The sequence below is a fragment of the Adiantum capillus-veneris genome, chromosome 10 (genome assembly GCF_014529385.1).
Source record: "Adiantum capillus-veneris isolate H3 chromosome 10, ASM1452938v2, whole genome shotgun sequence".
NCBI lineage: Eukaryota > Viridiplantae > Streptophyta > Polypodiopsida > Polypodiales > Pteridaceae > Adiantum > Adiantum capillus-veneris.
Genome location: NC_140940.1, coordinates 53,964,097 through 54,036,185, shown reverse-complemented (window position 1 = coordinate 54,036,185; position 72,089 = coordinate 53,964,097).

Below are 72,089 nucleotides of genomic sequence, written 5' to 3'. Positions count from 1 at the left end.
GGAATCCTAAACTGGTAGGTGTGGACTAAGCAGCTAAAACAGCTAGCTGGGATAGGTAGATCATAGGAGATCAGCATCTATCTCGTTGGCGGACCTCATCAATCTCCTCCATGGTCAGTAGTCTGATCGGGCGTTGTGCATGTCGAGCCAAAGTGACCTGGATCGTCTGATGCAGCGTATGACTTCATTTGACTAGCTGAAAATACATTCAAAGCTCAACTCTCACCTTTACACATGAAAGTCCTCTAGGGAGCAACAACCGTGCCGTCGTTGCTCTTAGAGACAAGCTTCCTCCTCAAAAAAGGTTGGGCGGGGGCATATAACAAGCCGTAGGTCAAATAGATAGAAAAAACGTCCAAAATACAAGCCGTTTTTGAAGTCCGGTTGGGTTTTTCTACGAAAAAATGCAAACGGACTTCATAAACAGCTTCTACGTCGTAAGTCAAATCCGGTTGCGTTTTTCTATGGAAAAACACAAACGGACTACGGAAATGGCTTCTATACATACCGAAACCATCCGTAGTCCATTAGGTAGTCTTAAGGCAATGTCAAGAGCATGTATGGCAAGCCGTAGGTCAAATGGACAGAAGAAACATCAAATACACAAGCCGTAGGTGAAATCCGGTTGCGTTTTTCTACGGAAAAACGCAGACGGTCTTCGAAAACTGATTCTATGCCTACCAAAACCATCCGTAGTCCATTAGGTAGTCTTTAGGCAATGTCAAGAGTGCGTATGGCAAGCCATAGGTCAAACGGATAGAAGAAACACCAAATACACAAGCCGTAGGTCAAATCAAATTGCGTTTTTCTACGGAAAAATGCAGAAGGACTTCGAAAATTGATTCTATGCCTACTGAAACCATCCGTAGTCTTAAGGCAATGTCAAGACCGTGTATGGCAAGCCGTAGGTTAAACGGACAGAAGAAACGTCAAATACACAAGCCGTAGGTCAAATACGGTTGCGTTTTTTCTACGAAAAAACGCAAACGACTTCAGAAATGGCTTCTATGCCTACTGAAACCATTCGTAGACAATTAGGTAGTCTTTAGGCAATGTCAAGAGCGCGTATGGCAAGCCGTAGGTCAAACGGATAGAAGAAACGCCAAATACACAAGCCGTAGGTCAAATCCGGTTGCGTTTTTCTACGGAAAAACGCAAACCGACTTCGGAAATGGCTTCTATGCCTACCGAAACGATCCATAGTTCATTAAGTAGTCTTAAAGCAATGTCAAGAGCGTGTATGGCAAGCCGTAGGTCAATGGGTTTGAATTAACGCCAAATACACAAGCCGTAGGTCAAATCCGGTTGCGTTTTTCTACGGAAAAACGCAAACCGACTTCGGAAATGGCTTCTATGCCTACCGAAACGATCCATAGTTCATTAAGTAGTCTTAAAGCAATGTCAAGAGCGTGTATGGCAAGCCGTAGGTCAATGGGTTTGAATTAACGCCAAATACACAAGCCGTAGGTCAAATCCGGTTGTGTTTTTCTAGGGAAAAACGCAAACGGATTTCGAAAATGACTTCTATGCCTACTGAAACCATCCGTAGTCCATTAGGTAGTCTTAAAGCAATGTCAAGAGCGCGTATGGCAAGCCGTAGGTCAAACGGATAGAAGAAACACCAAATACACAAGCCGTAGGTCAAATAGAGAAATAGAAAGAGATAGAGATAGAGAAGTGGAGAGCGAGATGGAGAGAGAGATAGGGAAATAGGAAAATAGAGAGAGAAAGAGAGATAGTGAGAGCGAGATCGAGAGAGAGAGAAAGGGAGATAGCCATTGGATGTTGAAGAAACTATGGAACTAAAAGAGGCAAAGGGGTTTTGCCCGCTACATGCATTGCCATGTACACTTGGGAGTGCACGTATGTGTCTAGATCTCCGTACACCTCTGGACCGAGGTGTACATCATGTTTCGTTGTGGTTCCATTGCAAAGTTGATGCTGTGGCATTCTACGAATAGATCCACTGACGCAACATTTAGGGTGCCTGCTGATTCAAAGGCCTGGAGGCACATTGAAGATACCTGGCCATATTTTAAGAGTGAACCACGCAATTTGAGTTTGGGCATGGCAATGGATAGATTCAATCCATTTGGCTTGAGAAGCTCGTCATGGAGCACTTGGCCTGTGTGCCTTATCAATTACAACCTCTCGCCGTGGCTTGCCATCAAGAAGGGTCATTTGATATTAAGCTTGATTGTACCTGGTAAGTTCAAGGCAAAAAACATGGATGTTTATCTAGCTCCACTAGTTGACGAGCTCCAGGAGTTATGGCATGGGATCGACATAGCAGATGCGGTTGAACCAATAGGACAACAACATGCAAGGATCCATGGACTTCTTATGTGGACTATGCATGATTGGCCAGGATACGGAGAAGCTTCTGGTAATGGTTCTTGATTTACAAAATTCTCACTATTCGCAAGCACTTTGCCTTGGCCTGATTCATGCTTTAATATATGCAAGGCTAACAACTTCGGGATACAATGCATATCCAATTTGCGAGCAGTCTTTGGATGTGTGCTATTCTGTCTCTCTTCGAAAGACAATTTATCAAGGCCACCACCGTTATCTTCCAGATGGCCATCACTTGCGCGAAGGTCAACTTGGTCGCATCGAATGTCGTCCTATGCATGTACAAGAGTGGCGTCGTTGATGGGAGCAACATGAGGGGCAACCTCTTCCAAGAATGAAACGTTTGTCCATTCTCCATACGTTGTCGTACTGGGGTGATCTACTAATTAACCATTTGCTGGAACCAATGCATATATTCAAGAATGTGGGAGAGCTCCTCTAGAAGACAATCATGGGAATGAAAGACAATCGAGCTTCACGAGATGATTTGCAGTCAATTGGAAAGATGCCAGAGCTGTGGCCTTTCACCAATGCAGCTGGCCAAACAAAACTTCCAAGAGCGCCATGGGTATTGCTAAAAAACGAAGAGCGACAAGTTAAAAGGGTGATTTCAGAGTTCAGGACGCCAACAGGATATATGCGATGTCTCAAGACAGCATTCACCCGCGACGATCAAATGTCAGGACTAAAATCGCACGACTGGCATAAGTTCTTGCAATTCATTCTTCCAATTGCGATCAAGGGGTGTTTAACGGGAGGAAGTGCGGACCTGCATATACAAGATTTCAGAGCTAGTGCGGTGGATCTCTTCCAAGGAGATACAAGAGGAATCTATTGCAGTCACAAGGGCTAACTCCATTGAGGCAGTTTGTATGATTGAGAAGTATCTACCCATGAGCTGCCTAACTATCCAAATGCACTTGCTTGTCCATGTAGTAGATGAGGTTGCAGTGGCAGGTACAGTCCACAGCCATTGGATGTTCTTTCTAGAGCGGTTCATGAAAACACTTAAGGGTTTTGTTCGCCAAAAAGCGCGTCCAGAGGGGAGCATGGCAGAAGGATGGCTGGTGCAAGAGTCTCTTGTATTGACGATCTAATTTCTATCCGTTTCTGACCCAGAAATGCCTCGACTGTGGAGTGATGAGGAGGATGCAAGACTGGTGGGAGAGGAGCCGCAAGGGCAAGGGTTGCCGAAGAAAATGAACGACGCCATGCGAGAAAAGATCATGAAGTTCTGTATACTAAATTCAGCGTCGATGCAAAAATGGCTTGAAAGGTACGAAGAAGAGAAAGAGAGACGCAATAGGGAGCGACAGGATTTCAGGCGAAGCCGAACGACTAGAGGTTTACCCTTGCCAAACTATCTCGCTCCTCTACTTGAATTCCCTACAATGGCATGGTTGGACAAGACAGTGAGAGCAACTCGACAGATTGGAGAACCCATATCTCTAGAAGAGGAAGAGCTGGCTATTGGATGTGAATGGAAGTATCATACATACATCGCACTGTGGTCGCATGGAAAGCATTTCAGAACACAACAAGTTGACTGTGCGCTCCTTGCTGCATTGTCGACGCAAGGGACTTGCCGATACACCGTGTACGAGCCGCAGACGGCTCCAAGCACACAACTAGTTTAACTAGTAAGCTCAAAGAGGGCAATGGTGTGTCACTCACCGCCTTATGCTCCTGCCGTAGAGGATTCCTCGCCGCGAAGAAGAGGGAGACGCCGCTACGCCGCGCTCAACCGCCTCGCCGCCGTCGTGCCGCCGTAACGCTCGATCGCACACACACTCTCACGCACACTCTCTCTCTCTCTCTCTCACGCACACACACAAGGAGATGGTGAAGGAGAAGGTGGAGATGGAGCAAGAGCAGCTTCTATTGCACAATGAGAGAATGACTCAATTTTAGGTTTAATTGGCTTTTATGTGAGCTCACCCCATTCACACTTGGGCGCCCATGCTTAGCCAACTAACCCTAGCATGTTCGTGTTAGAGTGCGTCTCTCATCGGCGATCACTCTACCTTTCCCTATTGGACTGACAAGCCCGGTGCCTGACTCTACTTAAATAAATAATACGGTTACAATGTCTGTCGTAGGCGATAGGGTGTCCGTGAGCCACGAGGGTTAACATTGCCCCCCTTCCTGATGTAGATTCCGCCTCGGAAGCTATTGAGTTGAAGCTTGGTATGTCCATGTTGTAGAGCATCTAGATTTGAATCTACAAGGCAAAGTCACTGTTTTAGCAAGCGGAATTATATTGCCATAAATCATGAGGGGAATGTAAAGTACATGTGGAAATGAGTAAATGCAAGATTTATGAAATGTTAGACTGCCATTAAGGACAAATAAATTGCACTTTGAGTAAATTAATTAATCAAGAGTTTTGAGCTTATGGGTGAGTCTATCAATTAGTTAGCTACGACTAAGGTTAAAACAACTACTCTAGTACTAGCTAAGCTAAGAAGATTATCTAAATGCAAGATTTCCTAATTATGCTTTTCAGCTTTGATTAGCCAACTCGCTCTCACAACTGCAAACAAAAGCTTGAAATGTTAACTGTAAGCTCAATGGAAGTCTTTTAATTTTTTTTATTTTTTTTTAATACTTTTTTACTTTGGGTCACAATCATGTGACGTGTGTGCTTATTTTGTATGTCCGGGGTTTTTTGCTTCTCAAGGAAAAGCGCCGACACTGGGAACCTCTAGGGCTCTAGTACCATAGACAATACATGTGAGTGAAGTACCAATTTAAGCCAGGATTTCTCTTCCAGCGTAAGATTTTTCATTTGTGGCACTTATGTTTTTTTTTTGCTTCCATTTCCTTGGTATTCGCACTAGTGTTTTTTGTTGTTTGAGTGAGCAAGCCTTTCTCTGCCTAAAACATTCCTAAGGTCTCAAATACTCGGATAATTTTATTAGCTAGGCCTAGTGGTCAAGTAAATGAGTTAACCTAAAGTCACGGTCTCCTAATCTCCAGGCTCATCCATAAGATTAAACTGGAGTTCAATCAACTTAAGCAAAGACAAATTTATACATCTATAATGGCAGATAACAATCATAACTATTGCACTCAAACAAAGAATGAAAAATCATTATTAGCAATTACACATATCCACCAACATGAATCATGGAAAGTAGTACACCTGGAGGTATGGAGTGGCTCATTTCGTTGAAGCAGATGTCCTCAGCCATGTGGATGGAGATCCATATAAGTCCTACCTAACACATCCAAAAACAGGCACTATACCTCTAGGAGGCATGTCAGTGTGAAAAATTAAAACTCCTAAAAAAAAAACTCAAAACACAATCTAGACCCCTAACCTACCTATCTGTCACCCCTTTTAGAATCAAGGAAAGAGGATATTATATAAACCGGGTGGCCACCCTAAGGCTAGGCCTCTATCCTCATCATCTAGATAAATAAAATCGTTGTCCGTGAGGCCATAGTCTTCCTCGGTCTCTATTAGTTCCTCTTCATCATCCTCTTGTGAAAGCATGCTAATCAAGAACCTCGCGATGCGTGGATACTCATCTTGTGCAAAAGAATAAGCATGTGCCATTGGAGACACATTCGCTACTGGGTAGGGATCACTAGTTAGCCATAGACGTATCAGCCATTCTAACTCCTCAAAATTTCTCTCACATGCAAGGCTCTCTATCAAATCCCATTTGCAAGAAAGTATAGGGTAGCATACGTAGAACACTTGAGGAAAAGACAAAGGGTACCTTTCATCAAAAATAGAAGTGCATGCCTCTGGTGAAGTAGCCATTTCTAACAAGACAGATAGATTTGGTTAGGCCTTTAAAACATAAGAGTTGTTTTTGTGTGTTGCTTGAATTGACACGGTGAATTTGGACTTATATGTAAGATCTGATAGGGTGCTCTCTCGTTGCTAGTCGCTCTTGCTCTTTACTATTTTTATTTTTTGTGAGTATAAGGCTATATATATACATTCCCTAAGATTGGAATTGAGAGGTCAGGGAGGAAGGTTGAGAGGGGAGTGAGTGAATGATTGATGTTAGCAAACACTCCCCCCTTCCTTGGGTAGATCATACCTTTTGGAATGAGGTCGTCACCTTTTGAAACCAATTGTTCCAAGTTGTTATGGGTGAAGGTTTTAACCAATAGTTTTCGACCGCCCTATGCGTTTTATCTAGTTGCAAGGGTGGTAAGGTACTCTCCCATGATTTTATTTGCAACGTTGTTGTAGGTGGTGAACTTACCCCGGGAGGTGCAAACTCTTTCGTGCTTGTATGGATATGTACAGTGGTAGGTGGAGGTTGTGTCGAAGCTTCTATTTGCGTATAGGAACTACATGAAGAGCAAGAAGCTTCATTTGATTTCCCTGTTCCTGAGCTAGGTGGAACAAATCGTTCTTTCTTTGGTACCCAAACTAGCTCTAGATCGGGTGTGTAACATTCCATGATTTTTTCCTTTCCGCGATTTTCAATTTGTTTTGGAGCCACAGGATTGGGTTTACATGGGCCAGGTGACAGGTAAGAGTACACTTTACGTTTGGGCACCCAGATTTGATCATTTCCTTCATAGTATCCTTGGGCTTTCAATAGTCGTTTAGGAATCCAACGCAACGTTTCTTTACATTTCTTGGAGTGAGTGGGACGGTTCTTACTAGGTTTCCGTTTTTTTGCATCAACCATGCTCACTACAGAAGCTTTAGGGACCCACTTGTGTGTTTTCTCTGTTATATTAGGATGGTTCTTGTGTGTCTCAAGCTTTCTTTCAACTACATCAGTTGAAGCTCTAGAGAGTTGGGCTATGGGGACGTATGGTTCAACCTCCTAGACATGCAATGTCTTGGGTTTTATTTCCTTAGGCAATATCTCAGGGACTATGGCTTGAGTGGTAGGGCTAAGAGTTGGTTTTTGCGTTGTAACACCCCCAGTCCCCCAATCAATAGTGCATTTGGTAGCTATCATCCACGTGCGTCCTAGGTTTATATTACCCTCCATAGTTCCAGTAGGCATGACCAAAAAGTCTTGAGCTACAATTCCATTGTCATAACTGACAGAAGTGTGCCAGATTCCAAAAACCGTAGTTTTTTTCTTGTTGACACCCTTGACTTGGATAATACTCTCAGATAGAGGTGGCTTCCCTAACTGACACCACACCCCATAGGATAGCAAATTATATTTAGCACCCGTGTCCAATAAGGCGTTATATAGCACTTTTCTATAGGCACTATTTAACTCAATAGGGTATCGTAGAGGTGTGTCAGAGTCCAACCCATCCTCTTCGATTTCCACGTGGAATGCATTTGTGACTCCAAGGTTAGCCTCTCGTTTTTGTCTTATACGTTGTTGTCGCTCCTTAGCCTCAGCTTGAGCTTGTATCTTGTTTAACTCGGTTTGTGCTTTGGCGGCCTTCTTTTGATGAATGGCCCGTAGTTCTTCTTGGCTTAAAGGATCATAATATCTTTTGAATTTACTCCCATTGAGGAATCCAATGGTTTCAACTCCATCAAGAGTTTCCACACGAAGGGTACCTTGTGGGGTAATTTCACATACTCTATATGGTCCTTTACCAGCATATTTCAACTTTTTCTTCTCTTTACGTACTCCATACATAAGGACTTTATCACCAACTTTGATGTCCTTGTCCTTCACATGGCGATCAAACCACTTCTTTCTCCTATCCTTTTCCACAAGAGCATTTTGCACAGCCAACTGTCTCTCTTCGTCTAGTTTTTCTAACATATACAAACGCTCAGTTAAGGGGTTACCATTCCATCCTTCTTGCGAAGCTAACCTAAGACTAGGAATGAAAAACTCCCAAGGCATAACCGCTTCTTGGCCGTATACCATTTTGAATGGCGTACAATTAATAGACACTTTATAAGCAGTACGATAAGCCCATAGAGCAGATGTCAACTTCAAATCCCAATTAGTGCGATGAGCTTCTACTGTCTTGGTTAAAATAGAGATTAGAGTCTTGTTGGTGCTCTCGGCTTGTCCATTAGCTTGTGGGTAATAAGGTGTACACTTATGGTGGGATATCATAAAGGTCGTGGTAAGCTCTCTTATTACCTCATTTATAAAATGGGTACCATTATCACTAACAATTTCAAAAGGGCAACCAAATCTTGTGATAATGTTCTCAAAAAGAAACTTAGCTGTTGTCCTCACGTCAGCTTTTTGTGAAGCCTTAGCTTCAGCCCACTTTGTTACATAGTCCGTAGCAACTAGAATATATCGAGATTAAGTATTGCGAGCTGCGGGACTAATTGGACCTACAAAGTCTAAGCCCCACTTTTCAAATGGTTGGGTTACTTTAATAGGATGTAAGGGCATTCTGTCTTTGCGCTGTGTGGTCTTGTAACGTTGGCACTCATCACACCCTTTTGTAAAAAGTGATGAATCCTTAAATAAAGTTGGCCACCAATAGCCTGATTGCAGCACCTTTCTAGCAGTCAGGTCTCCTGAAAAATGTCCTCCTGCTATGCCCATATGTGCTTCTTGCAAGATATACAAATATTCATCCTCGCGCGCACAACGCCTAAGAATATCATCCTTGCCTAATCTATACAGAGTTCCGGCAATCAAACAATAGGGTTCACATTCTTTTACTAGCCTTCGAGCGATATCCTTACGAAGTTCCTTGGGTGGAAAACCATTAACTAAAAAGTTAACAATGTTCTCACTCCATTCAGGCATAGTCTCAACTATGAATAGGGAAGTATCGGGTAATTCATCATCAACTCCTGTAGGGGCTTCACCATTGGGTATGTGAGACAAATGATCAGTCATGACGTGCCTTTTACCGGGTCTCACTACAATCGTGAAATCAAACTCCAGAAGAATTAACAACCATCGTGTGATTCTTCCTGTGGAGCATGGCTTGTTTACCAGATACAGCAACGCTTGATGGTCCACATAAAATACAAACTTGTTTTCCAGAAGGTAGTAGCGAAATTTCTTTACTGCATAAACCATTGCCAAACCTTCTCGCTCTGTAGTGGTATAGTTCCTTTCAGCATCGTTCAATTGACGGCTTGCAAAGCTAATGGGATAGTCCAATTTATGTTCTCCTGGTTGAGTGAGAACACACCCAATAGCAAAGTTTGATGCATCAATATGCACATGGAAAATGACATCCCAGTTAGGTGTCCTTAAAATCGGAGCACTTGCTAGTGTTTTCTTCAATTGTTCATAGGCCTGGTCACACTCTTCAGTCCATTTAAATTCAATGAGAAGCTTGTACAAAGGACGTGCTATCTCAGCGAAAAATAAAATAAACCGTCGATAATAACCCACGTGTCCCATAAACCTTTGAACTCCCTTGTAATTGGTTGGTGGTGGTAACTCTAGAATCACTTTAATTTTGCTCTCATCGGTTGAGATACCATTCTTGGATACTATATGCCCTAAAATAACTCCATGCTTGACCCAAAATTGGCATTTGAACGGGTTCAATGAGATACGATATAACCTACACTTTTCAAACACCTTCCGCAAACATGATAGATGTTCTTTCCAAGAAGAGTAAACACAAAGGTCATCTAAGAAAGCTTCACAAAACTCTCTCAAATATTCTTTAAAAGCAGTGTTTATTAATCGTTGGAATGTAGCAGGGGCATTTGTTAAGCCAAAAGCCATCACACGAAATGCAAACACGCCAAATTCTGTGATGAAGGCAGTTTTAGCTTGGTCCTCTAGCGCTATCGTGATTTGGTTGTAGCCTGAGTACCCATCTAGAAAGCTATAAGCTTCCTTGCCTGCAACTCTTTCGAGTACATGTTCGGAATATGGTAGGGGGTAATGGTCTCTTCTAGTAGCTGCATTAACTTTTTTGAGGTCCACGCACACCCTGAGTTTCCCATTCTTTTTTGGCACGATAACTATTGGAGACACCCATTCAGAGTGTTCAATAGGATATATGAACCCACATTTGATAAGCTTTTCTAGTTCTTCTTGAATGATCTTTGCGTACTTAGGATTCATCGGGTAGGGTCTTTGTTGTACGGGCTTCGCAGTGCTAATCATAGGGATTGTATGTTGGACCACAGAAGGTGGAACACCTTTCATATCATGGTATGTCCAAGCGAATACGTCCTTGAATTCCTTGAGAAGCTCTTTGAGGACCGCCTCTTCAACTTCTGTGAGGTCTTGGGCAATAAAAACAGGTTTTGATTCTTCACCGGGGTCAGCTAATTCTATTTCTTTAACTATTGCCGGACCATCATAGATTCCATTATTCCCATCGATAGGTATTCTTTGGGCTTTTGTGTACACAAACTTTGCTTCCCTTGTGGTGCAAGATTTGAAATGTTGTGGTGCAGGATGCAAGTCTGTGGATTCTGGTTGTGCTTTGGTCTGTGCTTCTATTTCTGCTTTCTTGTGTTGTCGAGCTAACTCTTGGTTTTGACGCCTCCTTGCAGTGCGGCTCAACTTTGGCTTGTCTATGATCTCTAATTGGGCTATGTCATGGGGTCGTGGTCTACACCACATAACATTTTGGAGATATTCACCCCAATTGTCTACCAATTTTCGATGAGCATCACATGCTCCTATATAACTGAGCCATTCTGCTGAGGATCTCTTCTTTTTTATCCTAGCACGTACATTGGCTCGATATCGACGCCTCTTAAGGTTTTTCTTTTTCTTATTTGAGACCTGCTTTTGATTTGCATTTAGATCTGGCTCACTAAAGGAGTCCTTGTTGGTGTCCTCTTCACTCTCGGGGGAGCTATCATCGGTTGATGTGCTCGGTCCTTCCGAATGTTTTGACTCTGAACTTGCTCCACTCTCTAATTCATGAGATTCAGAATCCGTTTCACTCTGGGAGTCAGTGTCCAAGTCGTGTTGGTCAAAGTCTTCTATTGAGTTATCGGTGTCACTGTCAGATTGGTCCACAATTGCCTTGCCCTTAGATGATGCATGTATGGCACTTATCATGTTCAGAGGTGCAATTTGTGGTACCTCTTCCCCCTTTGGTGTGACCCAAGTGGTTCCTCTATTTCCCCAGGTATCTATGGTTGCAGCTAGGTGTACCCAGTCTACGTTGTCTGATTCCGTCATACCCGGTAACACATCCATGTAAGGAGAATCTTGGCCAATGTCTGTATCCTTCTTACAAGTGTAACAATATTGTGGTGGGGCCGAGTGAACTGTGGTGTCAAAGCGATGATCAATAATGGTTTTACTCCCTAAGGGGTGTACCTTACCAGTCACCAAATCCACTCTAAGGACAGAGTCTTGGAATTGCAAATAGACATGATTTTTAGACCAATCATGAATCATTTGTGCTTCCCTCATGAATGGTCGTCCTAAAATCATTTCATATGACATAAGGTGTTTAGAGAAATCCATTACAATGAACGTCTGTCGTACCTTGTGTCCTAGAACTTTGATCTTAAGATCCTTGAGCATCCCCATAGGTTTGGCTATGGTACCATTTGCCATCTTTACCACAATGTTAGTAACACTGAGGCGGGGTTTTGGCAACATTCATTGGCATTTTGCAGGGTGTAGGTCCTTGACTAGGAACTGGTGAGGATGGAATCTCATATTCCTCAATGGGATCAGGTATTCCTTCGTTAAACATCCTTTCCAACAAGAAAGGTGTATGCTCACTTTCTGATGTCCCGTCCTCACTCCCTTCTTGGATGATACTAGATATGGTTAACGGTCTATGGTTCATGTGGGGTGGATGAACTTGCGTGGGAAACACTGTGTCATGAATTTTGACATGCATGGGTTCTGGTTCTAGTTTCCTTTGAGTCTCCTCCACTAAACCTCTTAGATGTTTCACCTGCTCAATCTCGTCTACTGGGTTTGGGTACGTCCCAATCTTCTTTTTATGATTCTTCCCTTTTTGCCCCTGCGGTTTATCTTGGGGGTCTTGGATTGGATTTGGAAACACTTGTGGTGTTTTCAGAGGCTCTTTATGGTTTTCTCTTATTCGGTTTTCATTTGGTTCCACGTTACGGTTTTCTTTGTCGGTCTTTCCCTTTGTGGTATTGGTTCTAGTCTCCATTGTCTCGATTGAATCTGAATCATCCTCGAGGTCATTCATATACACGGGGTCATCTCCTGTTCCTATGTTTGTTTTGGAACTTGGCTTTGAATTTCCCGTATTCTGCGACCTCTTCCTTCGTCTCTTCTTTTTCTTTGCTTGGATAACTGACGCGGTATCTCTCTCTTCGAGGATATGGCCTGGCCCTTGAAGCATGGACCGTGTAATCGCATAAGCGGGTGCGACGGGTGGTATTGACGATGTCACACTAGCAATTTCGACCAAATTTAGGGGTGTGATTTTAGGCGCATTTGGGTTATAGGGGCATTGGGCAATCAAGTGATCTATGCCACAACGATTACATGTGAGTATTGGCATTGCAGACGTGCTCCCTTGATTCATTTGCATCTATGCAGCATTCTTTTGCAGCCTACTAGGGCACTCCGCTGCCCAATGTGGTCCACCACACTCGTAGCATTGAAGAGGTGGCCTCCTAGCCTGGGTGTTGATATTTTGACCTCTGGATGCGAGAGCAGCAGCTTGATAAACCGGCTTGACTTGCCCCCAACAATCTTCCATGTAGTATATAGGACACTCTTCCAATGTATCAAGTCCGTAGGCAATACTAGTGTCTATTTCCTCCTCACAGCCATCTGCATAAGCATTTGATGGCTCGCAACCCACTTGGTTCATAGGGGCGACTCTTGGATGCGGGGGCTGCGGTCCTAGCACAGGAGGTGGTAGCGGTGTAGCTTGTACAACATTTTGAGATCTAGGGACCATGTGTTGCGGTAGTTGCTCAACAGGTGGAGCAGGCATCAATACAGGAGCTCGAGGGGCATCCGTCCAGGCTACAGGTGGTCTATTTGCCATCATACGTTTGATCATTAAACAATCCTTAGCTTGGTGACCATACCTACCACATGTGTTGCAAGTTCCATTAAATTTTACTCTAAACGTAGGGCACTCACTAGTGCTATGTGGACCTAAGCAAATGGAACACCATTGTTGCTCCCTTCTTGGATACATGTGACTATTTTGAGGGGGTCGATTATCCTTAAGATACTCTTGGATTGCCTTGGTGAGGTTTGTCAAGAATGTCTCAAATACCTTTGGCTCATTGGCAATGGGCTTTGCAGTCATGGGTTCATACTCAATGGCTTGTGAGCTAGTGGATCTCGTGTCAGTAGACACCCTCATGCCTGCTATCATCAAGTTGTCCTCTAATTGGATTGCATTGGCAGTGACATCTTCCCAGGTTGTGATACCTCTAATCACTAGTCCATTATAGATTCCTTCATTCCTCAACCCTCGAATGAATCGATCAAGCAGTTGGTTATTGTTGAAGCGCTCATTTACAGGGCAGCGAGAGTTTAAGTGCTTTAGACGACTAATGAAGTCCCTTACTGACTCTCCTTCCTTACGTTCGGCCTTCTGTAGCTGAGATGCTACACCCCAAAGCACACCTTCTCGTATGTACTCCTTTAGAAACAACCTTCGAAGGGTAGGGTAGATTGTTTTCTCGTCCACCCTTAGGGTTCTATACCAATCTCCAGCCTTCCCACTTAATGTCAAGCTTAAGGCATTTCACTTATGTAGTTCGTTGCGTTCCCCTAAGGAATCACATACTTGTTCAAACACTTCAATGTGTTTTCTAGCATCTTCGTCCCCATTGAATTTTTGCGTGAGTTTGGCAATTTGTACTGCCTTACTTCTAGGCTCTCTATCAGATGCATGGCGTATATTTTCCGCGATAGATCGACCTATGGTTTGAGCAAACGCTGCCAAGTCACCTATGTGAGGAGGCAGGGCCGGTGGAGGTACTCTTGGAATCATATGTGGGAGAGGGACGGGTACCGGTCTTGGCATATGTGTGGATGATGCAGGATATGGAACATAACTGGGCATAGGTCCACTCGGATAAGGGCTAGGGAGCGGCACTCGAGGAGCATAAACAAGTGGTACAAATGGAGGTGTGGGGGCCATGTGTGCATAAGGGGCTAGAGGCACATACGGTCGAGGCCCCATATTAGGTACTACGACACTAGGTAGTGGCACTGCGCTAACCGTAGATGTCATCGGTACATTCTCTATCATGCTTATCCCTGGAGTGTGCACTGTGTTTTCCTTAATAGAGGGTTGAGCCAAGTTAGGGAAGCTAAAGTTGTCGCTCGGAGGCTCAGATTGCATAGAGACCCCACGTGAAATGACGTAAGATGGGTCCATGGGGCTCATTAGAGGAGTCTCCATTTGTGATAGAGTAGGCTGTTGAGCCTTGCTCGTATCCAGAAATCTCATGGGGCCAGTTGAGAGTATATTTACCCCTCGGTTTTGCCTTTCTGATTGAATAATGCCATGGATAACATTACAGATCATTTTCTGTTGATCTTCGATGCTCGTGGCACTAGAGGTGGATTGTACAATCTCTATCCATCCTACATGGTAGGCGTGGCCAGAGTGTAGATCCGTCAACACCTCAGTGTGGAGGTTGTATGTCCAATGATCATTAATGAACAATCCTTCTAGGGTCGACGTGTTAACGGTTTCTTGTGAGGTAGAAGCAATGTTGCTCCCCGTGGTTTTACTTGTCACCAACGGTACTCTAGAGGGAACTTCTGAAGGAGGCAGCTCAACAGGGCCTTCTTGGTAAGAAGTTGGCAGGATATCCACAAGGACACTCTTTGGGGGTGTGGGGTCCACGTGCGATGTGAAAGGAGAGTCCACTTCCCCACCCCCTTCGTGTGCTTCATTTGCATCAGGTTTCGAGCGAGTAGCTCTACCTAATGTTTCCATGAAACGGCTAAACATATTAGTACTAGGCTGTGGAGCTTCGGGAGGTGCATGGCCTTCTCTCTCAGTGTTTTGGGTAGGGTATGCTTCCATGATTTCTGAGTCGGAGGAGGAATCACTAGCGGCTATTTTAGGGTCTTGGGTGGTGCTACCTTGTGTCCCCGCTGAGGGTCTAGAGCCTATCGTGGATGGGTAATGGGTGTCCGTATTAACAGAGGCACCCTCAATATGCTCATGTTCTAGCACCCGCCCAGAGCGTAAGTGCATGTGCTTTTGATACCCTAAGGTGTCAAAAAGCTGCTCTAGGAGGCCTTGTGACTAGTTTTTAGCGTGTTTTTTGTTTGTTTTTTTGCTAGATTTTTTAGAGCGTGTCATGGAATGGGCCGTGTGATAGCTCAAAACGAGCGTATCGCTAGGAGGGACGCGCTGTGCTTTACAGCCCACCGTTTGGTTATATTTTGCTCCAGAAAAGCCCGAAACAGTCTTTTCCTAGCTGGGAAACTAGGCTCCAAATAGCAAGTCTAAAGGTGCAAGTGGGAAGAGAAGGGAGGAGAGTGGAGGACTTGTCCCACATGCTCTCATTCCCTCTTGAGGAGGTAGGGTATATATATAAGAGTGAGTCTAGTATATATCATAAGATTGAGGACTGAGGCCTGGGCTTGGGCTTGGGCTTGGTGGGCTTGGGCTTGGGCTTGGGGAAACGATCCCGATCTAACTTTTATACAAACCAACCCGTCCATTTTTATAACTCACGTTTTTTATTTTCGAAAATCTAACCTCCCCCTCGCTCACGTTTTTATTTTTCGATTTTTTTTTTGAAAACAAATTTATTAATTTTTTTTTCAATTTTTTTTGAGATATTATTTGGTACGCGTTTTGGTGCGCGTTGACCTCACCTAACTGTTTACTGCCCCACCTACCTACTGACCTGCTAATCAGTGGTTCACTTAATTACTAACCTACTTAATTAACTAACTGTGCGCCTAACTGTGCACAAACCAGAAAACACAGAAAATGCAGAAATTGAAACTTGACAGAACTGTGCAGTGAAAACACAAAAAATTCAAAAAAACGCAAGAAATGCTAACTGTGTGACTAATGCTAACTGTGTGCAAACAGAAAAATAGAATTTTGCTAACTGTCTAACTAATACTAAATGTACGCAGCAGAAAAACAGAAAATGCAAACTGTGCGCAACAGAAAAACAGAATTAACAACTTGCAGAAAAAATACGCCTTCCTCTCCCTCTTCTTTCTCACTGCAAACCACTCATACAAGAAGCACAAAGTGCCTCTTGGGCTTAGTGCAGGGCTATTCCCCGGCAGCGGCGCCAAAAATGTGCGCTCCTTGTCGCACTGTCAAAGCAAGGGACTTGCCGATACACCGTGTACGAGCCGCAGACGGCTCCAAGCACACAACTAGTTTAACTAGTAAGCTCAAAGAGGGCAATGGTGTGTCACTCACCGCCTTATGCTCCTGCCGTAGAGGATTCCTTGCCGCGAAGAAGAGGGAGACGCCGCTACGCCACGCTCAACCGCCTCGCCGCCGTTGTGCCGCCGCAACGCTCGATCGCACACACACTCTCACACACTCTCTCTCTCTCTCTCTCTCTCTCTCTCTCTCTCTCTCTCACACACACACACACACACACGCACACACACAAGGAGATGGTGAAGGAGAAGGTGGAGATGGAGCAAGAGCAGCTTCTATTGCACAATGAGAGAATGACTCAATTTTAGGTTTAATTGGCTTTTATGTGAGCTCACCCCATTCACGCTTGGGCGCCCATGCTTAGCCAACAAACCCTAGCATGTTCGTGTTAGAGTGCGCCTCTCATCGGCGATCACTCTACCTTTCCCTATTGGACCGACAAGCCCGGTGCCTGACTCTACTTAAATAAATAATACAGTTATAGTGTCCGTCGTAGGCGATAGGGTGTCCGTGAGCCACGAGGGTTAACATTGACAGCAGAAGAAACATGTTTGACAGTGGGAGAATGGTTAGTTTCATGCAAAAGAGCAGGACTACTGTGGTCTGGTGTCAGATATCCTGAAAGTAAGCTTCAGGCGGTTTGAGATGTTTTTGTTGGATGTGAAGTGGTTCAAGGTGATTACTTCTGGTCGCAATGCAACAGTACGCAGAGATGGAAACAAACTTGTGCAAATAGATTCTACAAAGGTTTGGACAAATCCGAGTGACACATTTGCTCTCCCCGGACATTGCGAGCAAGTGGTCTTTGTACCGGACCCTCGAGAGCGACAATGGTGGTTTGTGGTTCAGGTTGCTCCAAGAAATAACCAAGTATTTGAAGGGCAAGATCTCCTGGAGGAAAGTCAGTCAGACGACATCCATACTACTGTGACATTAGATGAGATGGACGAAGGTATGGCAGAGGAAGCTGACAGATATACGAGGGATGACGCAGACGAGCTAGAATTGACACTTGTAGATGAAGATGCAATGGATGAAGACAATCTCCCAGAACGAGTTGGGACAGAGTTATGTTTGCAATTAGATATAGACGATGAAACGGTGCAAGATCTTATCGATGATGTCTCACTTGTCGAGGCCTAGGCCTGTAAGTGTTTGTGTGAAGACGTTGATTTAAAATTTAGCTTAAAGTTAATTTAAACAACTGTGTTCTAACGCTTTATTTTACTTTCTTTGTGCAGGACTTTAGTATGACAGACCAGTTTCTAGATCCCGCTTCTATGAGTGCAGATGCATTCATGGGCTTCGTTACACAGATGACGCCTGCTCAGATGGCAGAGGCTTCTCAGTACTGGGTAGCCAGAGCCACGGGTACTACGCCTCTGGGCTTCACACCCGAGGGTCCGACGCCTAGGGGGGGGACACCTATGGGAAGGGGACGCCTATGGGTACGACGCCTGCTTCTCCCATCACGGCCGCTTCGACACCTAAGGGTGGGGTAGAGGCGGGTACGTCCTCATCTCCGTAGCACAGGTGCACTCGCCGATCTCGGCGATCGTCAGGTGGAGGTGGTGGTTGCTGTGGAGGAGGTTCCACAGATCCTTCGACCCCTCCTCGCTCACGACCCCCATCCTACCCAGGCACACCTCTCGACACACCTCTTGGCACACCTCGGACACCTTGGGGGGCACACGATCCTAGTGCCTCCAAGCTCTATATTGTACGGGCAGATAGTTCTGTTGACATGGATAGAGTCGGGACTGAGATGAGACAGCGGATTCGCCAGCTCGCAGAGCTACAGTTTTCGACTAGCATTCTGACGTCTTGGGATCAGCAGGAAAAGGACAAAGTCACTTACATAGTGGAGACCATCCTGGGAGAGTACCAGCCTGCTCCGGGTTCTGATGTTGTTCTGAGGAGGTGGATCAAGGGTGTTGCACGGGACACCGTAAAACATCGACGAGATGCAGCTTGGAAGGCTTTCAGGACCGGCTCGCCGAAGCCTTCAGGCATACCACACGAGACGTGGCTGCAGATCAGGGAGGATGAGCGGATAGCGGCCACGCGGTTTAGACAGCAGCGTGAGGCTGCGCAGATACGACAAATGACCAGGGGGACATCTCATCTTGGCGGCGGAGGCTTCGACACCTTTCGCTATGAGTTTGTGAGTTTCTAATCCAATCTTAACTATGGCGTTTTTTAAAACGCGATGAATCATGTATTCTTATTACTTTGATTTTTGTATAAACGCAGAATCTTGTGATGCATCGAGCCCCGACACGTCAGGAGGAGTCAGATGGATATCACAGAGGTATCTATGAAGTATTGAATGATCTTGATGCTTCAGGAGAGCCTGTAGACTGGGCGGCCTTACAGTCTCGCTGATCGCTTGAGGTGAGATGTTGATATGTGTGAGTTGATTTAATTAAGTAAGTATATGTGAAGTAATATCAATAATTTTGTGAGTTGTCCTATGTGCAGGTTGTGAAGCCTAATCATCAGTGGACCGGATTTCATATATATGCTTTGTGAGACACAGACACGCTTCTGTGTCTCCTTTTGTATAGACATATATATATATATGGTTATGATTATTGTTCAGACAGTTATTGTTTTCCTTATGGTTATGGTTATTGTCATTGTCATTGTATAGACATGGTTATTTCTCCTATTCTTGTATAGACATAGTTATGGTTCAGGTTTTGTTTATTGTTATGTTTAACTTTCTGGTTATGCTTATGGTTGTTTCTGGTTATGATAAAAGTGGTTATATTGGTCGGTTATGGTTTTAAGTTATAGTTATGCTTTTAAGTTATGGTTATGGTTCGTTATGGTCATTGGTCTTAAATCTCATGTGAGATCCTACATGGATAGCATGTAGGAGGCGTATACATGATTTTTTTTTTTGAAAAGTTTATGTAAAAACGAAGAAAACTCTGCCGAAATTTCTACGGGAGCACGGTTGATTTTGGTGATGCTCGCTTTCTTGGGCAGAGAGCAGGAAGTCTTGCTGTGGTGGCTGTATCCATCTTTTCACTGGGCACAGGCCAGGCTACTTGCCCTCTGCCCAAGAATTTTTTTTCTGTTATGGCCATCGATATCCACGTCGATATCGGCGTCCATATAAGCGTCTATATACGCGTCGCTATCTGCGTCGCCAATAAACCCTTTCCACGCGTATATCGACGCTCTTTGCGACAGTTTCACAAGGATGCATATAGCGACGTTAAGCGTCGCTATATACGTCGATAACACCTTTTTTTGTTGTAGTGTTTAAATGTAACCTAATCCTGAATCTTAATATAACATTTCATTAATTCATATTTCTCTATTTTTTAATCTATCTCACCCTCTCTCTCTCTCTCTCTCTCTCTCTCTCTCTTTGTTTTCTCCCCTTACCTCTCTCTTTCCGTCTTCTCCCCCTCTCTCTCTCTCTCTTTGTTTTTTTTCTCTCTATCTCTCTCTCTCTCCCTCTTTCTCATTCTCTTTGTTTTCTCCTCTTATCTCTCTCTCTCTCTCTCTCTCTCTCTCTCTCTCTCTCTCTTCTCTCAATGTGTGTGTGTGTGTATGAATTCTTTGTTTATGCATGTGTGTGTTATTTTTTGTACATTCAATGTGTGTGTATGTGTTTTGTTTATGCATGTGTGTACACTCTCTCTCTCTCTCTCTCTCTCTCTCTCTCTCTCTCTCTCTCTCTCTCTCAAAGAAACAGTGTGTGTGTGTGTGTGTGTGTGTGTGTGTGTGTGTGAGAGAGAGAGAGAGAGAGAGAGAGAGAGAGAGAGAGAGAGATTGAGAGGGAGAGAGAGAAAGAGGGGAAGGCAACATGAGAGGGAGGAGAAGGAAGGAACATATTTGGCTCTCCTTCTTCTCCTCGTGTGTGTGTGTGTGTGTGTGTGTGTGTGTGTTGGTGGGGAGGAGGGGGACGAGAGAAGAGAGAGAGAGAGAGAGCGAGGGAGAGGCGCGGGTTTACGTCTTTCGCAAGAGCGTCGAAACTCAGATCTGAAATCTGTTTTTTTGGCGCTCTGGGTTTATTTTTTACCACTGTGGACGTCGCTACGTAACAAAGAAAATAGCAACACTCATAGCGACACCGTCAATTTTAAGTTTTGAGTGTCGCACTGTTAGCATCACTAATATGAAGAACCTCTTGTAGTATAAACCAAAAAATTTACAAAACACACATTAGAATATATATTTTTATTTTAGAAAAGGACCCAAAGTTTGGGGAGAGAGTGTTTTTCTTCTTCTTCTTTCCGCGAACGAGAGAGAAGAGCTTATGGAGATGGTGGTGAAGAGCTTGCACCACTGCGTATAATAGGTATGTATTGTCGTGCGGTAGTAGAGGCAACTAACAACACTGAAAATTGAGCACTCCCTGCCAATTTACAGGTGCTGAGCCAAGTCGGAGTGTGCCCCAAGCCAGGAACCAGCGCTACCTTTTTTGCTAATCTTAGTTGCAAGCTTTTAGGAGCTTTGCTAGAAACATGGCTTAGCTTTTGACAGACAACTCTCCCAATGTTCCTTCAATTTTCACAGTAAAACTGACTAATTGGACAGTATCCGGATAACGGTTTCTTGACTAGACTATGCTGCATCATGATGCCCAATATAATTATGACTTTTTTGTACTGCCTGGATATATTTACTGTATTGCTTTTTGTAAAAATAATTCTCGTAAAAATTTTGTTTAATCTTGTTTTATCTTTGGGTGGTCGTTTGTAATTCGACAGAGGCCAAAAATAATATTTTTATGTTTAGGTTATCTTAAAAAGCATGTTGCTTTTTAAAACGTCGAAAAACACAAAAAGCTAAAAAAAAACGGATTTTTTCAAAACTGAACCAAACGTCCGCCTGATTTACTGAAACATGGAAACGATCTTGATGTTCACTTTATCACCTTAGAACATTGTCAAATAAGCATTCTCAACCAAAACATGTATTAGAATGTATTTTTCTTATTTTTAAAATAGACCCAAAATTTGGGGATCTTACATATGGGAGAATGGAAGATTCTCAAATTTTGGATCTCTTTTAAAAATAGAAAAAATATATTCTAATACGTGTTTCGTAAAAGTTTTGATTTAGAATGCTTATTTGATAGTGTTTTAAGGTTCTAAAGTGAAAAGCAAGGTCGTTTCTGTTACCATATACATGTGGTAGTGATGTGTGTGAACACACTAGGACCGCCGGGGCATTTTTTCCCTCTTTAGGAGGTTTTTTTCCCCCGTGCATTGTATATACGCCCATCACTCTAGGGCTATCTATCTTTCCATTGCACACTAAGTAACACACTCTCTATTGTGTGCCTTGAGCTTCCTTCGTCTTCTCCAAGCTGTGTGTGTTTCTCTGCAACCCTAATTCCAACAATTGGTATCAGAGCAGGTCACGTCCTCCCGGCCTTAGTCGCCAGCTGCTCCAGCACACGCCTGCTCACTTTCTCCGATTTCAGTGAGCTTTGGCAAGCGTTCGCAGGTCGACAAATATTTTGGGAGACCTCGAAGAGCTCGGTCTGCTCAGAATTTTGATTTGGGCTCATTTCGGCCTCCGTTTCCACTACAGGCAGTACTGCACAGGCTATTTTGTCATTTTGTGCAGATTTTCTGTCAGTGCCGTTTTCTGCATAATAGGTGCCTTATAGTCTTCTACGGTTTGTGCTATATAGCACAAGTTGTTCCCGCTCCATTTCTCCTATTTTCGGGCAGTTTTCACATCAGGTGCAGCATTTACCGTGGCTGACAACAACAACACAGATGTGTTCAAGATGTTTGCTGCTGAGGACAGGTTGGATGGGGACAACTACCCTATGTGGGCTTATATGATGCAACATGTTCTTGTGTCAAAAGGTGTCTGGAACATTGTGCAGGGCATTGATGTACGTCCTGGTTCTGAAGATGTAGGCGATGTTGAGGATGTTGCAAGTCTTGCTGCAAGGATTGCAGCTGTTAGAGTTGTTTTGCCTACGGCAGAACAAGCTCGTTGGGATGTTAAGGATGCGCAGGCTCATGCATTGATTGCGTTGTCTGTGAAGCGCACCATTATTCCTCACATCCGTTCAGCAAAATCTGCAAAACAGGCTTGGGATATTCTAGCAGGTCTTTATGCAAGCCGCAATGAGGCTAAAATTGCTTTGCTGCGTAAAGAGCTAGAGTCGAAGATTATGCATGAGGAAGATGATATGGACACTTTCCTTGCTAGTGTCAAGGATATCAATGAGCAACTCATTTCTGCAGGCGAAGTCATTTCGGACAGTTCCCTTGTGCAGACTGTTCTTGATGCCTTACCAGATTCTTACCAGACTTTTGCTAGTACTTGGAGACTCATGAACCAAGGAAATCCTGAAGTTGTCAAGTTTGATGCATTATGCACATTGCTGTTGCAAGAGTCACTTTCTAGAAAAAATAGGACTAGGCAGCGTGCAGTTGAATAGGCTTTTATTGCTTCTCAAAGAAAGGGTGGTAACAGTAATGCAGCCACTTCTTATGGTTCTGCTGCGAGTGGCAAAAATTCTGTTCCTAATGCTTCTGGTGGCAGCACTTCGTCTGGCAATTCTGGTGATAAGGGCAAAAAGAAGATGCGTTGCCATTATTGTAAAGCCAATGATCACTTGATCAAGTCGTGTCCTAAGTTGAAGGCCAAAGAGGCAAAGAAAAGAAAGAGGGTGGTTCCACTGCAAATGCTTGTTCCACTACAAATGCAGCCATTGTTGAGTCTTCTGTGAAAGGAGATTGTGATGCTGATATTGATGCAGAATGGGCTTTTAGCGCAGAGTGCACTTACAATCTTGCTGTCCATGATGCATGCTTGTCAGTTGCTGCAGATTCACATGTGTGGTATTTCGACAGTGGTGCTACAAAGCACATTACCTCACATCGTGAATTGTTTACCTCTCTCGAGTCTGTCCCTCATGGGAATTCAGTCACTTGTGCCAACAACGCCTCTTATCCAGTTCAGGGAGTTGGAAAGATTATGCTCACTACTGCTAATGGCAGTTCCTTCACACTTGTTGATGCACTTTATGTACCTCGGATCAAGAAGAATCTCTTGTCTGTATCCGCACTTGCTAGACTTGGACTTGTAGTCAAATTTGTGGATGACAGATGTACAGTTCATGATCTCAGTTTTGGTGATGAAATTGTTGCATCTGGGCTTTTGTGCCGTGGATTGTATAAGCTCACTTTGTATGACAAGTGTGGACAAAATTTTGCAAATGCTGTTGCAGATTCAAGGGCTATTTCAGATGCAAAACATTGGCATGCACGTTTTGGTCATCTGAATTTTGCCAGTTTGCTGCGTTTGCAGAAATCTGATATGGTTGCTTCTTTGCCGCCTCTTGAAGCACCTGTCAAACATGTTTGTGAAGGCTGTACTCTGGGTAAAATGCAGCGTTCTAAGTTTCCAAAGGATGGTTCAGTTCGGGAGGATGATGTATTTCTCATTGTGGTTCTTTATGTTGATGATTTGCTGATCACTGGACCAAATGAGAGACATATTGCTGAATTTAAGGCTGATTTGAATGCTACTTTCAAGATGAAAGATTTGGGGTTGTTGTATCATTACTTGGGTATACAGTTTAAGCAGTGTGATGGTGGTATTGCCTTGTGTCAGAAAAGTTACATAGAGACATTGCTATGTAAGTTTGGACTTGAGGATTGCAAACCTATTGCCACTCCCATGGAAACAGGTTTGAAGTTGAGTCTACATGATGCTGGCGATCCTGCTGATGTCACTCTTTACCAAACTGCTGTTGGCTGCCTCATTTATGTATGCAACACGAGGCCAGATATTCAGTTTGCAGTCTCGCAGGTCAGCAGATTTATGCATAGCCCAGGGTCTAAGCATTGGCAGGCTGTTAAGAGGATTTTCCGCTACCTTAGTGGCACTTTACATCTTGGCTTGTTTTATCCCAAGGGGTGATCATTGCCGCCAGACTTACATGCTTTTTCGGACTCAGATTGGGCTGGTTGTTTTGACACGCGAGTGTCCACAAGTGGTTTTTTTTTCATGCTTGGCAGTTCATGTATATCATGGTTGAGCAAGAAGCAACCTACTATGGCCACTTCGAGTTGTGAGGCTGAGTACAGGGCAGTCTTCACAGCTACGGTTGAGTGTGTATGGCTCAGACGCCTTATGGCTGACTTGGGTGTTGGACAGGACACTGCCAACACTATCTACACTGACAGTCAGAGCGCATTGTCAGTTGCGAGGAACCCAGTTTTTCATGCTCGCACAAAGCACATTGAGGTGCATTACCACTATGTCAGGGAGAGGCTCTCAACAGGAAAGATCAGCTTGGCTTATGTGCCAACACAGGACAACCTTGCAGATCTTTTCACAAAGGCATTGTCTCGTGTGAAGCTTGAAGCTTTCCGCAAAGCTTTGGGCTTACTCCCCTTTGTGGACTGATCCTGTCCTCAGGGCATGGCACTTCCCTTTACTCATGTGTCAGCTCTCGTTCACCGCATCACTCCAGGGGGGATTTGTTACCATATACATGTGGTAGTGATGTGTGTGAACACACTAGGACCGCCGGGGCATTTTTTCCCTCTTTAGGAGGTTTTTTTCCCCCGTGCATTGTATATACGCCCATCACTCTAGGGCTATCTATCTTTCCATTGCACACTAAGTAACACACTCTCTATTGTGTGCCTTGAGCTTCCTTCGTCTTCTCCAAGCTGTGTGTGTTTCTCTACAACCCTAATTCCAACAGTTTCCATATTCCAGTAGGTCAGACGGACGTTTGGTTCAGTTTTAAAACAATCCGCTTTCTTTTAGCTTTTTCATGCTTTTTATGTGTTCGGTGCTTTTTTTTACCAAAAGCAGGGCTGGACCCTTATTCTGCGAGTCCCAGGGAAGCTATGGTTCAATTTTATAGAAATCTGCTTTTCGAGGGCTTTTCACGCTATTTTTAGCTTTTCATGATTCTTAGTGTTTTAAAGCGAATCCGCTTTCTTATTCCAGTGGACAAGGGCAACCCGTGGTTCAATTTTAGAATTTTTTTTTTAAACGCTATTTTTAGCTTTTTGTGTTTTTTGGCGTTTTTGAAAAGCAACGTGCTTTTTAAGATGACCTAAAATATTATTTTTACTTTGTCGAATTTAAAAACAACCACCTAGAGAAAAAACAAGATTAAACAGAATTTTTATGGGAATTATTTTTATAAAAGCGGTACTGTAAATACGATGTGGCAGTACGAGAAAGTCATAATTATGTCGCGGCATCACAGTGTGACATAGTCTAGTCACAATTTCATTAGTTGTCTCGATACTATCCAAGGAAAATTGGGAGAGTTGAGTATTAAAAGCTAAGCCATGATTTTAGCAAAGCTCTTAAAAGCTTGCAGCTAAGCTTAGCAGAAGAGGTAGCGCTAGTTCTTGGCTTGGGGAACACTCCGGCTTGGCTCAGCACCTATAAATTGACAGAGTGCTCAATTTTCAGTGTCATTAGTTGCGTCTACTACTGCACGGCAATACGTACCTATTATATGGAGTGGTGCAAGCTCTTCATCACTGTCTCCACAAACTCTTCTCTTTTATTTGCAAGAAGAAGAAGAAGAACACTCTCTCTCTCTCTCTCTCTCTCTCTCTCTCTCTCTCTCTCTCTCTCTCTCTCTCTCTCTACTTGCTTATTATCTCCTCTCTCTTTTCACGGTGTACGCGCTCTCCGACGGCTTTCATGGTGAAAATCTCCACATAGCTCTCATCACCGCTCTCTTGCGGCAAATCAAGAAGCCTTTGGATAGCCCCAAATCAATCCTAAAGCACGATGAGAAGCTCTAAACTCCATAGCCATAATCTCTCTCTTTCTCTCTCATAGTACAAACCAAGTCCGAATAGCAAGCACTCACCATATAGTGTGTAATGTTTGTTTCACCCCATGCAGTGACGACCACCTTTGTGAACTCCACCACCAAATTTTGGAATTCTTGTCGTTGCTTATTGGTTGTGCTTGCAAGCTGTAGTAACTTCATCATCTTGTCGAATACCACCCAAACATGTTGTCGGCTAACCACAACACTTGCATTGCTATCATTGTCCATTGTATACTTGCAAAGATCCTTCCACAACTCCCATCCACCCTTCAAATGTTGATGTTTCAACAGCAACACTACTTTCCTTGGACCGAACCCTCGTCAAAAAGTGCCTTGCCTTTAGTCCACTCATGGACACTGGTTGGGCCACTTCCTGAGCACTTGCATTGTTCTTATGCGCAACAATGGGGTGTTGGTCCCATGACAACCTATTGAATTTAAGAGCCCTTTCACTTTTGAGATAGCGTCAAGCGACCTCTCTGCAGGCTTCATTGTAAAGGCATGATCAATATGAAGCGTTAATAAACGATCCAAGATGTGCATAAAAGCATGAAGTGTGAAAGAAAGCACATATTTGAGTGGGAATTTAATTATAGGGTTCCATTCACTGTCTTTTGTGGCACGATTGGGCTCCTCCAGCGTAGGACATCGTAGCACCGAATGCTCCCATTAACGTGTAATTTGTAAATTGTCATCTTCCTTTGTTTCGTCGACTATTGCGATTTTGCGTGCATTCCCCTTATAGCCCTTAATGCAGAATGGACAAGGATACAGAGCTCCAATCCCTTGTTTGCACCCTAGAATGCACTTGATTCTTTTCAAATCGCCACCTAAGTGCGAGTCAACTTCAAACTCCCCTATGCTATCTACTTGGAGTTTTTCCCCAGCTAGTTACGCCTTAATGACATCTGTTATCCACGGAATGCGTTCAAAAATCCAAGCAAGCACTCCATGGGTCTCCTTGGGAACCTCAATAGCACCAAGCCACCAAATATCTTTCTTTGACTGCACACTAAAAGGTGGTGCACAATCCTCGTTCACAGTTGTACGTTTTGCATGAAATTATGCCTTCTTAATGAGAGTAGTACTCATCCTTTCTAGTCTTCGTTTCTTCACAATCTGACACTCGTCTAGCTTGAGCACAAACACCAACTTTGAACCTAGCACTACAAAATGTCCAAAATAACATATGGAAAACCATAATGTGAAAAAAAAAGACTATGCATATTGTAACCTCACCATTGGGTGGTACACCATAACAATGTATTGCCATTTGAAGCCTTCTCAAATCAACAAAAATATTATTTGACATTGATTAAGAAAATCCCTTGTCCGCTCTGTCTACACCTATGCTTGCATGGTATGTTTCCTTACTCCTTTTGACCACTTGGTAAAGATCGATGAAGGCATTATCTCCTCTATGTGCAAATAGCCTCCTATTCAAAAGTACGCATCCTCATTCGAGGCCTTCTTAGCAAGATTGACCTTAAGTGGTATAGGAAAAACATTCTCAATAATTCCTCTTTCCCTTAAAGCATCCTTAAGGAGACCATATAAGGCAATGTAGCCCTAAGTACTAATTCCCACTTCATCACAGGCCTTCTGTACATCAACATCGCTCACAAGATTTGAAAACTTTTGCATCACCTCCTTTGTGACAACATTGTTTAAATGTTCCACATTTGGTGCTCGTAAAAGGGATACGACATCTGATATCTTGAGGCACAAAATTAACAAATGGATGCGATCCTCCTGGTTGTGGCCACTACATAGCTCTTGGATACAATTCCATAAGAATAGACAAAAACATTACCACAGAAGCAACTTAAAGCACATATTGGAGCGTAGCAAAATGCACCTTGTAGTTGTAACCCTTCTTTTTTGAGCACCGCATTTGGGGTACTAAAGTCTCTATGGCATTGAAGCTCCTCTTACGTTCCCTTGTACCTAAGGGCGTCTTTTTAAGAGGGAGAGGAGTGAGAGAGAGGGGAGTGATTTTGGAGGGAAATATAAAAAGGTGGGAAGTTTGATATTTTGCAGATCTAGCATTGTGATTTTGAGAGAGATAATTCATTTTTGGGAATACATATAGGTCCGGGAGAAGTTTTGACTAAAAGTGAGGTTTTTTTGAATTATTTGGAAAAAGTGATTTTTTGGACTGAGGCTATGGACACCCTTTTTGATGTGGCAAAAGAAAAGAGGGGAGGGTAGTTATTGTCATAAGGACCACCACTCTTTTAGGTAGAGAGAGAATGTACATATCCTCCCTTCCTAGCCTCTATTTCAACCTACAAAAAGCCTATGACAACCTTAAAAAAAGCCTATGAGAATACCCTCATTCAATGGCCTTGTCTCCTAAATCATACACATTTTTAGCCTAAATATCTTAAAATTAGGAATCCTTAGAAGGCCCTTTTGGGGTTCTATTCTCGCAATACGGTGTATACATATATTCATCCTCCACAATGTTATTTTTCTTAAGTACGCTTTCATTCATATCACCCATTCAAAGGAAGCACTAGTCGCTAGGTGCCTCTGGATGGAGTCCGGCTCATGGCCTAAACTCCATGTTAGGTCGGGCGCTGAAAACTCCTCTCCTATGCAAACGATTTCGCAACTCTGATGTATATTGAAAATGTACATTGAAGTTATACATTGAAAATTGTGCCAAAGTGCATAGACCCTTAGGTAGGGGTATCTCTCATTGAACTTAAACTTAAATATAAACATGTTTAGTAAATTAGTGTTTCAAAGACAATGTACTTACACTTTAACATATTAGAGACATTTAGATGAAAAATAATAGTATTTGGGGAGTATTTTGAAAATCTAGTATTTTTATAATGGAAAATTGCATAAATTTCTCACAAAAAGACAAATTAACAATACTTAGATTGATATAGTTTAGGAAAAATTACTAAAATGCCCTGATTACCAAAATACCTATCCTTTTTGAACTCTTCATAGGAAGATTAGTTCTCCCTCAACTAAAGATGAAAGAACTAGCATTTTGGATGTCATTACAGGCTCTCAAGCTGAAATGGCTTGTTATTGGTAGACACAAATTCCTCTATTTGTGAGCTCACTGGTGAAGACTTTTAAACATAAGACAGTTAAAGATAAATCTCTATTATCAAAAAGCTCTATAATATTGTGAGCAATTTAATCCAGGATATTGTGGTAGTTTTTGAAATATGAGAGATTTTGAGAATTTCCTCAAATTTTAGGGATATTTTGGTAGTTTTTCCTATATTTCAATATTGGGTCCATTCTCAAAACTCAATTGATTAATTATCAAGATTTTGCCCAAATCTTGCATATTTAAAAAGAAAAGGCCTTGCGGCCCGATTCACGCACGTGAATCCTTGCATAGCCTGAGCACTACTCTTGCAACTACTTCAATCCCGTACCTGTAGCACCATGCCCGTGCAACCCCGCTCTACATTCTCCTCTCTCAACTGCACCCGTGTAAAGCGCAACGCCTCGTTGGCTTGCCACTAGTGCTCCAATATTGCTGACTCAGTTGAGATGATGTAGCCCTTCTCTCTCCATGTCGCGGCCTTGTCTCATGCAACTCAGTGACCCCTCCAACTATTGCCCTGCTTTAGTAAAACCATGAAAGTCCGTCTCTTTGTAGCTAAGCAATCCGTCAAGGGTAAAGTCCCATACTCAATTTCACACACACACACACACACACACACACACACACACACACACACACACACACACAGAGTAGGCTTGCATCAAATCACTCTTGTTTGATTGCAGCCCACACCCTCGGCGTGTGCATACCTCCCCTTCTTTTGCTTGAATGCTTCCATGCTCCCACTGCATTCCAGCTGCAAAGAAAGACTCATCAATCATCTCTTTCTCTCTGTCTCTCTATGCCTTCATTAGATAGACCAGTGCTCTCTCTCTCTCTCTCTCTCTCTCTCTCTCTCTCTCTCTCTCTCTCTCTCTCTCTACCCGCACATGGGATCCCTGTCTCCCAGATCCACCTCTCTCTCCCTTTGTCAGACTCTCTCTCGGGATAGTTTCCTACGACGTTAAAACTCTCTTCTTCTTCTTCTCTTTCTCACTATCGCTTGAGCTTCCCTCGCTGCACAGCTTTACCTGCACGCTCACTCCTAACTGCACATGCCGGAGTTTCCACAGAGGAAGGACGCAAAAAGAGGCAAATCTCTCTCTCTCTCTCTCCCTCTCTCTCCGTCCGCTCGTTGGTGCATGGCATCTCCCTCTGTCTATCCTCAGCATCCACGTGCAATCATTCCCTTTTTCTTGTCCTCAAACCCATGAGAAAATCTTCCTTGATTCTATCTAATTAGGTCCTTTTCGGTATTAACTGGGCCTAGTATTCTTGTAATGTGACTATGATGTTTTGTTTGTACACTAACAAATATAGTTAAAGTGCTTCTATCTTTTAATGTGACCAACGTTACTTATGTGCCAACTACTAAAGTTTGATAGAGTGGTTTGAATAAAGGAATGACAATTACAATTGATAGAGGCTTCTATGCACCACCTACTACTAAGGTTTGGGTGCAATAGATTGAGGCTACACATATTAATGTTGTTACATCCGTTACTTGTTTTCCAAGACTCCTTATTGATTGAGGCTCCAAATGCTTGTAAGGAGTGGGGCACACGGAGGGGAGGTAACAGTTTTGAGTTATCTCCTCTTCCCTCCACTAAGTGTACTTCAAAGAGGTGCAATTAATATCAAGCTTTTTTTAGGAGGTGCTCACATGGAGGGGGGCTTAAAATGTTATGGATTACCGCCTTCCTCCCTCCACTTTGATGTGCAGTAAAAATTGGTTTCTTCGAAAACCTTTACACAGAGGGGAGGTAACTGTTTTGAGTTACCCCCTCTCCCTTCCACTAACTATTTAGGTGTAGTGAACGAGAGTCGTCGTCACATCAACCATCACTCACTTTTGAGCTCTCACCCCCTCCCGAGTCCCCTCTCTTTCAATGTGTAAGTGCCTTGTCAAAATGGCTAATCGCGCTTTCTTTTACGATTAACCCCCTCGTGTGGGAGGGACCTTAAGTTGTGATCAAGTTGATTACATGTTTTGTGGTGTGTGCTATTTATTTGCCAATTATTATGTCTAGGGTAGTATTTTATGTGAATGTGCCACATCCGTTTGAAAGATGATTAAATCCCATCTTTTGTCATTGCTCAATCATTTCTCTCTTCATGAAGTTCTTATAAAAATCTCGAGTGAAGTATCTAATAAGTTGCACTTTGCCAAAATATGGAAATCGAGAAAGATAAGAAATTAAGGATGCTTTCTCAAAATCAATAAGACCAATGTGTTTCTTCACATAGCCCAAAGCGATAATCCTTTTGTTTTTTGTGAAGTTTCTCTATATCGATACAATTCCCTACGCTTTTTTTGGCCAAAAAGACTTCTACTTGGGCCCGTAGTGCTAGAAAAAACCTAGGTTTCATGTAATTTCACCTACAAAATTTTAGATTTACCTCTAAATTTTAAATTTGAAGGTGAACAAGACTACAAAATTTAGAGAAACTTAGTGTAAAAACCTTCAAATTTAATCAATTCACCTCTAAAATTTCTCATATGTAGGTTTGCCAAGTTTTCTAAAAATGTTTTTTTCAAACACTACTTAAGGCCCCTTTCTTGGGCGAAAGCCACCTCCTCTTGTCCTCTCACCAAGGAGAAGCTTCATGAGCTTGCTCTCATTGATGGCGTGCCTCAACCATTGATGACACCAATAAAAGAGCATGTGAATGTGGGCTGTGGAAAGAATGAGGATGTCCACCTTAGGAAAAGTCATGGTTATCATTTCAAAAAGAAGAAATGGGTGGGAAAGCAAGGATACTAACACCATTGAAAGGAGTGTGCAACCTCATCTTGGAAAGAATAGTTTTTGTAGAATCTAGAAAAGAATGTAACAATGCTTTGGTGCAAACAAGAGTTTTGAGGTGTACTTTTTCTAGGCCTAGGCAAAAGTTAGATACAATCGAGTTTGTGGAGGCTTGATTTGAGGAAATTTTATGTCCTTCTTTGTAAAGTGGAAAATGATCAAACTTTGTGGTCGTTATGATTAGGGTTTCAGAGTGACAAGATGTGTCAATATCTTTCTAGGCTGATGGTGCCTATACATTGGGGTGCGAGTGGAAGCCTAAAGTTTGAAGTTTGATCCTAAGCCTAAGCTCAAATCTTGAGGGCTTACTTAGCCTCTTGAAGAAATACTCATCCACTCCCAACAATGAGTGTGTCTTAGCAAACGAAGGGTCCATTTCCATACACAAGCTTTAGAAACATGTAAGTGATCACTTTATTGGATGAGAATTCCAACCTTTTCCACTCTTCTTTTGGGATTCATCATGAATGGTAATGATGATGTTGTTGACGCATTATTAAGTTCCTCCATCTAGATATTTTTTTCATTATATCACCACAACTAATGATGGTATCACCACCACGGTATGGAAGGTGGTTACATCTTTTGTCTGGTGGTGGCTCTAGCATCTCATGGCAGCACCTTAGGGAGTGAGGATTGTTTGTGGCTATGCCCAATTGTATTTGAGACAGATGTAAGTATGTTCTTGGTACTATCAAACACAGGTTGTGTCCACCAGATAAGTTGGCATGAGATGGGACTTTGTTCTTAGGGTTTCTAAAGGCTAGTGTAAGGTCTCCACCTTTCTAGCAGCTAGGGATAAACTCAAAGCTTAAGGAGAAAGCATTAGTCTTACCATCACGTAAAAACACTATCTCAAAAGCAATAAAAAATAGTATGGAATCTTAAGCAAAGCAAACCCCAGGCTATGAATTTTTAGAATTAAAATCAGACAAAAACTAACCCCCCTAGTTCCACCGGACGGTTGGATGTAAATTAAATTGTTAAGAAAAATTGGATGGTTGCAGTAATCATTTAAGCATAGACTTTTACTAAGGCCTCTCAGATAATTTCTCCATATATTTTTGAAATTACCAAAAAATAACAAAAAAATTAGCAGGGTTGATTTTTTTAAATCAGGCAGGCTGTGGGAGGAGGTTGCAGGACCTGTCAGGGACAAGAATAGCAGCAGTTGGTGCCTTCTTGAACTTGGGGACTGCTTGAGCTGCAAGCACTTGTCTGTTCCAGTCAGGGAATGTCTAGAAGGCCCAGAAAAAGTATAAATAGGGTCCTAGGCCTCTCATTCTGACTTAGACTCGGAGTCCTGGCCATTTCTCTCTCACATAGAGAGAACTCTACTCAAAAATCACTAGAGAGCAAAAACTCTACCTGATTATCCTCAGTAATTAAACTAATTCCTTTTTAATCATCAAAATTATGCCAGTTTATCTCTATTTTCTTAATTAATTAATTAATTAAAAAGATTAAACTTAATTACAAACTAAATTTCTCTCTTAATTCTTAATATTTTGTTGATTACTAAGATTAAGATTAGGGATATTGATCTAGTTAATAATTAAGCCATATTAGGATTGAATTTAATCTTTTTAGTCTTAAATTAAGGATAATTATACTAATTAAACTTAGATTAGTCTAAGATAATTATTAGAGCTAGATTAGATTGTCAAGAAGCTATACAAATTATCTCTTAATTTTTTGATTAGTTTCTATAATTAATTAGATAAAAATTAATTGTTTTAATCAAAAAATTGATGGGAAACCTACTTACTCAACTAAAAAATTCTCAAGTTAATCACAGTTAGAAAAAACTATTAAAAAAACACGGGATAAATTATGCCTTAACAAAAATTAATCTAAGTATTTAATTAAACTAAACATTGCTATTTTTAGCTAGAAATTAAAGAGAGAAACTAGTAAATCATGTTAAATAATTAGGTGCTATTTATCATAGTTATATCACATAATAACTAAGATGTGACAATCATCTTAAGGTTAGAAAATTAATATAGCTATTTATCTAAGTCAAATCATACCAATTCTAGCTAAAAAGTAAAGGGGGAAATTAGTAAATCATGTTAGATAATTACGTGATATTTATCAAAGTTAGTTTACATGATGAAAAAGCCATGATATTTATCTTAAGGTTAGAAAATTAATATAGTTATTTATCTAAGTCAAATTAAACTAAAGGGGGGGGGGGGATTAGTAAATCATGTTAGATTAGGTGATATTTATCAAAGTCAATTTACATGATAAAAAATATGTGATAACTATCTTAAGGTTACAACATTAATATACCTATTTATCTAAGACTAATTCTAGCTGAAACTTAAAAGGGAAAATTTTTAAATCATTTTAGATAATTAGGTGCTATTTATCAAAGCTAGTTTACATGATAAAGAAGCCATGATAATTATCTTAAAGTTAGAAAATTAATATAGCTATTTATTTAAGTCAAATTAGACTAATTCTAGCTGAAAATTAAAGGAGGAAATTAGTAAATCATGTTAGATAATTAGATGTTATTTATCAAAGTTAATTTACATTATAAAAAATTATTGATATTTATCTCAAGGCTATAAAATTAATATAGCTATTTATCTAAGTCAAATTAGACCAATTCTAGTTGAAAAAGAAAAAAAAATTAGATAATTATTTTGGAAAACTAGAAGATAAGTACCAAAGGTCAAAAATATCATTATCTACTTGTGATAATTATACCATAATTAATTAATTAGTTGAGAAATTATAATTGACCAAAAACTCTATTTGTAGTTAAAGATTAATTAAAATAAATACACTTTATGGGTCAAATAGTTTTAGGAAAATTACAATAAGTGTAAACTAGTAATATAAAGTTGAGAAAATGAAATCTTTAAGACAAAATAAATAGAATAATTATTAAGCTCAAGATAACTATATTCGAAGCTTAAAATTTGATAAGAAAATTACGAAAAAGATATAGAAAATTAGGAGAGCTCTGAAACCCCTTAGGGAAGCTTTGAAAAAAGTTATCATACCTATATAGGCAAATAAGAAATTAATAGGTCAAGAATTTACCAATTAGGACTAGAAATTTAACCTTGATTGGGTTAAGGTTGAATACAAAGGTTAAGTTTAGCTTTTGGATAATTTACCTAATGATTAGATGTCCTTTTTTATAAGGATAAGAAGTTATGGCACCTAAAAAGGCTTGAGTCAATCCTACCTCTGATGATGAGGGCGGTGCTCCGAAAAGAACTAGAGCGTCGCATGACGACGAAGCCGGGCCTAGTATAGTAGCCCTACTGATGAGAGTGTATAGGCCCCAATGCTACAACAAATGCAAGATTAGTCCCAGGTGGGTCTTCGTTATAATTAACTTTAGTTAATTCAAGTTTTTCTTTAATTGTTAACATTGCATACGTAAAGAGGGAGTAAGGAATTAGGAAAAGTAAAACTGGCCGAAAAACGAAAAACATCTTCCAAGAAACCCACGAGCAGTTGTTTGTAAATTAGGAAGGAAATGTTTGGGATAAGTCTGGTTGACTTAGGAAAGAATGATTGGTCATCCTTAAGAGAGCTTGACTCAAGACACCTTTGATTCCTTGGAATATTTTCACTTCAAGTGATGAGTAATGATGGTTGGTCAGCCATTGATGAGTTGGTTTCCCCCATGTACGTGGAGTCTGTACCTCCTACATGTGTATGTTTGTGGATACTATTTAGGATACCGTTTTTATCGTAGGAGAACCGCCCGGTTGTATGGGAAACTGGTACTGGCGTATGGGCGCCCCGAACTTTTGGGTGATGGGTTTCCACCCTGTTTACAAATAAGGAAGGGTGTTGTTTGTTCACCCATGTATAGGTGTGCTTGAGACAAGTGGAGTACCTGTCATGATTTTTCAAAATATACTATAAGTGACCGTACCTTGTCTTAAGTCTAAAGATGTTTGTTTTTTAAAAGACTATTTTCAATGCTTGTCTTAATGAATAAGTGTGATGAGAAGTTAAAAAGGAATCCATTATTCAGTGTTAAAACACATGTGGTAGTAATTAGGAAACAAAAGGATCATGTGTGAGTGTCGGGTGGTAAGTGGGGATTGACTAAGGTTTTCAATCATGGACGGGTGGATCTGATTAGTCAAGTAACTATCCATTTTCGTGCACTAAAAGCATTTAGTAAACTTCTCCAATTGGAAGAGGAGTTCACTAGCGACTGTGCCCTCACATTTTTTAGGGGGGGGGGGGGGGGAAGCATTGATTGAGAATACCTTAGCCCAAATTATTGAAGTTATAGGACTGAATCAGTCTTAGATTTTTAATAATTGTCCTGTTTTCGTTGTGAGACGGGACTAGATCTTTCTTCTAGGGCTATAGACCCAAGCCATTGTCAATGGTAAAGGTCTATTCCCTGGATTTTCTTGTTTAGAGACTCTGACTTTCAATAGGCCTAGAGACCTGTTCAAGGACCCCATCCCAATCTTGGTCTTGGTGGGTTGGGGATCTCACAGCTAGAGTCTCTCCTATCTACACTTTCCCCTTCTATGCCCAAATTTGTTCCCCCGGACCAGTTTATTATTGATGTGGTATATTTATTAGGGTGCCCCTAGTTTATGGACGCCGTGGGGTGAGTAGGGAAACTTTGGGGAGTTCTTATAAAGAGACCCCTATCCACTTGCATTTTCTCATTAAGTCACTTGTAGATTATAGCCAATGCTTTGAGACTACATCTCTCTTTTGTTTTCTCTTCCTCCTCTCTATAGCATTTATGAGCACAATGCAATCCCTCTCTCTCCTAGCATTTTGCATATGTTCTCTCTTTCTCTCTCTAGTGCTCCACTCTCCACCTCTCCCCTTGTTGTAATGTTTGCTTGCAGGTGTTTCACTTGAGGTGTGTATGGTGGATGGTTGTTGCATGGAGGATGACACAAAGGAGTTCTCTTATGGTAGATTTGATATATTGGCTTCCTAATCCCAAGAGGAGGTTTTCTTGTTGGTAGAAGACTCTTTTTTTATGCACATCAAAGATAAGGCGTGCTCTTGAGTCAAATCAATGCGAGTCTATGGTGCTGATTTTTCATGAATGAAATGAGGCATATGGCTAGTTGTTGCTGTTTTTCACCCTCTTAGGGATTGATCCAAAGTTTTTGTGGCCTGATGAAGATCCCTTTCTATCCAAACCTGTTCTAGGTTTGTCATACCCAAGTTTTCATCCTCAACGTCAGGGGGTGATGATTCTGATTTGAACTCAGTCCAAGATGAAGAAGTACAAGAAGAGGAATTCAATGATGGAGGAGTGGGGAGATTGGTCCTAGTTCTAATCTAGCATAGAACATCTACCAATCAATTTCCCTACCCTTCCTACCTTTCATGTTGATCGGTAGTTGACTGCAATAACTATGTCATTTGGAAAGCAACAATGATAGCAGTCTTTGAATCTTATGAGATTTGAGGCTTTGTTAGTAGTAACTTTTTCCTCCCAAAAAGATCTTGCAGTAGAGGCTTGAAACCTCTTTTCCCTCTTCAAGCTTGTTATACTCCCTTCAATGATAGCCACCACCTATTGAAGCTCTCCATTGCTCTATGAACTTCCTTAACACAGAGCAAGCTGTAGATTTAAACCATATGCTACTTCTAGGGCTTGTCTCTTGTATGAATTTACTTTCCTCAACAACTTCCCTACTCCTTCCTCCCCATTTAGCTCTCAAATGGTATTCCCTCATAGCACAACCTCTTTGTGAAGATTTCATCTCTTCTTATGCACTGAAGCACTATTTGTGATAACCACTAAGCTTCCTTGGGTGATATGTTAGGTAAGAAGTGTCCTCTTTCCTATTTTTCCATATTTATGCTTTGTCATGTTACTAATGGGCCAACTTGCAGTTGGAGGTTCATAGTGATGATATACATCGTCTTTGTATACCTTCTAACCTTTGATTTATATGCAAGTGAGAACATGAGTGTGCATGGAATAATCATATATTTCTTTGTGTAGGTGGTGCTACTTGCTTCGATGGCATCCCTGGTGATCAACAACCTAGGAGTGTTATTGACTCAATTTATTGCACCAATATCTAAAACAATTACGGTTGTTGGGTTACTAGAAACAATATATGTGTATGACAATGCGGCCAAGTTCAATAGATGCACACAAGGTCTCAAGGAGACACATAGTTCTAGAGTACACCACTAGAAAGGAAGAATCATGGAGTTAAAGAACCACTACTACAATTATGTTTGTTGGCTTACTACAAACAATATATGTGTATGACAATGCAGCCAAGTTCAAGAGATGAACACAAGGTCTCAAGGAGACACATAGCTTCTAGAGTACGCCACTAGAAGGGAAGAATAATGGAGTTAAAGAAAACTCAAGACGATCAGTGGTTAGCAAAGGTGCATCATATGTACATAGCTTCTCGATTGAAGCGAAATACAACATAGACTCAAACAAAGTTTCTTGCAAACTACACATTCCCTTCTCTTTAAATACGTAGGATTCTCTATTTTTTGCTTTCACATCATAAGTGTTAGGAAATAAGACGTAGCTAAATAGATAATTGAGTAGATTACTTAATGGAGAGAGACAGATTTATATACACAAGATTATAGAGTAGAGAGAGAGAGAGAGAGAGAGAGTACACACGATATACGTGGTTCACCCAATGTGGGCTACGTCCACGGGAAAGCAGCCACTCAATGGCTTTAGTACTTCAAAACAAGAAGTAGTTTACAAAGGGATTATACCCTTAATGGAGCTCCCGCCTTGCTTCACTCTCACCACCTCACACTCACCTTGTTGCATCAACTTCACACTATGAAATGTGTGTAGAAATGGCCTCCTTTTATAGGCCAAAAGGGCTGCCCTCTCTTATGAGAGACAGCCATGTGTAGCCGCCCTTGTGCGAATAAGTCCAAATCGGACCCTCCAATCCGCCCATGTGTGGCCGCCCTTGAGAAGACAAGTCCGCTTTTGAATTCGGCCACCGGCCACCGGCCATCGGCCATTGACTACCGGCCACCGACCAACCCACCGGTTGTTTTCTGACCACTTTCCGGCCGCCGTCCGGCCATAATATTCCGGCGAAAAAGAATATTCCGGCGAAAAAAAGTCTCGGGGGCCTCCGCCCCCGAGGCCTTTAAATTTGCCCCTGATTCTTGTCCGTGAAAATTTTGGTTTCCAGTGAGTGATTTTCCTTCACGCACGATGGCTTCTCCTCATAATGGGGGCCTTACAAATGTGCGCTTTTACCACAAAAAATTACAAGGGTAAATCAGGCTCCATACTTAACAATCTCCCACTTGGAGACTGATCTCCAAACCAAACCTGTGACTGCTTTCCATTCTGGCTTCTTATCCTTGAATGCCGATTGAAGATGAGCAAAAGCTCAACTTCTCCTTGTTGACCACCTTTGTAAACATGTCTAAATGTGCTTTGTCCTTGAATGAAAGGCTGAGTTCTTTGCAAGATGGATAGTGCTTTGGCTATCACTGTACAAGACACAATTGTCTTGTTTGAATCCAAGCTCTTCTAAGAATCTGTGAAGCCACAAAATTTCTTTGCTTGCCTCCGTCATTGCTACATACTCTGCTTCCGTGGTAGAAAGTGAAACCACTTTCTGCAGCTTTGAAGCCTAGCTTACTGTTGTGCCTCCAACCGTGAACACATAGCCAGTAGTGCTCCTTCGAGTATCTTTGTCACCTGCCATATCTGCATCAGCATACCCTTCTAGAAAAATATCAGTTTCTCTAAAATACAAAGCATTTGTTGTTGTCCCTTTTAGATACCTAAGTATCCACTTCACAACTTGCCAATGCTCTTTACCTGGGTTGTCCATGAACCTACTCACAACTCCCACTGCATGTGCAATGTCTGGTCTTGTCCAGACCATAGCATACATTAGAGAACCTACCGCTGCAGCATATGGAACTTTAGACATATAGGCTATCTCCTCTTGTGTCTTTGGACACATATCCTTCGTTAGTTTAAAATGACCAGCCAAAGGTGTAGAAACTGTTTTTGCATTTTGCATTGCAAACCTTTCTAGTACCTTCTTGATGTAATATTCTTGAGATAGCTTTATTGTCTTCTTCGTCTTGTCCCTTGATATTTTCATACCAAGTATCCTCTTTGCAGCACCTAAATCTTTCATTGAAAAAGATTTGGACAGCTCCTCTTTTAGGTCTTTGATGTCCTGCATGTTAGCACTTGCAATCAACATGTCATCAACATACAACATTAGGATGATGAATTTCCCATCTCCCAAATTCTTCGTGTAGACGCAGTGATCTGAGTTGCATCTTGTGAATCCATGATCCAACATCCATCGATCAAACTTCAAGTACCATTGTCTTGATGCTTGCTTTAAACCATACAAGCTCTTCTTTAATCTGCAAACCATTTTCTCCTTACCTTTCACTTCATACCCCTTTGGTTGAAGCATGTAGATTTCCTCCTCTAAGTCACCGTGAGGGAATGCCGTATTTACATCCATTTGCTCGAGATTTAGATCATGAGCAGCCACAAGGCTTAAGACAAGCTTAATTGAGTTCATTTTTACAACAGGAGAAAATATTTCATTGAAGTCAATACCTTTCTTTTGAGAAAAACCTTTTACCAGAAGCCTAGACTTGTACCTTTTCTTCCCACCTTCTTCTTCCTTCAGCTTGTACACCCATTTGTTTTGAAGTGCCCACTTACCTTTAGGCAACTCAACCAACTCCCATGTTTGGTTGCGATGTAGTGAGTCCATCTCCACTTGCATGCTCTTTGTCCATTGTTCTTTGGATTCATGTTGCATAGCTTCTTCGTATGATTCCGGCTCTCCAGAATCTGAGATCAAGAGATTGTTGAAGGAACAAACCTTTCTGGAGGTCTAATTGCTCTTGTAGATCTTCGGGGAATAGGTTGAGGCTCCTCATTTGGTTGACGTTGTTGCACATTGTCACCGTTTGCAATCCTTGAGTCTTCACCGTCCTCAAGCTCCATGTACTCATCACCTGTTTCTTTTGTTTGTTTTCTTTCCAAGTAATCTTTGTACATATTTTGTTCGTTAAAAATTACATCCCTACTCCTTAAGATTTTACCATCTTCACGATTCCATAGGCGATACCCAAAGTCTCCTTTTCCATAGCCAATGAAGAAACACTTTTTGGACTTTGCATCTAACTTTGATCTTAGGCTTCTATCTATGTGCATGAAAGCCTCACACCCAAACACTTTGAGAAATGCATAATTCACCGGTTTACCTGTCCATGCCTCTTCTGGAACTCCCCCATCCAATGCCGTTGAGGGTGACCGATTGATTAAGTACACAGACGTACTTACAGCTTCCGCCCAAAGCTCAAGCGGTAGGCTTGCATGTAGCCGCATGCTTCGTGCTCGTTCCATGATTGTCCTGTTCATCCTTTCCAAAATCCCATTTTGTTGAGGTGTCCTTGGGGTTGTCCTTTGCCTCCGAATGCCATTGCTAGCACAAAAGCTTTCAAAAGCTTGGCTGCAATATTCGCCTCCATTGTCGGATCTGAGGCATTTAACCTTGGTACCTGTTTCATTCTCCACAAAGGCTTTCCACCTTTGAAATATGGAAAATACATCGGATTTATTCTTCATGACATAAACCCATGTTTTTCTAGTTGCATCGTCTATGAATGTTACATAGTACAATGAGCCACCAAGTGATGGTGTACTTGCAGGACCCCAAACATCAGAATGAACCAACTCAAGTTTTTTATTTTTTCTTTCATTTCCTGATTTTTGAAATTTTACCCTCTTTTGTTTACCATAAACACAATCTTCACAGAACTCTAAGTCCACTTCTTTCAAACCTGGTAGAAGCTTCTTTGTTTGAAGGATTTGCATTCCTTTGGTACTCATATGCCCAAGTCGGTAGTGCGCACTGTCAACTTCTGTAGTTGCTGCACAAGCTGAAGGTTGCGTGCTAACAGTACACAAGTAAAGTGTACCGACTTTTTCACCCTTGGCAATCACCAAAGATCCCTTTGAGATCTTCCACCGTTTGTTTCCGAATGCAATGTTGTGACCTTCATCGTCCAATTGTCTTGTAGAGATCAAATTTTTGCGAAGAGAAGGAACATGCCTAACATCTTTAAGCTTCCATTCATTTCCGTTAGCAGTTTTGACAAAAACTGTACCTTTGCCGACAATCTCACAAGCTTCATCATCTCCCAAGTATACATACCCAAAATTACCTTTGGTGTAGTCTTGGAAATGTTGCTTGTGTGGTGTCACATGGAATGAAGCCCCGGAATCTACTATCCAGGAATTAGACACATTGTCTAATGAGCGAATTAGAGCATCTTGCTCTACTTTACCTGCCACATTGGCCTCCGATGTTGGCTTGTTGTCTTGAGACTCTGTGTCCTTCTTCTTCTTGGACCAGCAATCCTTCTTGACGTGGCCCTTCTTGCCGCAGTTCCAACATTCAAGAACTGACTTTGTGCGTGACTTGCTCCGCCTTGAGCGATCACGACCCTTTTGATTTTTAAACCTCTCCTTAGGCCTTCCTCTTGTTTCCACTGATAGTGCAACACTTGATGATTCTCCTGTGCTTCTCCTTCGCATTTCCTCGCTTAGGAGAACACCCACAACATCATCAAACTTAAGAGTATTTGTGCCAGAGATAGAATTACTTACAGCCATCACAAGGCTGTCCCAACTATCCGGTAGAGATGATAGTAGGAGAGCTCGCACTTCGTCATCGAAATTGATTTTCACTAATCGAAGTTGACTTATGTTTGTGTTAAAGCCATTTAGGTGTTCTGCAACTGAACCATTCTTTGCCATCTTTAGATTGAACAAGCGCTTCATAAGAAATACCTTATTGGATGCCGATGGTTTCTCTTAGAAGTCGTCAAGTGACTTCATCAAGTCCTCCGTGGTCTTCATCTTCAAAACATTGAAGGCCACCGTTGATGCCAAGCTTCATCGGATTGTTCCCAGTGCCTTTCGATCAAGGACAATCCATGCTTCATCTGCCATTGTTGCGGGCTTCTTCGCAAGACCGCCTAGTGGCAAATAGAGGTCCTTCTGGTAGAGATAGTCTTCAATCTGCATCTTCCAATGTTGGTAGTTTTTGCCGTTGAACTTCTCAATCTTGAGCTTCCCTTCCTCCGCCATAACTCCCACTCAATTCAAGGAATCCTTTAATTGAGATAATTTAGCTACGAGCAAACCTTGCTCTGATACCGGTTGTTAGGAAATAAGACGTAGCTAAATAGATAATTGAGTAGATTACTTAATGGAGAGAGACAGATTTATATACACGAGATTATAGAGTAGAGAGAGAGAGAGAGAGAGAGAGTACACACGATATACGTGGTTCACCCAATGTGGGCTACGTCCACGGGAAAGCAGCCACCCAATGGCTTTAGTACTTCAAAACAAGAAGTAGTTTACAAAGGGATTATACCCTTAATGGAGCTCCCGCCTTGCTTCACTCTCACCACCTCACACTCACCTTGTTGCATCAACTTCACACTATAAAATGTGTGTAGAAATGGCCTCCTTTTATAGGCCAAAAGGGCTGCCCTCTCTTATGAGAGACAGCCATGTGTAGCCGCCCTTGTGCGAATAAGTCCAAATCGGACCCTCCAATCTGCCCATGTGTGGCCGCCCTTGAGAAGACAAGTCCGCTTTTGAATTCAGCCACCGGCCATCGGCCATTGACTATAGGCCACCGGCCAACCGACCGGTTGTTTTCCGGCTGCCGTCCGGCCATAATATTCCGGCGAAAAAAAAGTCTCGGGGGCCTCCGCCCCCGAGGCCTTTAAAGTTTCCCCTGATTCTTGTCCGTGAAAATTTTGGTTTCCGGTGAGTGATTTTCCTTCACGCACGATGGCTTCTCCTCATAATGGGGGCCTTACAAATGTGCGCTTTTACCATAGAAAATTACAAGGGTAAATCAAGCTCCATACTTAACAATAAGTTGCTCCTAATGTGTACATGATTTATGTTGTTTGTTCATTCTTACAGATATTTTTCCATCTAATTTTGTAGAGTGGGAGCCGATAGAATCACAAGGATCTTTGAAGCCATCGACATGGATCTGGGTAAATTACTATATGTTGGTTGTCTATCCTTGGAGCTTGCCTTTTGGGACATCTTTTTTTACAGCCATACTTATGTCACGCCTAAGAAAAATTAGTATGGTAATCTATCTCCCATTCACTCACTAAGTCTGGAGAGTTTGGAATGATCTGTATCAAACAACATGTTGAGAACAACAACCCAAAGGACAATGGAGGTGGATGTGCATGCAACAATAAAGTGCATCTATGGGTCACACAAAGCAACCGTTGAAGTGCGCGTGCTAGAGCGTGTGTGTGTGTGTGTGCAACAATGGAGAAGAGAGAAGACACAGGTTTGGTGGACTCCAAACACACCAATGTTAGGGTTATGAGTCCTTATTGTTTTATGTAGAATGAATGTTCAGTGTTAGCTCTTGATTAGTCTTTGGCCGCCTAACACTCAGATGCGGCACATTGGGCTTTACCACCCCAAAAACCTCTCACTTAAAGGACAATGTGCCTTTAAGCTGGGGTGACAATGTATATATACATACAATACAGGTAGACAATGACCATGATCATCTACTCAATGCCCATGAGTGCTCGACAATGTGCAAACTGCTTTGAAGGTAAGCCCTTTGTGAGAAGACCGATAGGATTCTCAGTGGTGTGAATCTTGACAATGTATATATACATACAATACAGATAGACAATGACCATGATCATCTACTCAATGCCCATGAGTGCCCGACAATGTGCAAACTGCTTTGAAGGTAAGCCCTTTGTGAGAAGATCAGCAGGATTCTCAGTGGTGTGAATCTTGGCAAGCTGCAATTGCTTGCCGTCAAGCACCTCACGAATGAAGTGATACTTCACATCCACATGCTTTATCCTGGCATGAAATATTAGATTCTTTGCCAATTATATAGCACTTTGGCTATCACAATGTAGCACATGCATCTCAACATTGATTCCCAAGTCTCCCACTAGCCGACCAAGCCATATAGCTTCCTTGCAAGCTTTTGAAACTGCAACATATTCAGCCTCTGTGTAGACAGGGTAACACAATCTTGCAAACAAGATCTCCATGAAACTACACCTCAAGTGAATTCAAAAACATAGCCTAAAGTGGACCTCCTCTTGTCCAAGTCTCCTGCATAATCTGCATCCGTGTAACCCATTACACATGCTTCCTTTCTTCCAAAGAAAATTCACATGTCTTTTGTACCATTCAAGTATTGCATAACCCCTTTCACTACCTCTAAAAATGTTTCTTGCATGGATTTGACATATATCTGCTAACAACTCCCACTGTAAAAGCAATATCAGGACGTGTAGCAATCATAGCATACATCAAACTCCCAATTGCAGATGAATAAGGCACTTGTACCATTTCAATCATTTCCTCTTCGGACTTAGGGCAATCATTTTTAGAAATTTTCACATATGGAGGCAATGGAGTACTCAATGCCTTCCCCTTCTCCATATTGAAATGCTTAAGCATATGCTTAGATTGAGACAAATAGACCAATTTCTTGCATCTGTCTCGCCTAACGTGCATGCCAAGGATATGGCTTGCTTCACCCATGTCTTTCATTTCAAAGTTTGCATGTAACTCTGACTTCAAGGCTGAAATCTCATCCCTACATTTCCCGACAATTAACATATCATCCACATAAAGGAACAAAATCAGCAAACTACCATCTTTAGCTTGCTTAGTGTAGAGGCAATGGTCCATATCACTGTGTTTGTAGCCTTGAGAGAGCATGGACCAGTAGAATTTACGATACCACTCCCTTGATGACTGTTTTAGACCGGAAAGAGTCTTTTCTAGCTGACACACCAAGTCTTCATTGCCCTTCTCAATAAAACCTTCTGGCTGCTGCATATAAACTTCTTCTTGAAGATCACCATGCAAGAATGTCGTCTTGACATCCATCTGGTCAAGTTCCATGTCTTTTGTAGCAACCAACACAAGTACACACCATAGAGTAGTCATCTTGACAACCGAAGAAAAGATCTCATCGAAGTCAATACCCTGTTGTTGCTTAAATCCTTTAGCAACAATTCTTGCCTTGTACTTGGGTTTATTATCATGAGGTGTGATTTTTTGCTTATACACCCATTTGCATGGTAATTCCTTTTTACCTTTAGGCAACCGAACCAACTTCCAAGTTTTATTCTTATGCAATGAGTACATTTCTAATTGCATAACTTTCTTCCACTTTGCCTTCTCATCCATTGACATGGCTTCCTTATAGCAGGAAGACTCTCTGCAGTTTGTCAACATAATGTAGTCCAATGATGGAGTAAATCAATAAGAAGGCCTTGAAACTATTTTAGACCTTCTAATAACTGCTTGAGCTGGTTGTCCCTCAGCAACATCTTGTACTACAGGAGGATTTGGTCCTTGTTGTCTAACATTAGGCACTTCAGCCCTATTGTGGACAACTCCATCTTCTTCGAAGATAAGAGCCTGACCTCCACTGTATGCACAAGCTTCTTATGCATCTTTTCTTCATTGGAGTATACATCATTGCTGCGAACTATCTTTTTAGATTCAGGATCCCATAATTGAAATCCTATCTCATCAGGATTTCCATAGCCAATAAATTTGCATTTCTTTGACTTAGGAGCCAACTTGCCATCTAAAGCCTTGTAGGAGATCTATTAATAAGATGGACAGCAATTGCTAACGCTTCCACCCAAAATCCATTAGGAAACTCTGCATTAGACAACATGCTACGTAAATTCTCTTGTATGGTACGGTTCATCCTCTCAGCAACACCATTTTATGGAGGGTTATATGGAGCAATCAACTCTCTTTTGATGCCTTTGGAATCACAAAAGTTTTGAAAGGCTTTAGTGACATACTCACCACCATTGTCTGACCTTAACCACTTGACTTTATTGCCAAATTTTGAAAGGCTTTAGTGACATACTCACCACCATTGTCTGACCTTAAGCACAAATTTCTTGCCAAACTGATTCTCCACTAATGCCACAAAATTCTAAAATTTTGAAAGAACTTCATCCTTCTTACTAAGAGGATATACCCAAACTTTCCTTGAGAAGTCGTCTATGAATATAACAAAGTAATAATGAACCTCCCACGGATACGTTAGGCATAGGTCCACACACGTCACTATTATGCAATAACTCTAATGGCTCACCTTTTCGAGTGCTTCCCCTTTTGTGCGGTGACTGTGTTTGTTTACCATAAAGATAATGCTCACAAACTAAAAAGTCTAAGAAATTGAAGCCAAGAAAATAACCAAAACGAGACAAGATTTTCATCACATATGTCCTAATCGGCGATGCCACAAAGAAACACTTGACTGCCCGGTTACATAAATTACATGGTTTTGAACATTGGATACATGTATCATGTACAAATTAGTCCTAGATTCTGAACCATGTGCTACCACTAAAGAACCTTTGGTGATCTTCCAGGAACTATCACCAAATGTGTAGTAATATCCGGAGTCATCCAATTATCTAGTACTAATCAAGCTTTTGGTAAGATTCGGCACATGTCTCACATTCTTGAGCATGAATGAAGAACCATTCTGAAATTTCAGCTGCACATCACCAACACCAACAATGTCGCAAACAAAATCATTTCCAAGACGAACATGACCTTTACGGGTTGCATCATATGTATTGAACCACTCTCTATGAGGAGTCTCAAGAAACAATGCACCTGAGTCAGGAACCCAATCTTGTAAAGCATATTCATCAATGGCAACCAAAAATGTTGAATCCATGGCAGATGTGAGATAAATGTCTCTATCAAAATCTTCAACAAAAACATTGTTGATCTCTTCAATCTTTATACTGCTTTCCTTAGTCTTGCCTTCTTCTTGCTTCTTGTCTTTACCTTTCTCTTGTTTCCACTTTCGACAGTCTTTCTTCAAATGACCCTTTTTGTGACAATGATAGCACTCAAATGTCTTTTTGGCCACAAGATTTGCTATGAGATTTTTCTCTCTGATTCTGCTTGCCTTTTTCCTGTGATCAACCATGAACAGTGAGAGCATTGCTAGTACCACGAGAGAGCATCAAGATTCTTCTTGCTAACCTCTTTGGTAAGCAAATTGCCTCAACATCAGCACATGTTAAACCATCAGGAGGTGTTGAGGTTGTGCAAAAAGTATCCCAACTTTCTGACAACGTAACTAGCAAGAACATTGCTTTGACTGAATTGTCAAAATTGACTCCTTGTGCAGAAAGCTGACTGAAAATTGTGTTGAACTCATTGAGATAGTTGCACATGGGTGTGCCCTCATCTATCTTCAAATCAACTAACTTTTTCAGCCAATAAACCTGTGATGCTACACTTTTCTTATCATACAGGTCACATAGCTTCTTCCACAGCTCATACAAGTCTTTTCCATGTTCACATTGAAGTACACATTCTTTGACAAAGTCAGCATGATGGTGGACCTGGCAAGCTCATTCAACTCATGCCAATCATACTCATCCATCTCCTTAGGCTTTATCCCCTTCATCTTTATCGGCTAGATCTGCTTCTTCTATACTAAGACATTGTAAATTTGTTCTTCCAAAATGGAAAGTTAGTATCATCTAGCTTCTCAATGTTGAACAAAGAGTTCTCCAATGATGAAGCCATCACTTGACAAGGAACAAATGTTGTAGATCCGCTGCACTAAAGAAGATGATAGAAAACCTGAATTTTTTTGGTAGAGTCTCCCCTTCAAAACTGACTTTTGAACCCAAAACAAATGTGTACAATAACTGAAACGCTGATCAAAGTGGCTAAACTGGCAAGATAGAATCTCAAAGGATTGTCACTATCAGTGTCTCCAACTCTAGAAGTGTGTCTTTGACCAATTGAACACTATCAAACACATACGCATAAAGATGACAACAATGCCAACAATGACGGGTTAGCAGATACACACCAATAATGCACTAACCGCATAAACATACATCCTATGTCCATGCCAAAAACTATGGGGATATTGAGGGCTCACTTCAAAACCTATAGCACCAAAACGATCTCCACATTTGAGAACCCTCGAGCTCAATAAAACCTTACCACGACCCTCAACAATAGGCTTTGCATATTTCCATCACAATACATAAACCGCATAAATTCTTACATCAACCACAAAAACCCTTTTCTGTAACCGCTGTGACTGTTTGTCTGATTTAATAGACCCTCAAGATCTTACATCAAATATGCATATGACAGAGATTGCAGAAAGAGTCTGCAAACGAAAACATGTACGTAGAAGAACCGACAAAGGTAGACCACCGTGCTATTTGAACTAAATATCTCTCGTGCAAAATTTGCCGAAACTTCCTTCTGCAAAGTTGTAGACCACGTGAAAAAAGTTGGGAATTGTGGCAATGGACATGAAATAAAGTCAAAACAGATATGTAAAAATATGCAGCATGTACTTCACGACCTACGGGCAATCTGAGTGACATATCTCAAAATTGGTGAAAATTTTAAGAGAACTTTTTTCTGCAAAGTTGAAGAGGACAAAAAACAAGTGAGGAATTGCAAGAATTGGCTTGAATGAAGACGGTTTGATATGCCAAAATAGGTCTGCAAAAATGTGTTACAGTTTTTGCTGCTTCTCTGCCTGCTTCCTCGCTAAGCTCCAATGGTGCTCCTAATCCCTGAGCTTTGATACCAATTGAAGTGCACGTGCGAGAGTGTGTGTGTGTGTGTGTGTATGCAGTAATGAAAAAGAGAGAAGAAGAGAGGAGACACAGATTTGGGTGGACTCCAAACACACTAGTGTTAGGGTTATGAGTCCTTATTGTTTTATGTAGAATGAATGGTCAGTATTAGTTCTCGGTTAGTCTCTGACCACCCAACACTCAGGCGCCGCACATTGGGCTTTACCACCCCCACAACCGTAACATGGTTTATGCCTCTTTATGTCTTTATGTATATCTTTCGATTATAGAGTTTTCATAGGACACCAACAATGTGGACTAACAAAGAGGAAAATGCAATAAATGGCTTCCTTACACTTGGATGGAAAACCAAGGTGAGTGTAGGTCAAAATTTAGCTACAAATGGAGTTTTTGGTTGACTTCCAAACCTTGGGTTTAAGGTGTACCCAATAACCTCACGAGAAGCAGAACAAAATAGGACTTGAAAAAAAACTGGTATTTTTGGGAGGTCTCATGTGTGGCAGTGTTTATAACCCGTACAACTGATTTTGACTAGGAAAGAACTTAAAAGAGTGTTGTCTAAAGAACATCATTGTCAACAGTAACTATTTAGGGTTCGATATCTCCATCAATTATGTGAATCTAATTTTCACCCTTTTGAAAGCACTTATTGGAATGATGATTTGTCTTACCTCAGTGAATACAAGGATTCTTCTTGAAACAGTCCTTTCCTTTGTCTGGTGGAGGTTCTTGAAGCTGAGGTAGAAGCACAATTATTGATTACATAGGCACTGGGAGTCTTAGAAGAACTAGTGGGGAATACTACAAGGGATACTACATGCGCACTAGGAATAATGGGATAATTGGTACGGGATACCCTTTTTTCTGCTTCCTACAATGAATTGATGATACCAAGGAGGGCAGTGGATATTTGTCTTTTAAAATAGTGACAATTTGATGGACTTCATCATGCAAACTTTTTAGCAAAACGGTTATGAGATATTCTTTTGGCACTGGGGCTTCGACATAGACAAGTTGAGTTTTAGTACTCTTCAATCAGTTAGCTAAATATGTAATGTTTTTGTTGGCATGCATAGCTAGAGAGTACAACTCCATCTTTAGACTCATCATTAAATACTTAGCTTTAGCACTAGAAACCTTCTCTAGGTCTATACTAGGCAGCACTAGAAGATTGCACGTCATCCAAACAATGAATAAAGTCATCTTTAAGAGATGTCCAAATAATACGTAATGCTTGTCCTTGCATTGTTGCTCGACAAATAACGCTTTGGTAACTGCAACTGATGTGCCTCCTTTGTTGGTTGATGTGGGATTCACGACACTCCATAAGTTATTTCATATAAGATAGCCTTTTACCTTTATTTTCCAAGTATGGAATCCCGTTCCATTGAATTTATTGACTTTTGATGCCATGTTTGATATGATTTTACAATGACTTATGTCAAAGTCAAAAGAATATTGAATTCAAATCTTGAGAATAAGATTGACACAAAGTATCTGGCAATTGATGTCAAACTATTGTCAAAGTTGATACGTGTGTGGGAATCAAGACTTAAGTATTAATTTTGTTTTATTGTTACCAAATACCACAACCTGCAGAGCTTTTTGAAAAACTACTCGTGCTATGAGAATTTTGAAAGTTTGCACACACGTTGATGCCCTCTGCTTGCTACAAACAATGTTTTGAGATGCCTACCTTTGTTGAGGTAGATGGTGTTGCCTCTAGAGGCATTTTGAGACGCTTTGTGCACGTTCCTTCGCATTTCAATATGCTCAAACTATGCTACTTTGCACTAGGTGGGGCGTTTTAAAATGCCACTTTGCCTTAACGTTACAACCACCTAGGGTTGCCGACCTATGCCCGCCACAAAATGCTATGTGTTGAAATGCCCACCACGCCACGGCCTAGGTTCTGCACACCTGCACGAAAGAATCTTAGAATGCAAGTAGGAGACATGGAAGGTGTAGGTGAGTAGGATCCATGGTAATGAGAGGAAGTGTGCAGAGGTTGAGAGAGAGAGAGAGAGAGAGAGAGGAGTCGATCCACAGAGAAAACATTCTACTATTTAATTAATCAAAAACACCTTTACATATAAAGAAGCCTTGCCATGCAAACTTCTAAAAGAAGTGGAGTTCACCTGCATGCTCTAAGAGCTATTTCCCACGGGTAATTGGGCTTGAAACTCAACAATTTGCTCTTTGGTATCGTCCATGTGGTGCAAGATATGTGTGCATGCTCATTTGGGCTCAAGAGGATCTCCTAGAATGTGTGAACGAGAAATGAACTTCAAATTTTGAGTTTTGACTTATATAATACTTAAAGTTTGTCAAAAAGTTAAAAAACTTAATAAAACTAATAAAAATTTAAACAACTCCAAAAGAGACGAAACTTCGTGCACGAAACCACTGATTGTGCCGTCAAAAAACCACTTGGAATTACGATGCATGCTTACAATAGAAATGGTTAGTGTCAAAAATTTATCAGTTTTCTACCCAACGCCTTCCATTTTGTTACCTTATCTCCAACCATCATTGAGAATTATCTTTTGCACTTGAAGCATGATATGATTGTGATCGCCTCACGTTAGCCACTTTTGCTATCATGTATTTCAACAAAAATTGCACTCTAGTCTTCTTCCTTTCTCTCTCTCATTGTTAAAACTCTATAAAACCAATTAAATATTTCATGTAGGGCATTGCTCCTTTTCCTTCCACCTCCATGACATGTATTTTTGAAGTATATTGTTTTTTCTTGATAGTGTGAGCACTCCATTCTTTGGCTACTCCAGATGCTCAATGAACCATGGGTGTCAAGAAAAAATGCACCATGTGTAAATAGTATGTGTTGGAAAAAAAAAGACTTTAGTTCAAACATAGAAGTATTTTGACTCTAAAGACTAAGTGTTCAGTTCAGCATACCATATATGTGTGTTTTCCCCTAGGCATCAACCATTTTAGCTCTAAAACTATTGATTGCAAACGTCAAGGTGGAGATCTCGTCACAGGTTAGCTTTGCATTTTCAAACAGATGAAAAACATTGTCAACAGACTGCCACACATAAGTGCATTTGATTCCAAGGGCTGCTTTTACCTCTATAGGTGGTAATGTTACACACCTTTTTTTGCACTTAGTGGCACTTTGGGAGTCATAATAGTTTGAAAGCAATTGCATCGCTTTACAACCATCGATACATATTTTATTAGAACGATCCTATGTGTTACCATATACATGTGGTAGTGATGTGTGTGAACACACTAGGATCGCCGGGGCATTTTTTCCCTCTTTAGGAGGTTTTTTCCCCCGAGCATTGTATATACGTCCATCACTCTAGTGCTATCTATCTTTCCACTGCACACTAAGTAAGACACTCTCCATTGTGTGCCTTGAGCTTCCTTCGTCTTCTCCAAGCTGTGTGCGTTTCTCTACAACCCTAATTCCAACAATTGGTATCAGAGCAGGTTGCGTCCTCCCGGGCTTAGTCGCCAGCTGCTCCAGTACACGCCTGCTCACTTTCTCCGATTTCAGTGAGCTTTGGCAAGTGTTCGCAGGTCAAAAAATATTTTGGGTGTACTTGTAGAGCTTGGTCTGCTCAGATTTTTTATTTGGGCTCATTTCGGCCTCCGTTTCCACTACAAGCAGTACTGCACAGGCTATTTCGTCATTTTGTGCAGAATTTTTGTCAGTTCCGTTCTTTGCATAACACGTGCCTTATAGTCTTCTATGGTTTGTGCTATATAGCACGTGTTGTTCCCGCTCCATTTCTCCTATTTGCGGGCAGTTTTGACATCAAGTGCAACATTTACCATGGCTGACAACAACAACACAGATGTGTTCAAGATGTCTGTTGAGGACAGGTTGGATGGGGACAACTACCCTATCTGGGCTTATATGATGCAACATGTTCTTGTGTCAAAGGGCGTCTAGATTATTGTGCAGGGCATTGATGTATGTCCTGGTTCTAAGGATGTAGGCGATGTTGAGGATATTGCAGGTCTTGCTGCAAGGATTGCTGTTGTTAGAGTTGTTTTGCCTACTGTAGAACAAGCTCGTTGGGATGTTATGGATACACAGGATCATGCATTGATTGCGTTGTCTGTGAAGCGCACCATTGTTCCTCACATCCATTCAACAAAATCTGCAAAACAAGCTTGGGATATTCTAGCAGGTCTTTATGCAAGCAGCAATGAGGCTAAAATTTCTTTGCTGCGTAAAGAGTTGGAGTTGAAGATTATGCATGAGGAAGATGATATGGACATTTTCCTTGCTAGTGTCAAGGATATCAATGAGTAACTTATTTCTGCAGGTGAAGTCATTTCAGATAGTTCCCTTGTGCAGACTGTTCTTGATGTCTTACCAGATTCTTACTAGACTTTTGCTAGTACTTGGAGACTTATGACCCAAGGAAATCAAGAAGTTGTCAAGTTTGATGCATTATGCACATTGTTGTTGCAAGAGTCACTTTCCAGAAAAAACAAGACTAGATAGCGTGCAGTTGAACAGGCTTTTATTTCTTCTCAAAGAAAGGGTGGTAACAGCAATGCAGCCACTTCTTATGGTTCTGCTGCGAGTGGCAAAAATTTTGTTCCTAATGCTTCTGCTGGTAGCAATTCGTCTGGAAATTTTGGTGATAAGGGAAAAAGAAGATGCGTTTCCATTATTGTAAATCCAATGATCACTTGATCAAGTCGTGTCCTGAGTTAAAGGCCAAAGAGGCTAAGAAGAAAGAGGGTGGTTCCATTGAAAATGTTGGTTCCACTACAAATGCAGCCATTGTTGCTGATGTTGATGTAGAATGGGCTTTTAGCACAGAGTGCACTTACAATCCTGTTGTCCATGATGCATGCTTGTCAGTTTTGCTGCAGATTCACATGTGTGGTATTTCGACAGTGGTGCTACAAAGCACATTACCTCACATTGTGAATTGTTTACCTCTCTCGAGTCTGTCCCTCATGGGAATTCAGTCACTTGTGCCAACAATGCCTCTTATCCAGTTCAGGGAGTTGTAAAGATTGTGCTTACTGCTGCTAATGGCAGTTCTTTCACACTTGTTGATGCACTTTATGTACCTGGGATAAAGAAGAATCTCTTGTCTATATCCGCACTTGCTAGACTTGGACTTGTAGTCAAATTTGTGGATGACAGATGTACAGTTCATGATCTCAGTTTTGGTGATGAAATTGTTGCATCTGCCTTTTGTGTCGTGGGCTGTATAAGCTCACTTTGTATGACAAGTGTGGACAAAATTTTGCAAATGTTGTTGCAGATTCAAGGGCTATTTCAGATGCAAAACTTTGGCATGCACGTTTTGGTCATCTGAATTTTGCCAGTTTGCTGTGTTTGCAGAAATCTGATATGGTTGCTTCTTTGCCGCCTCTTGAAGCACCTGTCAAACATGTTTGTGAAGGCTGTATTTTGGGTAAGATGCAGCGTTCTATGTTTCCAAAGGATGGTTCAGTTCGGGCCACATGCAGGTTGCAGCTTGTGCATAGTGATGTTTGGGGGCCCATGCAAACTCCACCCTTGGGCAATTACCTGTACTTCGTGACTTTCATTGATGATTACTCCAGGCATGCATGGATATTTCCGCTTAAAGCGAAGTCCGAAGTTTTTATGTGCTTCAAACAATTTCTGGCTATGGCTGAAAATGTCTCGAAATGTACTATGGGCACCCTCCATTCCGATCGAGGGGGGGAATATATGTCTCATGAATTTAATGCATTTCTGGCTAGTCGTGGGATAAAACACCAATGTACAATGCCTTATACACCTCAACAAAATGGTGTTGCTGAGAGGAAAAACAGGTCGCTTACGGAAATGGCACGATGTATGGTCAAAAGTCAGGCTTTGCCGCATTCTTTTTGGATAGAGGCCATCATGTGTGCCACTTATGTACTTAACAGGTGTTCTATGAAAGCTTTGAAGTCTATTACTCCATATGAAGCATGGCATGATAGAAAGCCTTCTATTGAGCACATGCGTGTTTTTGGCTGTTTGGCATATGCTTTGGTGCCACAAACATAGCGCAAAAAATTGGAGGATAAGGCTGTCAAATGTATTTTTGTTGGTTATAGTGCTGAAAGCAAAGGTTACAGGTTGTATCATCTGCAAACAAAACGTATTTTGGTTTCACGAGATGTAGTGTTTGTGGAAGATTTTGTTCAGCCCTTGTTGTCATGTACTAGAGACAGTAATGTAAGCTCACAGGACATTTATGACACTTTGTTGCCTCTTTTCAGTGGTGGAAATACAAATGTAATTTCCAATGAGGCAAATGTACAGCCTATGGGGGTTTCTGAAAATGTTACAGATCAGCCTATTATTGATGCAGATGTACATGATGTATATGATGAGGAAAGGGATGAAAATGACCATGCTAGAGGTATGCCAAAATGGCTGGTGCACACTTTGCATGACAGTAAATTGGATGCACATTTGTCTAATCGTACTCGTTCAGGCTTTCTCCATGCATCTTAAGCATCAGATTGTTATGCTTTGGCTGTGTCTAGCTTACATGATGTTGAGGAGCCTCTGTCTTTTGATGAAGCACAGAATTAAAAAATTTGGATAGTTCCCATGCAATCAGAATATGATGCACTTATAGAAAATGACACGTGGACTTTATGTGATTTGCCTCCTGGCAAAAAGGCCATTGGTACGAAGTGGGTTTACAAGTTGAAACGCAAGCCGGATGGTGAGATCATAAGGCTCGACTTGTTGCAAAGGGTTATGCACAGTAGAAAGGCATAGATTATGAAGAGACTTTTGCTCCCACTTGTCGTATGACTACTGTGCGTTTTCTATGTGCATTGGCAGCTCATTTTGGTCGGGATGTACATCAATTAGACATTGTTACTGCTTTCTTGAATGGTGACATATTTGAGGAAGTTTATGTAACGCAGCCTCGCGGACTTGAGGATTGCAAACCTATTGCCACTCCCATGGACACAGGTTTGAAGTTGAGTCTACATGATGCGACGATCCTGTTGATGTCACTCTTTACCAAACAGTTGTTGGTTGCCTCATTTATGTATGCAACACGAGGCCAGATATTCAGTTTGCAGTCTCACAGGTCATCAGATTTATGCATAGCCCAAGGTCTAAGCATTGGTAGGCTGTCAAGAGGATTTTCCGCTACCTTAGTGGCACTTTATATCTTGGCTTGTTTTATTCCAAGGGGGCTTACATGCTTTTTCGAACTCGGATTGGGCTGGTTGTTTTGACACCCGAGTGTCCATAAGTGGTTTTTGTTTCATGCTTGGTTGTTCATGTATATCATGGTTGAGCAAGAAGCAACCTACTATGGCCACTTCGAGTTGTGAGGCTGAGTAAAGGGCAGTCTTCACAGCTACGGTTGAGTGTGTATGGCTCAGACGCCTTATGGCTGATTTGGGTGTTGGACAGGACACTACCAAACACTATCTACACTAACAGTCAGAGCGCATTGGCAGTTGCGAGGAACCCAATTTTTCATGCTCGCACAAAGCACATTGAGGTGGATTACCACTATGTCAGGGAGAGTCTCTCACCAGGAGAGATCAACTTGGCTTATGTGCCAACACAGGACAACCTTGCAAATCTTTTCACAAAGGCATTGTCTTGTGAGAAGCTTGAAGCTTTTCGCAAAGCTTTGAGCTTACTCCCCTTTGTGGACTGATCATGTCCTCAGGGCATGGCCCTTCCCTTTACTCATGTGCCAGCTCTCGTTCACCGCATCACTCCAGGGGGATTTGTTACCATTTCATGTGGTAGTGATGTGTGTGAACACACTAGGACCACCGGGGCATTTTTTCCCTCTTTAGGAGGTTTTTTCCCCCGAGCATTGTATATACGCCCATCACTCTAGGGCTATCTATCTTTCCATTGCACACTAAGTAACACACTCTCTATTGTGTGCCTTGAGCTTCCTTCCTCTTCTCCAAGCTGTGTGCGTTTCTCTGCAACCCTAATTCCAACACTACGTAGTTCCACCAGATGGCTTCTTGTCCTTTGATAGCTCAACTGCACCACCATGGAGACCAACACTTGATAGAATAGCCTCAAGTTCTCTTATATAGTCTTCCCTTCTTTTTGTAGGCTCCATATTCCAATCATAATTAATATGGAGAATTAGCAACTTGTCAAGAATTCATAGATGGGCATGAAGGGTGCACACATGCACATTTATCAATGGAATTTGTAGAATAGGATCCCAATTTGGATCATCCATGTCTCAATTAGGGGTAAATACACTTTGGTCACAATGAAGGATACCTTGAAACCATTTTTGTAGTGCTTTACTCACTGTATATCTAGTGGATACACCTTTCATAAAGTTGACTGCAACTTTGCCACCCTTTCCCTTACCACCCTTTGACTTGTTGGTACCGTGTTTGCACCCTAATATACACTTGAGAGTTTTCCATTCAACTTGAAATGTGGCCAAACCTAAAACCTACAATCTTTTTCCTTGTTGTTATTGTCAAATGACGTAACAATTGGCATGTGATTGAAGTAACATTTTAGGGACTCATGTGTCTCATGCTTGAGATGAAAAGCTTCCAGCCACCAAATATTCTTCTCTGATTGAACCCCTAAACGTGTGTTTCCCTTCTCGGTAACATTTAGCTCAACATCGAGACCCAACCAGGGCCTTGTTCATCAATGTAATGATTTTCCCTTCCATCCATTGACCTTTGAAAAGCTGGCACTCATCAAGCTTCATATAACAAAGATAACTTTACCATCACATTATTCTTGTGTCACCCCATAGAATCTGATCATTGACACTTGGAGCTTCAAAAATTCAATATTCTCATTGTAGCAGAAGGATTGGTTGTCTTCCAAGGGCATGACATCCTCCACATATCAAAATCCACCTAACAAGCTTGCAACATCATAATTGGCACATTTTTTTGCAACGCTCACATTGTAAGGTGTTGGCAACAACCTAAATAGTCCCTTTTCCATGTGTCCTACTGTGAAAATTTTGTCATAGATCTCCATCATCTCGTCAGGTGACACAATGTTCTTTGATTCATTGATATACTTTTGGCATAAAATTTTGGCAATTCTAGCATTGGATGGATCATTTAATAGCTCCACCAACTCCTTTGTCTTGATGATATGTTGCAGTAGAGTACATCTTTTTGCTTGAGCATCAAAATCAATTCCCATCATCATTCAAGCAAAATTCCTAAAAACTGAAATAACGGTACAACAACCGACAAAAAATGTAGCAAATCAAAAGCGTGCATTATGGCCCTTACCTAGTTTGATGGATACGTTTCTTTTGAGCTCCACCACCTGAAGATAGAATGGACATCATTTGTCTCTTACTCTTGCAAATGTGGAAGCCAAGGGGGAATGTATATGAGATGATTGATTCGATGGCACATATTACATGTATTGTGCTATAATTGAATGTAATTGTCCAATTGGTGCTCTTGCTCCTTTTTTTGTTGCTATAAATTTTTTATTAAGCTTCACCATCTCATCGTTCATATGCTTGGTATTTTTATTGGCTCCCTCTCTGACTTGCTAAATGACCTTCACGTACTTCTCTTGCAGCAAAGAGCTGCTTTCTTACTTCCATTTGATTGAAGAAAGCTGAAAAAAATATCCAACAATAACCAAACGTATTGTCTCTTCCATCTCCTACAAAACACAATAGCTCAATGACATTCCAAAAGGCTGGTGATACATTAATTAGAGGATTGTTGGGGTAAATATGGCCATCAACTCTTAAGTTGATTACCTTGCACCCAATGTTCCATATTTGATCTGTAGCATTAGGATTGGATGTGCCAAGTCACACAGTAGCATGCTCCTACTCCACATCAACATTTAGTCGATATTGTTTTGGCATATTAGTATTGTCTTGTAATGGTAGGGAATTGAATGATGTTTGGGTTAGTTTATCAAGCAAATTAGAGAGAGAAGGCGTAATAGTGACTGCTAAAAACAGAGGGATGCTGGCTATGGACAGAAGAAATGGAGAGTACTAAGAGGTATGAGAAAAGGATTATGTTGTGGAGGAAATAAAGAGAGGGAATGTTGCTTAATCTCCTTTGAGTTCAAATGGTTGATCATGGGTGTTTTTGAGAGAAATTTGCTACACACAGAGGTAATGGAGTATCCCATTTTTCTCACCGAGAGAGAGAGAGAGAGAGAGAGAGAGAGAGAGAGAGAGAGAGAGAGAGTGCAGTGAGAGAATGTGAAAAATCTTCTTTTCTAGTAGGGGGAGGGTTGAAAAGTGCTTCCTTTGATGACCTTAAAGTGAGAGAGAGTAGTTTCAATGTAATAGAGAGAGGACATGGCTAAGAAAAAGACACTTTAAAATTCAAAATTTTATATTATAAAATTCAACTACCCACCTCTCTTTTGAGTTGAAATAGTCTATTTTAAAAAACAGAATATAGAATTTGCATTTTTAAAAATCCCAACATAGGCCCTTTAGAATAGTCTATTTTCAAAAACAAATAAAGAATTTGCATTTTTTAAAATCCCAACTTGGCTTAAGCCTTAAGAATAGTCTTAAACTACCAAATAAAGAGGCCCTCCTATACCCCATTTACTTCCTAATGGCTTGTGTTGTAGGAGTGGAAAACTAGTAGTATTTCCTCATAAAGAAGAGGGCCTTGATATTCTTCTTTGGTGACCCTTGTTTTGCATTCCACTCTTCATTACCTTTGGAAAACAAATGATATTTTTGGGCCCCTTTGGTCCCTTGACCTTGGCCTACTCAATGATCCAGTGAAGAAGCCGTAAGTACCATCCAAAAGTTTGCATACCTCAACTTTCAAATTGCAATAACTTGCACAATATAGCTCTAATCGATGAGCTATTTTGACGAGCTCAAAGAAAACTCTAGAGTGCACAAAATACATCCATAAACCTGCAATTTTCCTAGCTTTGAACGTTCCTCTTGACTAGCCCCATAGCGGGACCTTCTGGCCTATAGGATTGCAAAAACACACATGACTAGATCCCCTTGACCGCACCTAGTCTTCATACTTGCTCATGCACTCTAGCATACCTTTGTAGACACCCATGGCTCTACTTTTTCCCATTCTTGCCATTGACATTCTTTGGTTGCACCATTAGTGCCCAAGCCACTTGTTGAACATTTATGTTCAACCAAAACTACATATTTTGGCAAACCACTGAGCAAAAGAAAGGAGAAAAACACTTCAACCATACATGCAAAGTTTTATTATTGATCGCTATAGGTTGTTGGGTATTCAAACCCGGAGTCCAATGTGTCAAGCTCATGGTGGGAACTTCCTTTGTAGCATGCACTCACACTCCAACTCCAGGTTCAGTATGCATGGAAAGTCTTAGTTATATAATATTTTTTTAAAATCAATCATATAGCATTGCTTTTCTTTGTTGTTCTCTCTCTCTCTCTCTCTCTCTCTCTCTCTCTCTCTCTCTTCCTCTTCTCTACATGCCATCTCCTCGCCATGGTGATTGTCCTTCGATGGCACCCTCCCTAGCTCCAGGCCCATCAATTGGTATCGGAGGTCGGACGGGCCAAGGAAGAAGGCACTACAAGTCTATGTTTGAAAGACAGCTACAAGTGGGCATTGCAGAACGCTGTAATTCTTTGTGTTTGCACAACCTGTGGAAGGTGATGTGAGAGCGCATCTCAAAACATTGCCAAGAGTGCAGTTGAACAACTTTATTGTTGTTGGCAAGCGACATTCCTTGAACAGAAGATCGCAAGAGGTTGGCAAAACTAGGCAATAATTTGATTATATCATTAGGCTACTCCTAGGAGAGCAGAGCCCAGTTGTGGCTGCAACAAAGGTAAAGCCAGGTGAGGTGGACAGCACATCAAAATGCTACTCCCAGGAGGCAAGCCCAGGTTGTAGGCATGGCAGGCATAGCCTTGTTTAGCCAAGTTGTTGGATTGCTAGACAGGTGGTTCTACATGATTACAACCTACACCAACTTGTGTTATCTTGCAATTGACGGCATTGCCTTTCCCTTTGGAGCATTTTCTATCAAAGGAGACAACCTTGGTTTTCATTCTACAGCTTTGTATCAATCAAGCAACCCAGGTTTAGATCATGAAATCGTTGTTCGTGATTTTTTCTTTGCATTAGCATTCATACCTAAGGCTTATTTTAAGCATGTCTGCCATGTTCTTCTGTTGGCTTCCCCTATGGAAGTGATGCGTCTCACCATCAAAGCCAACATTGCGTGTTGCGTGGTACATCAAGATCATATGCACAAGCGGAGCAACTGTGTCTTATTAATATTCAAAAACTGTGTACCAGATAGTTGCTCTCGGCAACATCCACTTCTACAAAACTTTGGTGAATTTATAGTCTGATACATGCTTCCAAGACCCATTCTCAATATCAAATGGAAGAGAAACTTGTTGTCTCTTATATAAGAAATTTGGTCGCAACAACGACAGAGATCAAAGATTTGGTTTGTGATATCGACATTATGCACAAACATTTTGGAGTAAAGCTCAATGCAACCAAATGCATGAAAGATAGCATCCATGACATGAGAGACAAATATGGACACTCCCTAGAGAATAGATTTTTCTTCTCACTCAAAGTGGTCAAAGTAGTATCAAAATTGGTATATTGACATAAATTTCAAAGCTATTTTTACATGTTCAATATCATAAATTTGTTTTGTCTGTCCATTGTCAATTATCTTCCAAAATCCTTGTTTTAGCTTAGGTTCTTGTAATGCCAAAATTTGTACGAGTTATAGACACTGCCACACATCAATGGTAAGACCACCCTTCTATGTTTTGGTTCTGAGTTTGTGTTGTCTCACACTGATAGTTGTTTGAGGGAAGTGCACACACACACCTATGATGTTGTCAAGGGGGGAAATTCTACTCATAGTTTCAGGTGATTGAACTCTACCATGGTCGGTATCGAGTCCATTGTCGATGGTTTGGGCTTGAGGGGAGGTTGTTGAGTATTCAAGCCCGGAGTCCAATCATGTGTCAAGCCTGTGGTGGGAACTTCCTTTGTAGCATGCAGTCACACTCCAACTCGAGGTTCAGTTTGTATGGAAAGTAATGTAATAATTTTTTTAAATCAATCATATAGTGTTGCTCTCTCTCTCTCTCTCTCTCTCTCTCTCTCTCTCTCTCTCTCTCTCTCTCTCTCTCTCTCTCTCTCTCTCTCTCTCTCTCTCTCTCTCTCTCTCTCTCTCTCTCTCTCTCTCTCGTTACCTCTTCTCTGCACGCCATCTCCTCGCCATGTTGATTCTCCTTTGATGGAACCCTCCCTAGCTCCAGGCCCATCATAGACTTCCTTCAAGTAGGTTTATAACCCTTCATTCATAACTTGATGCATGTCGAGCACCAATTCCTTGTCAAAGTATAGTTTGTGTCACATACTATTGACTCTATTCTTGAGATGCTTACCATTCATCCACATTAGCTGGTATGTCTCATTAGGGAAAGCTTTATGTACCTTATACAGTCCAATCCACTTCTTCTTAAGCTTCTTCTAGAAGGTGAGGTCAAGATAGCTCTCAAATTTCATCCCCACGTTGCCCTCTTATATCTTCTTTTTGGTCTAGTCCTGATTGAACTTCAAAACCCGTTTCTCCCTATGTTTCACATATAAGCTTGTTTATGAACACACTTCATAAGCATCTCATTAACTTCCCCATTTGCAGTCTCAAGCAATCCATTGCACCGAGGATGGTAAGATGATGAAAACCTATGATGGATGCCCAACCTCTTAACCAATGCACATACCAACTTGCTTTGAAACCCTTACCTCTATCAAAATAAATACCCAAGGTACTCCAAAATGGTAGCATGTTCAATAAAAAACAAAGTCAAACCATTGTGTGAGAATTTACCTCTTTAATTTCCTTCTCTTCAACCCACTTGGTATAATCAATAGCAACAAAAATGTACTTTCTTGCCACTAGGTGTCCTGGGAAGAGGACTAAGGACATCCAAACCCCGTTTCTTGAACGCATTTTGAGCAATGACAGCTCCATGTGATGTTGTCACCAAGATTCACTCTCCTATGGTTTGACACTCGTGGAAAGTATTGCACCAATAATGAACATCCTGCACTATGGAAGTCTACCAAAAAGGTGCTCTAAGAATATGAAAAAGTACATAATCTTTGCCTAGATGTCTAGTCCCTTCATGACACTGCTCCAAAACCATTCCGATTTTCTCTTTATAGAGGACCCTTCTCAACAACCCATCACTACCATAAACCATCGTATCTTCTCCCACAAGAGTGAACTTGCATGCCTTGTGGACTATTCTTCTCTTCTACAACTTTGTCATATCTGGTGAGCATTGAGCTGTACTCAAAAAATCATCAACCTCTTTCAAGGTATCCCTCTGTGGATACATGGCCATCGTGCACTTGCAAATGATTACTGGCCTCAATTGATTTTTCATCTGCTTTTTCTCTCTCTCTCTTGACATGCTTAAACTATATCTCTTTTAAAAAAAAGTAGGTTTTTAATGGGAAAGAATCACTATCTAGGAGAACCCCATTTTACCTCCTATTTTCTAAAAAGCTTTTGATGACTAAGAGCTCATTGCCCTTCGCTATGAGTCTAGAAATGGAAAACTCTATACACTACTCCAGCCCCAAATGGAGAGTCAAATACTCTACCTTGTTGGTTGTATGAACATTCTTGAGATCATAAGCTTTAGAAAAAATAACTTTATCTTGTGGTTCATAGATCATCACACCTCCTCTTGCTTTTTGCACCACTCTATTGTATGTATCATTGAACCACCTCGCAAAATCCTCTTCTATGCCAGGTTATTGGTTTCTTCTTCTCAAACCACCCTTGGATACATCGGCAAATCTACATTCTTGTTAACCAAGATATCCACCAAGTGAGACATATTGATATGGTCAAACTTGAACTCTGTAGCTCCAATACCCACTTCATGATACACTTCCCTAGCTTCAAATGTAAAACCACTTTAGGCAATAGATTATTGGGTGTGAGCACAGAAAACTTCCAAACATTAGTTATACAAAAAAATTGACATGCAAATACCAGAGTCATCACCCATTGCTCTACTAGAGGCATCACCCATTGCTTTACCTCAGCATAGACCATCTCTCTAGGTTTTATTACCCAAATGTCAAAGTAGATTAGTTTGTAGCAACATTACATCTAATCATAGTAATATAGAAATCATCATCACGGTTTGGAGGACAAAGCGTAGGTAGCTGGCAAAGAATCTCATTTACCCTATCAAAAGCTTCCTATGCATCTTTTGTCCACTGAAATCCATGAACCAGTCGGCCCATCTTTTGAAGAGGATACATGTATTGTGAAAGCATCTAGAGAAACCTTGATAGATACTTTAACTTGTGCATGAACAAATCCAAACCTTGAGCACTTGATGGAGTTCCCATCAACATAAGAGCCTTTGCCTTCTTGGGATTAGACTCTATGTTTTTTGAGACCACATGGCTTAACAAATGGGCTCAAGATTGTGCCAACTTGCACTTCTTTGGATTCAACTAACCGCCTTCTTCATCAAGCCTTTAGAAACACAACTTTAGCTTCAAGATGCTCCAACTTGTGAGAGGTCCCCAACCCACTAACTCAAAAGTCATGATGGGATCCTTGATAGGTATCTAGGCCTAATGAAAAAAAAGTCCCTAAATAATATAGAAATATGATGCAAATAACACGTTTTGAGTGTGCCAAACTCTAGGCTAGACTCCATGTTCCTATATATCCAAATCCCCATGAGAGAGATATGCAACAAACAATTTTTTGGAGCTCAAAACCAAAAAAATGAGCTACATTGACTCTTTCTATTTGGTTCTTCTCCATTCAAATTTAGCAAAAGCTCAATCCTCAAGATTTTACACAAGCTCAAATTGAATCTTCAAGCTCAAATCATGTGCACCAAACTTCAAGCATCGGTAGTGCTTTCAAAAGCACATTACACTACACCATGCAAGAAGCAAATATTTTTGGAATTTTTTGCATGTAGTCAGTGTCTCGAGGGGAGAGGGGGTCACTGCATATGAATTGTGTATATCATGTGCATTCAAGGACTATTTCTAAATCATCTTATCTGTGAATTTTTGACAAATAAAATACACCCTTTTCCTATTCAATATATATATTTTTTTCCAATTCCATTTTATGGTACCCTTCTGTATGTGAAAACTATGAGAAAAAAATGAAATTTAGGAACCACTTTTGTTGCACTCACATGATAGTCACATAATTTTTAAGCGTCCCCCCCTCGTGAGGTTAGTCCACACAAAATATCTAAAAGAGAGTGTGTAATATGCGAAGATATTTGACTTGCAAAACAATGTTGCTATGTGCACATAGTTTTTAGCTCGCATGCACTCTCATAGTTTCTAGAAAGCTTCCAAAAAGAGCATATACCTCTTTAAATTGAGCTTTGAAGCTCCCATTTTGTTGTTGCAATGCCCCCCAAGATTTGTTGATTTGTCTCTTTGCCCAAGCCAAAAACCACAGCTATGATACCACTTGTTGCATTGCAGCACGGGGGGAGAGAGAGAGAGAGAGAGAGAGAGAGAGAGAGAGAGAGAGAGAGAGAGAGAGAGAGAGAGAGAGAGAGAGAGCCACAAATAGATGGCAGAGCAAGTTTTCACTCCTTCAACCAGTGAAATTGGGCTTCATTCCGTGATCCTTACTCACTTGTTTAGAAATAAGAATAATAGAATGATTAGTTAGTAATGAGTTTCAAGGCCTCCACTAAGAGAAACCCTCTAAATCACGTGCATTCAAAAAGCATTTAAATAACCCCTCTTTGCATACATATTTTCATGAATTAAATGACCCCTCCTCATTTAGAACCTGTAGATTTATTTCCAAAATGAGTTTTGACCCTTTTTGTCGATGTAAACATGTAACTTTCTTAAAAATAAAAAACCCTCTTGATGAGCTCATGTGCTACAAGTACATGTTTTAAGGTGGAATCCCCTGGGTAATAAGTGGGCGATCGACCATGTCTAGCTCAGCACAAACGGCCCTTTCTTGTGGTCTCTACTTTTAAAAAACACTCTATATTTTTACATTCAAGCAACATTTGAATAACCACTCTTCACATACATATTTTCATGCATTAATTGAACCCTCTTCCTTTAAAAATTATATATAATTTTTTTGCTGTATGGACTCTCGTACTAAAGTTACTATTTTAAGGTGGACCCCCAAGGGCCTTTTACCCAATAAATGTTTCCACTTGAAGCCCTCTTGGATTTTATCTTAATCACCATGTTGCCCTTGTCTAGACAAGGGTATGGCCAAGACAAGGGTAGGACAAAGGGGGTGCGGTTAGCGAGACATGCAAGTCAAGGGGTCCTCAAAAGTAGGCGAGGAACTTATTAGAGGACTATGGTTGGGGGGCAAAAGACATGTAGTGATTCCCCTAGCTTGTTATCGATATCAAAGCATCATGGACTTGAATATGAAAAGCATATCTTTATTCCTGGGTTATGTTTTCCTTCTTGACAAGTCATCTACAGAGCCTTGCATGATTTATTAGCAAGCCTTGCTCGAGTTGTCAAGAAACCTTTCCCCTTCTTGAGATCCAACGACTCAAGTTCTCTTCCTTGGCTTGAAGTGATAATGCCATATACCCTCTAGCTTGTAAGCCTGTAGGTAGGTTTGGACTCACAACCTTGAAACCTTTATGCACCTTGTGTGCACTTATCACATCTTCAAGCACTCATGCCATGCATGTGCTTTATCACAAAAATAACTCACTTGTTTCTTTTATTGTCCAGTTTGAGCATGTTCGCCTTGACTTTTGATAGGGTGGTCCATGGATTTTCAAAATCATGGCCCCTTGCCTAGGCCCTTGCAGGCCAAGCAATTATGGTTCCTACTTGGCCGTGGGGCAAGCCCTGGAACCTCGGAATAAGGCTTTGATCCCTCCTTCCTAAGGGGGGTCATCAAAGCTTTTATCATATCTGATTTTGCAAAAACTTCGCAAAAACCAAAATTTTGGTTTCTTAATTATACATGCTTACCATATGTCAATGTCTCTTGAAAGCATTTCCATCTATCTCTCAAAAATTTCAAGCTTTGGATGAGTTTCCATGGATGTGTTTCCGAAGAGCTTTGAACTTTTCTTAATGCGGGGAAAGACCTTCTTGGAGGGGATGATCAACCAAAGCCTTTTAATTAATCCCTAGAGAGGAGCAATGCTTCTACTACTTGGATGAGAACCGCCAAGAAGGCCGTTCAAAGACAACTTAATCCTTCTTAGCCTTTGATATGATAGAAGAAAATTGGATCGTACTAAAAAACTATGAGAAAATCTAGAACTTCCAGTGTTGAATCTTGCTTTTGCTGACCATCTTGAATGCCTCTTGAAAGAAATAGAGATTTCTCATGAGATCGAAGCTTGGAGAGGATTTTGAATCATATTTTATGTGGGTCCTTGGAGCGGGGTGGCCCTCTTTGGTTCTAAATTACCCCTAACGAGTGCCCACGTATGGAAACTTGAGGTAGGTTATGGCATACTGAGGAGCTTTGACACCGCAAGAGAGAGAAAGTGGCTTGTAGCGCCTTACATGGGCATCGGTTGAGTGCCGTGAAAAAGAAAAATTTCCTTTGCCACGGTTCCCCCTTTGGAATTGCCACCACCCAACTCTACGTATTCCACCCTTGGCGCTTTCATGCATGGCCATCTCCTATGTTGGACCAACCATGGAAAGCTTCAATGGAGAGAGAAAGAGTGCATGAACATGCAATTCATGAAAAATATCTCCACGCCTTTCCTCTCCTCATATTTTCTTGATTTTATAGTAGTTATAGACTAGATTAGTCTAAGTAGGTCAGAAGGCTACGAGTGGATCTCAACTTTTCTAGTTTTTCTCTAAGTGCAACATACTAAGGATGCTCTATGACATATACAAGATGTGCAAGGCCGTTACATAGCCACAATGAGCGTGCAATTTTACTTATAGCATTGATCATATGTACAATCATAGTTGGAAGTTCATGGGCTTGGATAGTCTATTTGGTGGCTAAGAACAAGTACAAAGTGTACTTTGAAGTTTTCTTATCAACAACTATTTTGTTGTAAACTTTTACCAACATTTCTACGAGATAGTATATATATGTGATTGTGTGTGTTGTGTGTAACGCTTTGGGCAAAAGCTTGATGTTCACTATAGAAAGGCATTACATGTGTGCAATATATGTAATTTTTAGTTCATTTTCTAGCATCAATATTACATTTTTAAAATATTATATTGCTTATGTAGCTACGTGCATGTATGAACCATGTTGTTAATTTTGAGTTTTCAAGCTAACATTGATTAAGTCAAAATACCACACATGCAAATCTATAGCCTCAATCATGCATGCATCATGGACAAAAGGGTTATAGTAAAACTCCACACTAAAGACCCATTTTGTTGTTGGAATTAGGGTTGTAGGGAAACACACACAACTTGGAGAAGATGAAGAATCTCAAGGTACGCAACATAGACTATATTGCTTAGTGCACAAATGGAAAGATAAGTTAGCCCTATAATGATGGGTATATGTACAATGCACTGGGGGGAAAAACCTCCTAGTGAGGGCGAAAAATGCCCCGGTGGTCCACAATGTGTTCACATACATCATTACAATACATGGTAACATATCTCCCATGGGAGTGATGTGGTGAACAAGGGCTGGCACATAGTGTATAGGGAAGTGACATGCCCTGATTGAGGACATGATCAATCCACAAAGGGAAAAGCTTTGTAGAAAGCTTCGAACTTCTCATGAGGCAATGCCTTTGTGAATAGATCTGCAAGGTTGTCCTATGTTAGCACATAATCTTGCTGAGAGTATCTCTCTGACATAGTGATAATGCACCTCAATGCACTTTGTGCGAGCATGAAAAACTCGGTTTCTCGTAACTGCCAATGTGCTTTGACTAGCGATGTAGATGATGTTGGCCACATCCTATCTGACACCCAAATCATTCATGAGGCATCTGAGCCATATACACTCACTCGTAGCTGTAAAGACTACCATGTACTCATCTTCCCAATTGGACATGGACACAGTAGGTTTCTTCTTGCTCAACCATGATATGCATGAACTATCGAGCATGAAACAAAAACCACTTGTGTAAACTCTCGAGTCATAACAACCAACCCAACTTGAGTCCAAAAAAGCATGCAAATCTGGCTAAAATGGTCCCCCCTTGGAATAAAACAACCCAAGATGTAAAGTGCCACTCAAGTAGCAAAAGATCCTCTTAACTATCTACAATGCTTAGACCCTAGGCTATGCATAAATTTGCTAACTTGTGAGACTACAAACTGAATATCCGGCCTCGTTTTTCATACATAAATAAGGCATCCAATATCATTTTGATAAAGAGTAACATTGGCAGCATCACCAGTATCATGGAGACTTAGTTTCAAACCTGTTTTGAGCCTATTTCCATTGGAGCAGAAATACAGTCCTCAAGGCCAAACGTACATAGTATTGTCTCTATGTAGCTTGTTTGACACAAGGCAATACCTCCATCACACTACTTAAACTGCATGCCCAAGTAATGATGAAAAAGACCCAAGTCTTTCATGTTGAAAGTAGCGTTCAAAACAGCCTTGAGCAATCATCAACATATAGAACGATGATGAGAACTACATCACCCTCATGCTTGACATACAAAGTGCTTCTAGTTGGATTGTTATGAAAGCCTCATTTAACCAAATGAGTGTCAAATTTTTCATACCAATCACGAGGAGACTACTTAACCCATATAAAGATTTCTTACATTTGTACACTTTATTTTCTTGTCCTTTCTTGACAAAACTGTGAGGCTATGCTACATAAACTTCTTCAAATATATCACCATTCAAGAAAGCAATACAATGTCTGATTGATGTACATTCTATCCAAAATGAGTTACCAATGCACATAGAAAATGAACAATAGTCATACAAAAAGTGGGAGCAAAAGTCTCTTCATAATCAATGCCTTTCTATTGTGCATAACCTTTTGCAACAATTCTAGCCTTGTAGCGATCAATCTCACCATCCAGCTTGCGTATCAACTTGTAAACTCACTTTGTACCAATGGCCTTTTTGCCAGGAGGCAAATCACATAAAGTCCATGTGTCATTTTCTATGAATGCATCATACTTTTATTGCATGGTATCCACACATTTTTTTGGATTTTGTGTCTCATCAAAAGAAAGAGGTTCCTCTACATCACATAAACTAGAAATAGCCAAAGCATAACAATCTGACGCATAACATGCATGGCGAGAACCTCAACGAGTACGATGAGATGTAGGTGTTGTGGGATGCATGTCTAACCTCACCATCCTATCTTATTGCAATATTAGCGAGAATCACGATTAATTTTTCAAACCATGGGACGAAGCTGACTCGACTAGTGCATAGAGGCTACAAGAGGTTGTCAATCTCTTGGAAAACAACTAACAACTCGCATCTAACTCAAGGTACACTCAAGTGACTGAATTCACCAAAAGCCAATCGCTCATTGGAAAGCAAATCACATCCGTTACAGCATCAAAAGACATCCAAACGTAACGAAACTTCTAGGACAAGCTTACAAGACCTAAGCACACATGCCTATGGCCTCAAACCCCACTTTAGGTCAAGTTCCAAAATCCCGATTATTAACTGCAGTGATTTTTGACCTAGTCGTTTTCGACCCAGAATGCATCTAAATGCTTAGCAATGATGTCCCAATACCCTGCCTATGCTTAGTTTTCGATTTAAGAGTGTAAATTCCTAATTATGATGAAATTAGGCAGCGGGTCGGCGACGCCAACAGCTATGAAATACTGTGAATGGCTTACGTCAATGGGTAGAGCTCTTACCTGCGGTTGCAATGCAACAAACGCATTCGCAATGTGACAACCGGGGAGGGAGTAGGAAGCACGAGAAGGAGAGAAGTGAGTGCCATTAGCTCACGCTATGTATTTCTTATCCAAAAAATTATAAAAAACTTACAAAAATTGACTTTTATACCTTAGCCAAAGTTTTTGGGTAGTCAAAAGTAATAACCTGGAGTTCTACCACAGCTGGGAATTGACTGGTTGATACAATCTAGAAGCTTGTAGCCCCGGCTCATTAATTACAAAGTTTACCAAGAAAATAGGAGTTACAATATTCCCAATTTATCAAAATAATAATTGTTTTACAAGGAGAACTCTGAAAA